Source organism: Ruditapes philippinarum, unplaced genomic scaffold (genome assembly GCF_026571515.1).
Source record: "Ruditapes philippinarum isolate M1 unplaced genomic scaffold, ASM2657151v2 ctg2595_1_1_1_1, whole genome shotgun sequence".
Taxonomy (NCBI): Eukaryota; Metazoa; Mollusca; class Bivalvia; order Venerida; family Veneridae; genus Ruditapes; species Ruditapes philippinarum.
In genome coordinates this window covers 136,298-198,016 of record NW_026863909.1, presented here as the reverse complement: position 1 = coordinate 198,016, position 61,719 = coordinate 136,298, and the positions used below count along the sequence as shown (strand labels likewise).

General features: G+C 33.0%; 1 protein-coding gene across 2 annotated transcripts; it reads left to right on the top strand.

Moving 5' to 3' along the window:
• Positions 1-1,575: 1,575 nt before the first annotated feature.
• On the top strand, positions 1,576-45,496 carry LOC132723795 (ATP-binding cassette sub-family C member 10-like). 2 transcript variants are annotated; one of them, XM_060708581.1, is made up of 20 exons: positions 1,576-1,629; positions 9,695-11,176; positions 11,750-11,875; positions 13,047-13,157; positions 15,588-15,704; positions 16,355-16,517; positions 16,899-17,194; positions 17,660-17,911; positions 18,417-18,515; positions 19,085-19,274; positions 19,719-19,952; positions 21,403-21,544; positions 23,051-23,243; positions 24,272-24,487; positions 26,089-26,216; positions 26,857-27,026; positions 28,114-28,274; positions 29,795-30,048; positions 30,552-30,795; positions 38,689-45,496. In XM_060708581.1, exons 2-20 carry the CDS (start codon positions 9,701-9,703, stop codon positions 38,929-38,931), a joined length of 4,815 nt encoding a protein of 1,604 aa, XP_060564564.1. In that variant the 5' UTR covers positions 1,576-1,629; positions 9,695-9,700; the 3' UTR covers positions 38,932-45,496. The 2 variants fall into 2 exon arrangements, with proteins under 2 accessions (XP_060564564.1, XP_060564563.1); XM_060708580.1 differs by lacking the exon at positions 1,576-1,629 and adding an exon at positions 2,229-2,702.
• The last annotated feature ends 16,223 nt before the right edge of the window (positions 45,497-61,719 follow it).

The window sequence follows — 61,719 nt, the reverse complement described above, 5'->3', positions numbered from 1 at the left end:
AACACCGTTCCGCGGCTCTACCGACTGAGCTATCCGGCCGCTTTACACATCTTCTCCCCTAAATAGTGAACAGTTCTGAACCGTGACATACTCCCCTGCTATATTGAAATTCGTCCTCGAATTTCACAGAGTTACAGAGCAATGTAAATTAAACTCTGAGCTTTATCAGTCACGGCCCCACGTTGGGCGCCAAATGTCACAGGGTGAGAAAAATGTGCAGCCTGACCGGGACTCGAACCCGAGACCTTCGGAATACCGTTCCGCGGCTCTACCGACTGAGCTATCCGGCCGCTTACACATCTTCTCCCCTAAATAGTGAACAGTTCTGAACCGTGACAGAAATATATAGCCTATTACTAAAGTCGTTTCAGTTTTTACATGGGGCCATATGTCGCTGTCCCCAGGCGAATAGGCAGTCCAGTACTGCCGATATTTAAGGTTTTTTAACGGGGCCATACGTGGCTACCTGCTAGAGAAATATATAGCCTATTACTAAAGTCGTTTCAGTTTTTACATGGGGCCATATGTCGCTGTCCCCAGGCGAATAGGCAGTCCAGTACTGCCGATATTTAAGGTTTTTTAACGGGGCCATACGTGGCTACCTGCTAGAGAAATATATAGCCTTTTACTATAGTCGTTTCAGTTTTTACATTGGGCCATATGTGGCTGTCCACAGGCGAATAGACAGTCCAGTACTGCCGATATTTAAGTTTTTTACAGGGGGCCATACGTGGCTACCTGCTAGAGAAATATATAGCCTTTTACTAAAGTCGTTTCAGTTTTTACACGGGGCCATATGTGGCTGTCCACAGACGAATAGACAGTCCAGTACTGCTGAGATTTAAGTTTTTTACACGGGGCCATACGTGGCTTCCTACAAGAGAAATATATAGCATATTACTAAAGTCGTTTCAGTTTTTACATGGGGCCATATGTCGCTGTCCCCAGGCGAATAGGCAGTCCAGTACTGCCGATATTAAAGTTTTTTACACGGGGCCATACGTGGCTACCTACAAGAGAAATATATAGCCTATTACTAAAGTCGTTTCAGTTTTTACATGGGGCCATATGTCGCTGTCCCCAGGCGAATAGGCAGTCCAGTACTGCCGATATTTAAGGTTTTTTAACGGGGCCATACGTGGCTGTCCACAGGCGAATAGGCAGTCCAGTACTGCCGATATTTAAGGTTTTTTAACGGGGCCATACGTGGCTACCTACAAGAGAAATATATAGCCTATTACTAAAGTCGTTTCAGTTTTTACATGGGGCCATATGTCGCTGTCGACAAGCAAATAGACAGTCTATAACTGCCAGCATTTAAGTTTTTTACACGGGACTATAAGAATCAATTATATACGAATTATCATAATAAGTCTGGCTGGACAACCATTCGTTACGTTCACCACTGTTCTTTATATGTAATGTTTTAAAGATTTTTTTCCATTTGATAGAGTTCTACAATACTTTTTAAACGTACCGTAATAAGCTGTATGAAAGGCGGACCGAGGAAGAAAATACACAGATTTAGTGTTCTAGTACCCAGCGGTTTATGGCCCACAATCACTGTAGCGATTGATTATATGCACAATTGTATTTTGATGTGATTGCATTTATTGTCACATAAATAAGGTAATCGCTTTTAAAACTTTTTGTTCCATGATTGCAGATACCTCTGACAACATATATTAGAAAAAGAAACTCGAAAGCAAATGCAAATAATTGTTTGTCAATGTCACTGAAGCGCTTATTAAAAAAATTTGTGGTGTAGGATTTTCGTCAACGAATTCCTTCGATCCAGATTTAATAACATTTAACTTTTTTGAGCCTCCACTTTAGTGGGGGGGGGGGGGATTTAGATTTACCCTTGTCCGTCCGTCCGTTCTCATTTTGTGTCGCACATAGCTCTAAAAGTATTTGACCAAGAGTAATGAAACTTTAAAGGAATATTGATCAGCATATGTAGTTGTGCACCTGGCTATTTTCGTATGGATTTATTTAGTATTTTTACTCTAAAAGTGATTGTGGATTTTTTGTTTTGTCAGAGTTATAGCCCTTGACTTAGTATAAATTTGCAATTTTCAACTTGTGTCGCATGTAGCTTAAAAAGTATGAAACTTTACAGGAATGTTAATCAGCATGCAGTAGGTCCAATATGGGCATACCCATATGGGCTTGCCTAGATATAGCCCATATGGGTCCCATATATGCATGTTTGCTGGGGTGTAGTTGTGCACCTGGGTATTTTCATGTGGATTTATTTAGTATTTGTAGAGTTATTGTCCTTGACTTTGTAAAAATTTGCAATTTTCAACTTGTGTAGATTAAAAAGTATTTGACATAGGGTCATGAAACTTTACAGGAATGTTGATCAGCAAGTGAAGTTGTGCACTTTGGGTTTCGCTTGTGAATTTATATGTTGTGTCAGAGTTATTGCCCTTGCCTTAATGAAAATTTGTAATTTTCTATTTGCGTCATGTGAAGCTCAAAATGTATTTAAACTAATCATGAAACTAACAGGAATGTTGGTCAGCATGTGGAGTTGTGCACCTTGGGTTTCGCTTATGGATTTATCCAGTATTTGTAGAGTTGATTTAGTAAAAACCGTTTCATTATGTTGTGCTATTTGTTCCTTGAGTGCTTGAGTAAGAATCAACCAACTTTACAGATATGATTATCAACATCACTGTGAAGCTATGCACCTGGTATTTTACATGTGGATTTTTATGCCACCGCAGCATCTGTGATGCGATGGCATATAGCAATTCACCTGTGTGTGTGTTTGCGCGTGTGTTTGTGTGTGTGTTATATAGATTATATAGTGAACTTAAAAATCTTCTTGTGTGAAACCACTTTTCCAATTTCAACCAAACTTGGCAGGATTGATCCTTGGGTGAAGGGCTTCCAAACTTGTTCAAAGAATTTCATTCCATGCAGAAATCTGGTTGCCATGGCAACCAAAAGGAATTATAAGAATAAATTTAAAAAATCTTCTTGTAAAGACCCAAAAGGCCTAGAGCTTAGATATTTTGCATAAGGCATTGTCTGGTAGAACCTCTAAAAAAGGGAATTTTTTCCAAATTATGGGCCCTGGGGTCAAAAATTGGCCCCCCCCCGGGGGGTCAAAAAATTTTCACTTATTTAAGTACTAAAAAGAAAAAACCTAAAATACCTTTTGTAAAGACCCCAAAATGGCCTAGGGGGCTTAAAATTTTTTTGGGCAAAAAAGCTTGTCTAAAAAGCCCCTTAAAGGGTTTGGGTTAAAATTTATAGCCCTGGGGTCAAAATCGGCCCCGCCCGGGGGGTCATTGATTTTCACTATATGCACATATCGTAAAATGTTTAAAAATACCTTCTTGTAAAGACCCAAAAGGCCTAGAGCTTAGATATTTTGCATAAGGCATTTTCTGGTAGACCTCTACACAGATTGTTCAAATTATAGCCCTGGGGTCAAAATCGGCCCTGCCCTGGGGGGTCATTGGTTTTCCTTATATGTATTCAGGGTTTCTATTGACGCACATTTCCTGGCGTCCTTGACGCAAAAATAGTAACCTAGGACCCTCAATTACTCGAAGTGTGCGTCCATGGGGACGCAAATTAAATTTTCCTCCGTAAATATCATTTGGAAATTCCTTCCGCTTCTTTAAAGGAAATGACGTAATTTTGGTAGACGGGTTTTCTAATATTGAATACAGCAGAGTTATGTTTCTTTCAAATTAATTTACAGTTTTAAAATACGGAATAAAAAACGGCGCACAATAGAATTTAGTCGACTTTTAAAAAAAGCGTCCCAGTCTTATGCCCGTTTTTTTGTTTATTAAAATTAAATCTTAAAACATGTCGGCATGCTCGCCCCAATTTTTTTCTTTTAAAATGAAAAAGTTGGGCCCCCCCTTAAAGGGTTTTTTTTTTTTTTTAAAAACCCCGCTTTTTTTTCTTTAACTTTTTAAAACTTACCCGTGGGCTCGTCCAAAAACGAGACCGACCACGGGGATTATGAAATGCAGGCCATTTGGCGTCTCAACCAAAAAAATGTAAGTCCTTTTGCCTCGGAAAATGGATGTTTTGAACTCCCAAAATTAGTAGATACATTTGTCCTGTCATCAAAGACGTAAAATCCCATTTAAAAACCCCAAATTGAAAAAAATTAGTGGGAAAACCAGATGTAAAAGATTTGATTTTATGAAGTTGCACAAACTTTCCCAAGCCAAAATTGAAAAAAATTTGAAAAAATAAAATTTAACAATAAAAAAATAAAGGGTTTTTAAATATTTTTTTTTTTAAAATTACCCAAATAAAAGGTAAAAAAAAAAAGGGGCAATATGTAGTTTTAAAAATGTAAAAAAATGTAAAAATTAAAAATGGGACAATAAAAAATTATAAAGTAAGGTTTGGAAAAGGGTTTCCACACCAAAAACTTCCACCCTTTTTGAAAACTTCTATGCCTGGAGCGAACTAGAAGTGCACACCCGTGTCATTTTCAAATTTGCACTGAAAGGGCCAAATTAAATTTGTTTTTCCCAGGCGGGCCCAAAGGAAGGTGACACCTAAAATGGTTTTTTGGGAATGATTGTATATCAAGGGGACGGGGGTATCTTTGTTGTTAAGCTGCTGTAAGAAAAAAAAAAACTTTGGGAATATAAATTATGGCCTATTCATGAATATAAATAAGTAAATTTTAACATTTTAGGTGCTTTAAATTAAAAAAAGAAATTTATTTATTGTAATCATATTTTTTATTAATCAGTATTTAACTGTAGGCCTAAGTGTAAAATAAATACCCCTTAAAATCAAATTTATAGAATTAATAAGGTTAAATTTTAAATATGCTCGGGTAATGGATAATTGCGTAAGTGTTTTTAAAAGCTATTTTTTTTAATGGCCATAACGATTTTGCAATTTTGGTCAATGTAACAAATATAAAAATAAATGTGATAATTCTGGCCAATTAATTTAGTTTTTGTAACAACATAAACTTTTTTTTCATAAGCTCAAAACAAATCAAGGAAAGGTTTAATATTTAAGCTAAAATATTATTTCTATAATATATAACTTAAAGACAAATTCCTCATGTTCAATATTGAAAGAGTATGTATACATTGATTTTAAAACAATCAATATACTGTGATAATTTAGTATTTCAACTGTGTAATGCTTGCATATAAAATGATTAAAATATTATCCATAAAATAAATAAATTTGATAACTTTTTATTCATGATTTCAATATTAAAAATTTAATGTATAAAGGGGATACTTTTATTGAAGAGGAAAAATCTCAAGTCATGCCGTTGTATTGGTATTTTCTGAGGGGGACTGTTTTCATTATACCAATCTCCTGGCTGATAAGAGAGCCTCAGGGTAAACAACAAAGTATAGTCAATTTTGCAGATTATAAGTATGCATTGAAATTCCCTGGTTTTTCTCAAAATGCATGTTAGACAATAAGCCTGGGATTCATCAGGCGTTGGCACTCAGGCTAGTTAGTCATATAGATAAATGACCATAATTTTTGTATAATCAAAATATACAAAAAGAATTCACAATGGCATAAATGCATATTAGATATTATTGTCTTCTAAAAGCTGAATTTCTATATTTATCCACAATTCTTGCCACTCTGCATAATAATATATAATTCCTCATGTTCAAGATTTGAAAAGAGATATTTAATTCATTGATTTTAAAACAATCCATATACTGTGATATTTTGTTTTTCAACCATGAAAATGCTTGCATACTTTTTAAAAGATATAAATAATTAAAATTTTTTCAAAGAAATCATGGAGCTAAATATAAGTTTAATATATCTGTGCATGAAATAAATAAAATTGATAGCTTTATTTAAGATTTCTATATTAAAAATCTAATGTATAAAGGGAATGCTTTTATACAAGAGGACAGTCTCAAGTCATGCTGTGTATTGGTATTTATATTAGTCCCCTGCTGATAAGAGGGCCTCAGGGTAAATAACAAAAATGCAGATGTATGCAATATTTACATGTTTTTAAAATAAAATTTCCTGTTTTTTTCCTCCAAAATACATGTAAGACATCTAAGATAAATGACTATAATTTTTGTATAATCAAATGTAAAAACATAATAATAATGGCATAAATGCATGTTAGATATTATTGTCATTATTGTCTTTGAAGTGGAATTTTCTAATCTTATAAAAAAAACTGGTTTAAAATCAATATCAGTGTTAACTATTCTGGAAAGACCTCATATCAATATTTATCCACATTTCTTGCAATTTTGCATTAAAATCATCTTTTAGTTTCTGAAACTGGGAATGTTAATTTTTTTCTATCATAGATTTGACAAATTTACCTTGTCAGTTTTAATTAACACATTTAAAAATTAATATATTTTAAAGAAAATTTTTAAATACATGATTTATAAACTTTTGCAAACTTCCTTTTCACTTTAATGCAGATCTGTTTTTTTGTTGTTTTTTTTTAAATAAAATACTAATACATTGTACCATACATGAGCAGAAAACAGTTACAGAAGATTGAAGTGTCAAAAGTCATGCTGTGTATTGGTGTTTTAATGTAGTGCCCTGCTGATAAGAGCGCCCCTCAGGGTAAATAACAAAAGGCAGATGATAAATATAAGTAGGCAATGTAAATTCTGTATTCTCTGGATGTTGGTGCAAATAAATTTCATTACAAGTAGTACAAATAAGAAAAAAGAAAACTGAAATATTTTTGTATTTTATAATAAACTCATAAAAATAATCATATTGCATAATTATGTTACAATGCATGAAAAAAAAATGAAAAAAGATTGGTGTCGTCTCAAAAAAAGGAATTGAAAGATTTTCTAATCTTTTTGTTAATATCCACATGGAGCTAAATATAAGATATATTTGTGATATCCATGTCAGTTAAAGTATACTAGTGTCCCACAGGTACATATCAACATATCAATACTTAATCCACAAAATATCAATACTTAATATACCACCATTAAATATATAAATAATTTATTTTTAAAATAACATATATCATTTCTATAAATCTTAGGTAAATCTCAGTTTGAGAAGGTAAGAGAGATTATAAATGAGATAAAATTGATAAAATTGGTATAATTTGCCCCCCCCCCCCCCCCCCAAAAAAAACAAAAAAAAAAAAAACAAAAAAACTTGATTGCATTTCAATGTTTCATATTTAATTACCAGATTATAATAAAATAGAATCCTATTAAATATCAATTAATTTTTGTTTATTTATGCACTTTTATCAACATTAAAGTTATAATTATTTATATTTACTTATTTTAACAATTAAGTTTTTAAAATCAGTAAAATTAATGACTTTGAAAAATTATTGTTCTAATATTTTACGCCATATTTTACAAAATCCAATATTCACAACTTCAAATTTATTATGAAAAACTATTATACATATATCAATATTTATCTATTCTTTTTGTAAAAGTCATTGAAATAAAAGGTAACTGCTTTATACATATAATAGGTCTGGTGCACTACAAAGTGCACTAGAAGTGCACTTTGAAGTGCACTAGTAGTGCACATCTAGTGCACTCCTAGTGCACTTTGTGTAACCTTTAGTGTGAACTCAACTGTAATACCTTACTTTAAAGTAATAAATGATTAGGACCCTCATATTTTTCTCTGGGACCCTCATATTTTATGAGCACGAGTCCCTGGGACTCTTAAATAAAAATTCCTAGTAGAAACCCTGAATGTATATAGTAAAAACTTATAGTTAAAAATTCTTCTAGCAATTGACAAATGCTAGAGGTTAGATATTTTGCATGAAACATTGTGTAGCAAACCTCTAGCAAGATTGTTCAAATTATAGCCCTGGTGTCAAAATTGCCCCCGCCCTGGGGGTCATTGATTTCAATATATACATATACAGTGTTAGCGATTTTCCCTAACTTTACTGAGTACCTGGGACTCAGTGCTAATAGATCTGTTACGTCCCAATTCAAATGGAACGAGTCCTCAATTACAAAAATGTCAATGTTTGCATAACTTCATAATACAATCAAATTTGTGACTGTTGATGTTCGCGGATACCATTGATAGGTTGGCCCAAAACGAGGCGAGCACTTGCTCCTAGTCTACGTTTGGGATATAAATCTGCATTGCTAATGAGAAAGGACAATGAAAATGAGGTGAAAGTCAAGTTCTTTATAATACAATTTATTTATAGTGAATAGAAAATCATTTTCAAGCAGAGCAAAAAAACTTAAGAGAGAATTGACCAATTATCGGGGAAAAAGTGTTTCGTCCCAGGGACTCAACAGCCCTTTTTTTCTTTCCTCCCTGGCAATTTTAGCGAGTAAATTGATATGTTTACTCAGTAAACGCGAACACTGATATAGTAAAAAATAAAAAAATCTTATTGTCTGAAGGTACCAGGCTTAGAGCTTTAATATTTGTTAAATAATATCATCTAAAGGTACTCTACCAAAGTTGTTCACATTTTGCCTCTAGTGTCAAAATTAGCCCCGCCCTGGGGGCCATAGGTTTTCCTTATATGTATATAGTAAAAACTTAAAAAATCATCTTCTCTAAATTTACAAAGGCTAGAGTTAAGAATATTTTGCATGAAAACATTGTGTAGTGAACCTGTGCAAGATTGTACAAATTATAGCCCTGGGGTCAAAATTGGCCCCGACCCCAGGGGTCATTCATTTTAACTATGTACATAAAAAATTTAAAAAATCTCTTGTCTGAAGGTACAAGGCTTAGAACTTTGATAATTGGTATATAATATCATCTATGGGTCCTCTACTAAAGTTGTTTTAATTATGCCCCTAGTGTAAAAATTGCCCTGCCCCAGAGGCAATAGTTTTCCTTTTATGTATAAAGTAAAAACTTAAAAAATCTTCTTCTCTGAATTGACAAAGGCTAGAGGTTAAATATATGGCATGAGTTTTTTGTCAAGTGACCTCTACCAAGATTGTTCAAATTTATAGCCCTGGGGTCAAAATTGGTTCCGCCACGGGGGTCATTGATTTTCATCATGTACATATAATGAAAAAATAAAAAATATTTTTTGTCTGAAGGTACACAGGCATAGAGCTTTGATGTTTGATATAAAATATCATTTATAGGTCCTCTACCAAAGTTGTTCAAATTTTTCCCCTGGTGTCAAAATTTGGCCCTGCCCGGGGCAGTGATTCTCATTATGTACACATAGTAAAGACAGAAAAATAAAACAAATGTTTTCTGAATGGGAGAAAGCTACAGCTTAGATATTGACTTGAAATGTTGTTTGGTGGACCCTGTATCAAGATTATTTTGAATTTAACCCTTGGGTCAAAATTTTGCCTTGCCCAAGGGGACAGTGACCTACTTTCTTGTCCTTTGATGTACGGCAATGAAATTTTGACCATGTGCACAGTTTTAGTTGTAAAATTGAACTTTGATGATGTGACCTACTCTCTTGTCCTTTGATGTACAGCTATGAAATTTGAACCATGCGGTGGCATAGCATTTTTCTCAAATGCAATCTTGTTTCAGTTCTGTTATTGCCCTTGACATAGTATAAATTTGCAATTTTCAACTTGTTCATGCATAGCTCAAAAAGTATTTGACCTGCAGGCCTGAAAGTTTACAAGAATGTTGGTCAGCTTTTTATGCTAACATAATGCTGCTTTTAACTGGTAGATAAGCCTTAACCAATGGTTACAATTTGTATTTTTTTCTTTTTCAGAAAGCTATGTCAGCTTCATTTTGGCACCAGTTTTGCGGCCATGGGGAGAACTTTACCACATGGAAGAATGGGGACTTTGGTCACTGCTTTGAGCAAATAGTTGTGATATGTCCTAGCTATGTTATATTGGCAATATTTAGCTCATATTACATTGCTGCAGCTAAACATAATTCTCGCGGAGCTTTCCTACCTTTACCATGGTATGTGAAATACCGTTTTTTGTGTACATTATTACTGTGTGTATTATCAACTGTGCAGGTTGTGCTAACAAGAATCTTGAACCAGATAACAGTGAGCTATGCTGACATTGTGACATCATGTATTTTATCAAGTGGCTGGTTGATTCATAGTGTTTATGTATACAGACTGAAATATTTAGTTTGGAGCTCATGGCGAGGTGCCTTTCCTATGGTTCTAATATATTTACTGTCTCTTATCTCACTTGGTGCCCAGCTCCATACAAACATAGTGCAAAGGTTGAACAATTCACCTAGTCATAATAATGTTGAAGAATTCTCTGTTTATGTATCAGGGTTTTTACAGATTTCATACTTGTGTACACTCTTTCCTAGGGGAGAACGTGTCACCCTTGTTGATGATGACATTTATTATAGAGCTATTAATGAGAGTGTTGATGAAAGTAGTTCTTTATTGGAGGGATCACGGAGATCTTACCGGAGCATATCACAAAGAAGTAGCACCGTTGTGACAGCTGAGTATGACGTCAATTGTATTTCATGGTTAACATTCCACTGGGTGCGACAGCTTCTAGTAAAAGGAGCAAAGAAATCTATAAAAAGTGCAAATGACTTATTCTTTTTGCCAGTAAGATTGAGCACATACAATATTTATACAAAATTTACCTATATATTAACTGGAAAATGGGATGATAGGTTTCAAAGGAAGGAAAGTTATTCTTCAAGATCAAGTCTTAGCTCTAGCATTAATAGCATTCCTGATGTTCAGTTTTCTCATACAGGTCCTAATACAAGACATTCATTCTCAGATGATTCAAATTTTAAACCTTTGAGCCTGTTAAAGGCATTGAATAAAACTTTTGGTTTTGAGTATTTTTTATTAGGTATTTTAAAGCTTTTAACTGACTGTCTTGGTTTTGCTGGACCAATTTTACTAAACTTATTAGTTTCATATATGGAGACTAAGTCAGAAAAGGAAGAGAATGGGTATTTATATGCTATGGGTCTGTTTTTATCAACGTTACTAGGAGCATTTTGTTCAACACAGTTTGATTATAACTGTAATGTGGTAGGGTTGAAGATACGGACGGCCATTATATCAACTATATACAGGAAATCTCTGTCAGTGAGCAGTAGTGTCAGTGTAGGAAAGTTTACAAGTGGGCAGATTATTAATTTCATGAGCACAGATACAGACAGAATTGTGAATTTTTGTCCAAGTTTTCATGCTGTGTGGAGTCTACCTTTCCAGATTGCTGTTTCATTGTATCTTCTACATCAACAGGTAAGATCGTGTTTTTCATTCTTTTGTAACTTTTCTAGAGCTTAAATGTTTGCATCTAGTATATTTAAAATTCTGCAATTATATAGTCTGTTTCAAGAGTTGCAACGATAGCTTGTATCAAGAGTTAATCATGTTACTTGTACAGACTAACTCAAAATGTGCTAAAAATATTTTTTATCTCAACTTTTCAAAGAAAAGGGAGAGCTATAATTGTTATCACCCAGGCATTAGCAGCGTCGTCACACTTTGGCCAACTTTTAATATGCAAGTTGGTGTCTCCAAAACCATTGATGCGAATGGGTTGCAACTTCACACACTTATTTGAGAGCATAATAGGTGGTTGCTGTCAAATGCCCATATCTCTTTACATGGGTTTTATCAGAATTATGGCCATTTTTTAACCTTGGGAGATTATACATTATCCAGCACACTGTCCTGACAGCTCTTGTTGACATCACCATTTAGTTTTCATAAATAAATAAATACCAGCTGGATACTGTATTACTGAAAAACAAGACACTGATTACGTCCCCTGATTGATAGTGTTGTTATGTGTTGAGAAATGTTTTTCAGGTTGGGCTTGCATTTTTAGCAGGTTTAGCATTTGCCCTGATCTTGATTCCTATTAACAGATGGCTAGCAAAGAAGATAGGTCAACTGAGTACAGCTATGATGGAACAAAAAGATAACAGAGTCAAGGTATGACATCCTGTCAGAATCTTACATTGGCTGTTAGTACAGATGGCAATTTTCCGGTAGAGGGTAACTGTAAAATGCAGCAGTGAGGATCTGTTGAGTTACAGCTAGGCAGTTTACCTGAGGGCTGGATATTCCCATCTGTAGTTCAAGCCAGTGTTTTGATTACCCTGCTTATTTCAATTCAAAATTTAATTAATTTACTACAGCAAAATTATATTATCTAAGGGTTGAAATTACCATACCTAAATCAAAACTGGTTGAAATAATTCACATTCTGATGCCATCATAACACATACCACAACCATTCATCTTTGGAAAAAATACTGGAAAATTTTGTTTTTTGATTGGCTTAGAATGTTAAGAAGCATAAGCCCCACTTTTGCAAGGCCAGATAATATTGATGTGTGTTTCTAGGATGCAATAACAAATGGATTTTTAGAATTTTTATGCTTAGTAAGAGATTGACATCTGACTTTTAAGCATTTGACTTGCTGATTATTTACATTTGACCTTTTTGAAAGAAAAACCACTTGATGCTGATAATCTAGAATTTCTCAAACATGAAAAAAATATAAGTTAAAATAATATTACCTTGTTATTAACCATCATTGTAACATTGAACATGATGTATTATTATTCATAGTCAAAATAAGGACATCATAGATTTATTACCAAAAACTTTATTTGATAATGATTATAAAGAAATAGTATTACTTAAGTTATTAACAACCTAATTGACGATTAGATCTGAATCTAATTCTTCACAACTGAATCTTAAAGTTTTCATTAAAATACACACTCCCCTCTCTTTATTTGAAAATTGAGTCTCAAAAATGCAGCTTATAATCGGAAATGGACAGCATACAAGAAGTCATAGTGTTGAAAAAATATGATAAATCACTTGATTTACCATGATTTAAAATCTAGTATTAATTTATGAGAAATAAACTAATGTTAAAACTTGAAGGATATATCAAATGTATATCCTCATAGTCATATAAGCTTATGTTTAGAAGTGTCTTGTGACTAATAATTCCCCATGTGGCTGTTAAAAACAAGTTTATTTGCATTACCAGTGTTCAAACTTTGATATACATATAATGTATGTAATATTATATATGTTTATTACATAAAAATATATGTTATTTATTGAATGTTACTGACTTGACAGGTAATGAATGAGGTATTGTTTGGGATGAGAGTTGTCAAGTTTTATGCCTGGGAAGAACATTTTGAGACCAAAATAAATACATTAAGAGATGCTGAATTGAAAAGTCTTAAGGTGAGTTAATCCAGTGAAGATATAAAAGATTATTCCCAGTTATTATAAGAATTATTTGTCTAAACCTTATAATGTTGTTACCTTTATCCTTATAATATAGAAACTTGTTACAAAGAGTATGACTTATGCCTATGAGCAGTAGGGCTACTAGTTTAAACTTGATTGGAAAAACATGGCTTGACATTATAAAATATTCATAATTCACAATGAATTTTTCTTTTCTCTTTAGAGTTTAAGTACAGGTATATTGTATGTTGCAAGCTTTACATAGACAATACAATATTCAGGGTTCGACACTAACTGTTTTAACAAGGGATCCCAAAGGAATCCCTGAGATTTAATTCAGGGATTCCTCCTAAATGTCAGGGATTCCTCAGATCAAAATAGTAAAATATAAAGGCGAAGAATAACAAGGGAGTGCAGCAATCCGATTTCAAATTCTTTTTTTAAAGACCACATACATGAATATAATATTGCCTTGTTTCAGATGCAGAAAATGTAGTTTATGAGCCATTTGGGTTTTTTTGTTTGCTTGGATTTTTACGACATGTCAACACATAACTGGCCGTATGAGCCCTTTGGAAATATTGCTGTTTAAAGTTTTAAAAGTGTTTCAAAGTGTTTACTTTACTAGTATATAATAATTGGACTGCTAAGATAAATTAAAACATAATACATTTTTTACATGCACGTAAACAGAATAACATTATGCTCACCCACTGAACAAGAGTTCGATTTGAAAATAAAACCCGTTTTCTCCCTGGGGTTGATAATTGTGAACCTGTTTCTGTAAATGAAGGTATAATGCAAGTGCCTGGGCAATGGGACTTAGGGTTTGAACTTTTGAAGTTAAGTAGGAACTGGGGAAACATTTTTTCAGATAGCCTAGGGTTCACTGAAATAGAGCCAACATATCATCTGTAGATCTTTAAAAACTTACAGGTAATGATTAGGCTCCATACTCCTGTAAGTTCTGGTATGGATAACTTTTAGAAAATATTTACTTTCATGTCATTTAAAAAGAAATGTTTAATTATGATCACTTTAAAAAAATAAGTGATTTTCAGCTTACTGTACACTTTTTGTGTTTAAAAGGAAATATCCCATAGATTGTTATAAATTAAATATTTTGTTGAATTTTACTAAAGCTAAAATATCAAGAAAAAAGTTTTGTTTGCATTACAAGTAGGGTACCTTCAAATGATTTCGTTTTTAAAAGTAAAAAGTTGCTCCAAGTCCATGACAGGATGTGTAATATCCAAATTTATTGTTCTCAATTTTTACACTGAAATGTCCGATTCTTTTCCTCCCTGTGTGTATTGATTTTTTTTAAAGTTTTGACATATGCCACATCAAAGGCACTCACCGCATACAGCAGTCATGTAGTTCAGAACACTGATTGGTCCAAAGAACTGTCAGATGAAATATACGTCATTTGGTGTATGTTTCACCTAAGGATTTTTCTTCTTTTTTTGTCGGTAAATTATGCGTGACCTTGATTGACCTTAGAACACTTCAGTCTTTAGTTAGACAATATTTTTTAGCATTTAAGGCTGCAGAGTTTCAAAAAGGATTTTAAACTGAAAAGTATGGATTCTTTTTATTCTATTTATTAATTATACTTTTGCAGTACTACAGGGAGAAAAAAAATACATCAGTAATCTTTTTGTTTTTTTCACTTTTTTTTTACGAAAATTTACAATGATCACAATTTAAATGCTGAATTATGGTACACACAAAAAAACCAAACACGTACTTGTTAACTTCGTAGCTACCGCCGGCAACGCCGATCTGCACATATTTGAAGTGAAAAAAATTATACGATAATTATATTTCTTTCTTGAATTTTCACAACTTAATATTATGAAGTCAATGCATGATATAAAATTATTCAAGAATGTTTCTTTAGCCAAAATATTTTTCATTATATATCGCAAATGAGTTGATAGCACGAAGGAAATCTGGCGTGCGTAGATTTTACCGGCGGGATTTTTCTCTTCTTTCTTGAACATTGCAGTTGTGCCAGTCTTTATTAACACTTTTCTTGAATATTTGTGATTCAATGATATTAATTCAGACAATTTCAAAAATTTACACAGCAATTTTTCAGGGATCCCAACGGAATCCCCAGCTAGGAATCACAGAGATTCCTCCCGACGTTTTGGGATCCTCGGAATCCCGGGATCCCGTTAATGTCGAACCCTGATATTAAATATAAATGTGAATAGAACAAAGAGACATACATTATGTTATTTTCTTGTCAGTGATTCACTAAAATTCTTTTAACTCTAGGTGTTTGCTAAGTAAATCAGTGCACTATAAAGATGTGTAATTAAATAAATTTGGACATAGTTTTGATATAATATATTATTGATGCAAATTTTATTTTGCGTAATTAGAAATCTTATGTTGTTGCTTGTAAAATTGTAGGGAAGGAAATATCTGGATGCTATGTGTGTTTATTTCTGGGCTACAACACCTGTCCTGATATCAATTCTCACATTTACTACATATTCTTTGATGGGCAACCAGCTTACAGCTGCTAAGGTAGGTCATAGGCTCAAAGTAATTTTTGGCCAGATTGAATGGGTGCAACCCGGGTTATTGTATGGTGAATGTCGGTGGGCAGGCAATGAAAAAAATGGTTGTAACAGTTATCTCAGCAACTACTTTTTGTAGCCTCTTGATATTTGGTATACAGCATTTACATGGGTCCTAAACTGTGGGATTCAATCTCAGGTCTGCCGCTCATCCATTTCCTGTGTACCGACTTTTTAAATTTTTGACATTAATGGTGAATGGTAAGAAGTTTTCGAAACAGTTTTATCAGCAACTACTTATCACAGCCTCTTGATATTTGGTATACAGCATTTACACATGGCCCCATACTGTGGAATTAAATTTTAGGTCTGTCCCTCAACCACTTCCTGTTAAACAACTTATTTAAATTTTTGTTATTGGTTCAAGAAACAGCAATTGCAATGAAGTTTTAGGCTCTAAGATACCAGTACATATAGCATTGAAGAAAGTATGTGCTGTCTTTACCTAAGAAATAGATCTTGCTTAATATTTCATATTTTCATCAAAACTCTACTTTATCCTTTGTCAGATGCAACAATGATAAATTTTACGTATATTTTATGAAAGGGTCATTATTGCAGGGTTATTAAACATAATAATATTATGTTGTTTTTCAGGTGTTCACAAGCCTTTCTTTGTTCCTGATGTTGATAAGTCCCCTGAATGCGTTTCCATGGGTGATAAATGGATTAGTGGAGTCATGGGTCTCTCTAAAGAGAGTTCAAGCTTTCATTGCACTGAAAGATTTTGATCCTGAGCACTATTACTCATCTAATACAGGTTAGATACTATTGATTTATTTTCTTACATTTTTTTGACTTCTGAATAAATGTTTGACTTCTGAATAAATGTTTGGCATTTTAGAATTTTAATCACGAGTTTTGACAGTGTTTAAAACATTATATTGATATTTTTCATTGTATTTAAGTTTTATCTTATAAATAAACAATTACATGGTAAGATCTTAATTATGAACTTTGACTTTTAGTTACACTTTCATATAGACGAAGATATTGTTGAAACTGAACAGACTTTCTGAATAGAAGTTTCTGGACTTAGTAGCAGATAAGTCCAAATAAAAACGTTAAATTCTGTTTTTGTTAGAAAATAATTTTGTATATTAATATCAAACAGTTATTCATGACATTTATTATATTCTAGTGTTACCTAGTGACTGTGCATTAAATATCAGAGATGCTGAGTTCTCTTGGAAGGAAACTGATGAAGAATCTTGGAAAGATAAAAAGAACATAAGAAAGGAACCAGACAGAAATAGAGCATCAAGCCAGGAGCCAGTTCTAAATGATATTCCAGAGAGGAAGAGGAAACTGACCCAGGAACCAGCTGAAAAAAATAGTAATGATAGGAAAGGATCAACAAGCCAGGATCAAGACATTCAAACTGAATCACAGGGAACTACACTTAGTCTGGTGGATATTTGTATGCATGTTACAAAAGTAAGTTTACTTAAATGCATATCAAACCTCACTAAGAATTACTTTATATATTTTTTGCATACTGGTATTACCAGTATAGGATTAGGCAAAATATTGGACATTTCATGCCCCCACTTAGGGGAATGGTGGATGGGACGCATATAGATGTTCCCTTGTCAGACTTGCATACAGTCAGTCTGTAGACTGTTAAAAAATCGATAGAATATTGGTTTATCCATGTTGTATGGACATATTTCTAGCTATAATCAGGGCAATCCAGCTACATAGGTTAATTTTTTTATACATTATTTAGTGTGATATATAGCTATTTTTTGTGGTTTTACTTTGGTGCCATTTCCTTCTGCTTGAAACTTTATGTCGTTCTTTAAAGTATCCTTACATTGATCAAATACAGTTATATATTTTTTATACTACTTGTTTAATCTATGGCATCTTGTAATCAAAATCATATTCTTGTTATTTTAGGGTCAGTTTATTGGTGTAATTGGTAAAGTTGGCTCTGGAAAAAGCTCACTACTTAGCTGCATGCTAGGTGAGATGCACAGGGTCAGAGGTCATATTAGGGTAAATGACCTTGAACTTGGTTTTGCTGTGGCAGCACAAGAGCCATGGATACAGCATGCTACTATTAAGGACAACATTCTCTTTGGAAGACAGTTTAACAGCAGAAAATATGAAAGAGTTATTGATGCCTGTGCCTTGATAGAAGATTTTAAGGTACGTAAACTTAATTTATGGGTTTTACTTATGCCCATTAAAGATATACAGAAAAAAAAGTAGAATTATTGAACAAAAAATATACATTGTAGTTGTTTGGGGATCAGTCTCGTTTTCTTCCTGAATGATCTAAATATTAAAGTTTGCTTTTTAATACCCTTTTCATGATGAAATTTTCGAAGTTAATTTATGTCAATTTACAAGAGAACAGATGATATTTCAACTTTCAGAGAAGGTTTTTCTTGATTATTAAGATTAATATTGATACATTAGTATAGAAATTGGAATCATTTGCATTGCTGTACTTATAAACTGATTGTTTTTTGCTACTATGACTTCTGTTACTCTTTTGTAAATAAACAGTGTCAAGATTTAGGAAGTATTGTAACAACATGTGACCCTGTCCTCTGTTCTATGTAATTTATATTCTAGTATAAATTTTGTTGTACATTGAATATGCTTAGTTGTAAATTATTAAATAATTATACACAACAAATATATACAGACATTACCAGCTGGTGACCTGACAGAGGTAGGAGAAAATGGTGTAACTTTGAGTGGTGGTCAAAAAGCTAGAGTGGCATTAGCTAGAGCTGTTTATCAGGTATAATTATATGTATATGACTTTTGTTTTTAATGTTTTAGTACTTCCATAGTCATAACTGTCCCTTTTGTACATCTAGACTTTAAGAAATACTATGCTCAAATTTTATATTAGAAAATACATGTATTGATAATTGCTATACAGTATCTTTGTAAATATGAAATAAACACATTTTGACTTCATACAAAGTATATATGTTATGTTTAAAATTCTACACACTATATTTAGCATTACAGTATGGACACGTGGATGAAAAATTATTCTTTGCACTTTAAACAGTCTCTATTTTGGGTATGCAATAAATAGAATATTAAATACATGAAGGTTTATTACTGAATTCATTGAACTTGTTGAATAAAATAATATTTTGTTCGCCAGAGACTCGCATAATATAATTTTATTCAACTCATTCAATAAGTTCAGCATTCAACGTACACTTGTTCGTTCAATATCTTCTATTGATTAGGATTCTGAATAGATGATGATTTTTTTATCTGCTTATATCTTTAACATAACACTTTATGTTAAATTTTGACCTTGTAGTAATCTTTATTTTTCTTTGTTTGAAGAACAAAGATGTGTTTCTGTTGGATGACCCATTATCAGCAGTTGATGCTCACGTTGCCCAACACTTGTATCAGAAATGCATCATGGGATTGCTATGGGGGAAGACCCGTATATTGTGTACACATCATACAAAATATCTAGTCAATGCTGACCAGATTATACTGATGAATGATGGGAAAATTGTCAAAACAGGTTGATTATTTGTGATTATTTCTTATGTTTAAAGCCCAAATGGTTAATTGTTTTAAGTAAATGACTGTCCATTTTAAATACATGTCCCTCAAGACATGATGATGGTAAATAAATATTTACTATCTTCAGAAGGGGATATAATTCTGTGATGCCATAATGTGAGCTGTTATAATCAGAGTAATCATTTATGAGACCAAAAGGGGACCACTTATAGATTAACAGTTTGTGAATATGCCAATGGCATTATATTTAGTATATAAATTGTTTAACTTTTTCCATTCTGAAGTTTTCCTTAGATAAGTTAACAATGTTCTTTTAAGTCTGTCATATAACTGCTCTTCTTAATTGTTTTGAAACATGAAAAGATACAGCTTTAATATCTATAGAATTTTATCATAAATATAATTCATTATGATTTTATATAAATGAAATTTTGCCTTTTAGGATTACCATCAGAAATTTTGAATTCTGAGGAACTTGCATCTTTGAGAACTGCAGAGGAACAAGTCACTGAGTCACATGATCTTGAATCACCAATGGCAACTGAGGATGGTTCCCTGGTTGAGGAGGAGGAGAAGGAGACTGGTGTAGTGAAGCTAGGAATCTATCAGTCATACTGGAGGGCTGTTGGTACCTGTCTTGCTCCCAGTGTTCTTTTAGCTCTATTTTTCATGCAAGGTAATTTTGTGCACAGGTATATTAGTAAATACAGAATTTATTTTTGTTTGATTGTGTTGGAAGCTATAAGCTTATTGCAATACTTTCAAACCTGTCCCTTAAACCAATCAGTACTAAGCAATGAGTGTAAAGTTTCTTGCTCAAGGAAATGTTAGGGTTTGAACCAACATGGCCAGCAGTTCTTAGGTTACTAGTACAACGTGTTAACCACTCCGCCATGCAGCCACTCAATACAGGTATATTAAATGTGACCTACCAGATAAGCTCAGTGATAACATCAATGGATAAATATTTCCTGGTGGTGGCAATTGCATTTCCAGATGACATTGGTGACAACAGTCTTGTCTACAGTCATATTTACTTTATCCTTGTTTTACATATTTGATGTAAAGAAGTTTTTTAAGCTGAATTAAAATTGCAGAAAAGTATGGTAGTTCCAATGTATGATTAAAAAAATACAGTAAAACTGATGCAAACACAACACATCATTCATTAAGTGTAAATCTTAAGTGAAGGTGGATATAAACTAAGCAGAATTTTCTAAACTTACCTTCATATTGTAATGACAAATCATTGATTTATAATCATCTTTTCTTGGATTCTTTTTATGAATTGTACTTTACGCCCTTGCAGGGGAATTTAATCACTACATTCAAATTATTTTCCTTAAATATCGAGTATAATGAAAAGCATGATCATATAAAGCTGAGGCTCTTGTTTTTGTAATAGATTATTGGGTTATTAGACTATTCTGAGAAGAATATATGATGCTTTTCGTTTTTCATTTAAAAACTATTAAAGAAACAAGGAAAATCTTGACAGCCTTTTTCGCTTTTCCCTGTATGCTAGTAAATTATTTGATGAAGTTGTTTGAAAAATTGAATTGATATGTTATATTTATCACATTCTAAAATTGTTAGGATAAGGAACCATCCCAAACTTTCCATTATGAACTTTTATATGAAGTTTTTTTTTCCAAGTTGTTATATGGTTCAATTGAAAATATTTAATAGACTTAAAGTTTTAGTAGTTTCTTAATTTTGTCATAAGGAGAAGAATTTCATAAGACACATTGTCTTCATTCAAATCCTGCTTTTTAAGAAAATTTGAAGTGCTTTGTGTATATTGTAAATTGTAACATGTATAATATGTTCTGAGAAATAAGAAATTTTTAAACTAACTTTTGTCATATATGAGCCGTGTCATGACAAAACCAACATAATGGGTTTGCGACCAGCATGGATCCAGACCAGCCTGCGCATCCGCGCAGTCTGATCAGGATCCATGCTGTTCGCTATCAGTTTCTCTACTTGTTATAGGGTTTGTAAGCGAACAGCATGGATCCTGATCAGACTGCGCGGATGCGCAGGCTGGTCTGGATCCATGCTGGTCGCAAACCCATTATGTTGGTTTTGTCGTGACGCGGCTCATATATGTTTTATTATTGTAGCATCAAGAAATATAAATGATTGGTGGTTGTCATATTGGGTCTCACATTCACAGAAACCAGGTGAAATTGTATCTAACCATTCCAAGTCAACATTCCTACTTTATCATGATACATATACTGACCTTCAATCTGACATATCAAGGTAAAATCATTTACTATAACCTTAAGTTTATTTATTTACTTCCTTTTTTCGTCCATCTGCAGTATTTCTGTCAGTTGCCTGTTTGTTATTTATTGTCTTTCTGAACTTAAAAGGACATAAGTATATTGACAATTTTATTGTGATTATCGCCTTTCCAAAATATTACATATATTTTGTCAGTTGATTAAATAATGTAAATGTTCAACTTGTTCATAACAACAATCTGTAAAGGAACTGTCTCTCTTACTATTTTGTAAAAATATCTTTAAAAATTTATCTGAAACCTTTTTTAATTAGAAAAAAATCTTGTCAAGATATAGCAAGGTTCTGGGTGTAGGAATTGATATATAAGTATCTAATTAACAAATTATTACAGTGACAAACAACACAATTATAAAACAATATACTGATGGGAAATATAACATACTTGCATATTATAACTGTAACTGAAGTTGTAGTTTTAAAACCTTGATTTTTGATACATATTGTAGTTTCTTCATTCTTTATTAAAGGCCCATTATGCCTCAGAAATGCTATCATTTTTATTTCTCAAAAACTGTTTATTTTTGGTATCTTGTTACAGTTTCCAAAACATACTCATTTGCTATATACATGAACTATCTTTTGCATCTTTAGTTCTGTTTGCAATTTGTACAATTATAGTGAATTAGCATTTTGTATGGAAGTCAAAATACAACTTTGTTTACATTTTGCTACCTTTAACCCATTACTTCATATACACGCCTTTTAACGCCTTTTTCACCCCCCCCCCTTTTTGTTGTCTCAAATGATGAAAAAATGCCTTATTTAGGCCCCAAACACTTGTTTTTGTTTGAGAAATGTTGTTAAAAAAAGTGACCCTTTTTTCGGCGCGGCCCCCCAACCAAAAGATACATCAGGGGGTTGCCAGAAGGGGGATGTGCCCCCTTCTGTTTGGGGGGGGCGGAGTACCCCTCATCGCCAAGAAAATTTTGGACTTGTGAGAGGCTGTAAATGACCCCAGATTGATCATAAGGTAACGTGTAACCAACGCTGAAAGCATTTGACTCTATCTCAATCCATTGAGAAGTTGCAGCACTTTGAAATCAATTTTGATGGAAAAAATCAACGCAAAATAGTGATTTTTGGCAATTTTGAGATGTCCCCTCGTTGCCATGGTAACAGAAAATTTAAGCCTGAGCATGTTGTTGCAAGGAAAATGGTCCAGTCAACATTTGTGCCAAGTTTGATTAGTGTTGAAGCAGTTTTTATAGTACTATAGCAATTTGAACTTGTAACGGGAGACTTTTCAATGAAAACAGCCATTTTTCACAAAATGCTCATGAAGTAATGGGTTAAGACACATAATGGCATGTTCAGCACAATTTTTTTCAGTTGTAAAACATCTTACATGCTGTTATTATTTAATCATGTTTATATTTCTAATGCAAAAAGTTACATATACTTGAATGTATTTTTTTCTCATAACAGTTAGATATTTGCATTTTCTTCCTCTTATTTTTGCAGGATGGTAACAATCAACAACAGTATATATAATATGACTACTGCAGGAGATAACATAGTGTTTTATCTGACAGTATATGGATGTCTAGCTGCAGCAAACTCTATATTTACTTTGTTTAGAGCATTCCTGTTTGCCTATGGTGGAATATGTGCAGCACAGACTATACACAGAAAATTACTGAGTAACATTTTAAAGGTCAGTTTTTGTTAAAAACAGATCTATGTCCTTGAATATCATATTCTCAGTTAAAAATGTTAGTCTTTATTGATTGTAAAAAATTTTCAATTAAATCTTAATGATGTCAAAAATAGAATTTGGGGTACAGAAAGTTGATAAACGTTGTATGCTCATGACAAGTATGGACTGCATATCTCTGATACATAGAAAAAAAGATCTGCTTAGTTTGTTTTGTTTTTATTTTGAAATAATAGAAAGCTAATTTTCAGAGCAACACCTCTCTTGATTTGTGGTTAATCAAAAGGAAAATGATTTGTGCTTAATCTTAAAGTTAATTTAGAAAGAGGTCTAAGCAGTGTTGCATCTAGGCGGCATGATTTGCGCATATTTCATGCAGATTGCGCATTTAAATGAAGTCAATGCGCACCAAGTTGCACATTTGACAATCTTTTCAATTTAATTCTGTTTTATCTTCATTGTATCTTGAACGCTTCAGCCATGTTTGTTTTCACTCGCGGTAATGACTTAAATGCATGCTAAATCACGTGTAGCAGCTGACTAGGTCATCTGGCGTGTATATTGTTGTATTTGTCAATATTTTATGTTTTCTATTCCTTTTCGGTATGTCATATCCACCTGTAAATGTATGTCCCCCACATTTTTATCAAAGCCCTCACATTTTTCAGTTGAGTGGGGGACTATCCCCCATAATTTTGAAATTCTAGGTGCAACCCTGTCTAAGAAGTAAAAACATTATCAAATGTACAAGGGCAATGACTTGAGCTAGCCTGAAGCACTTCCTTTTCATAGAAATTACCTTCTTGGAACCAGTTATGTTAATCCTACCTTCACTTGTAAAAAAAATGCTAAAAGTAGTGAAGTCAGTTACATTTTACATAAACCATTCAAAGTGTCACTTATTGCGACTATACATTTCTTGAATTCTGAATACTACTTGAGTCACACTTGCGTTTTCTCATATCTTTTTTAAGCTAAACAAATATTTTTTAAGAAAGGAATTTCAGATTTTATTGTTATTTTTTCAGGCTCCAGTATCCTTCTTTGATGTAACTCCAATTGGCCGCATCGTGAACAGATTTTCAACTGATGTGTTTTCTATAGATGATTCTCTACCATTTATCATGAATATATTTCTTGCTCAAATCTACGGTATACTTGGGACCATTGTTGTTACTTGCTATGGATTACCTTGGTTTGCAGTGCTTCTTCTTCCATTAGGGTTGTTGTATTATAAGATACAGGTATGTGTTAAGATTATTCTATGATTCTGTAACAGATTTGAAATATTTCAAACTCATATTCTTAAAATACTAAGCTCTTCTAGCCTGTGCATCTGTGAAATCTAGCCAGACTATCTGTCCACTGTTTTATTTCATTATTTTGATATAAAAAAGATATGCATGGAAGCAAATGTCAATGCATGGAAAGCATATTACATAAGAAAATAGTTATGATATGTGAGGAATAACAAACATAATAGAAATAATATAGATGCAAATTTTCTCTATTTTAGCTGGTATGATGCTGTTGATTTTTAGCTCACTTAATAGAAGAACAGGGAGACTGAGAGCTATTGTGCTCACACCAGAAGGGGTGTTGATGTCATAATTGTCACACTATGGTTAAGTTTTTGTGTGCAAGATGTATCTCCAAAACTACTGCAGCAAATAGGCTGAAACTTCATACTCATGTTTTCTGTGATTATCTTACATGATTGGCACAGGTACAATTTCTCTTAAGTAACCTTAGTTGTGCCCCTTTTCTCAGAGAAAAAGCCTAGTGCGCTGTCTTACAAAAAACTCTTGTTATTTGATGAGTACAGTCTTGATATTGAAATGGTAAACAGTTGTTTATGGTTTAACAGTTATACAATTTTAGATATTTGATATACAGTGGAGCCTTGCTTATCTGAACCATTCTAATCCGGAATCCTTTCTTATCCGAACGAAGTGTCCGGTCCCGATTTTATTCGTTCTATTTTCGGAGCCTGTCTACTCCGAATTCCGGACTATTTTTTCAATTTTTGTTATTATTTTACTCTAAAATTTACCTCTCGGATCCGAACAGATTTTGCCAAATGTCACACCTTCATTCAAAATAACAAATAATCGCACATCTTGCAGGTGTAAACATACACAAAACTGATGTGTTATTTCACTTGATTAATGGGTGAAACGTATGATCGGCAAAGCTGTGAAAATTACACTTTGCTTGCCTTGATATCTTCTATAATTTCTTAATTGATTGTTTTTTTCGTCACCTTCAATAAATATTTTGATATAATACAATAAAAATATCTTTTAATCCTTTGTAATGGATTCAATGATACGTTTTTAAGCAATGAAAATAAATAAAAACTGTTAGTGAATTCGGATAGTCGCTGAATCGGATAAGAGTAAACAACAATTGACAAATGCTGGTACGAATATTTAATTATGTCTCCGCCTCCTGTTTTACATCATAGGTTAACTTACACTTGAGGACATAATATTTTTTTGCTTATTTATTTATTTTCATTTCTTTATTTTTGTATTCACATGTATCAGAATGAACGATAAGAGACTGCAAAAATAAAATATCTAAATTGCAATTTCAAATGCATTCCCGTTTTCTTTCCCTAAACTATTTTGCAAATACATGTAACATGAAAAAACATGTAAAAGAACCTTCTAATTCGGAAACCTTTCTAATCCGGAAACCTTTCTAATTCGAACTTTTCTTCTGGTCCGGACGAGTTCGAATTAGACAGGTTCCACTGTATATTAGATATAAGATAAGTTATAGTTTTTGCCTTTAATTACTAAATAATGAGTTGCTTCAATGCTATGTAATATCATTTCAGAATTACTACAGGCATACGTCCCGTGAAATTAAAAGGATCTCAAGTGTAACATTGTCACCTATATACGCTCATTTCTCCGAGACTATTTCTGGTATGACTACAATCAGAGCTATGAGGGAACAAGAAAGGTAGACATATGTAATATTTTCTGCTTCATCTGTTTAGTTTTTGTCCTAAAAAATATGTATTTGAAATGATGTACAATATGTTAATAAGAGCAACTTAGAATCATTTGCCTCTTATGACTTGCTAAAAATCTTTGGCTGCAGAAATGTAAGATTTAGTGCTTTTGTGAGCTGCCAAGAAAGTTGTTTAAAGGTTTGTCATTTACTCTTGTGGTAATTCCAATCAGCATCAATTAAAGCTTGAAAGCTGTTTGAAAAATTTAGTTGGATGTGACATATTGAGGACAGTTATATATGTCATTATGTGTTTTAAAATTAGAATTATAAACATAAATTGGTAGTTCTTTAAACTGTTAACTGCAATAACATTTTGTTACTTTCAAATGAAAGTTACTATTAATCTATTACTTTATGAATCAGTTACATTGAACATCCTATGATTATTTAAAAGGAATTGTTAATTTTCAATTTTGTTCTCTCAATAAATTAATTTTTAGCATTCTTTACACCATAATATATTTCAATCCATTATTACTCCTTAAGATGAAGAACAAATCATATGTGTGTTATATCAAATAGTATACACTATTATAAACTGAAGTTAGTTCATTAAATTATCTGATAAAATTTTTTCCATTTTTAGATTTCAGAAAGAGAATCTTGATAAACTGGACACAAACCAGAGAGCTGTATACTCTGCCCAGGCTGTTGCTAGCTGGTTGTCATTCTATCTTCAGATGTTAGGCGTTGCCATGGTAACAGGAATATCATTTATAGCTGTACTAGAACATCATTTTCAGACTGTCAACCCAGGTAGAGATGAAACTGTATAGATTTATATTATCAATTGTTATATGTTATGAAAGTGTATGCTTCATCATACTTTGAATGCATGAGTTCATGTGTTCAAGTTAATATTTTCTCACTGTATATGTACCACTTAAGGTATTTAAGGTATTAAGACCCTAATGGGCACTATAAGGAACTAAAAAATTGACATCATAGGTCAGATATATACCTTAAAGTACACCTGTATGCACAATTTAAACAAAATTTACCGTACGGAAATCAAGATATGGCCACTTTTCTGAACTCAAGCTAGGATGTTATTAGGGCCTTATTTAGAAATGAGGAACCTTTAAATAATCTGCAATAATATTCTAATGAAAAATATTTTCCCATTAATTTTTGGTAAGAATCAAATAATACCATTCAGCTAAAAATCCACATAAGCAAAATTATGGTTTCTACATAAAATTTATGAAATCTGTATAAAAATATTACCCTACCCCACCTATTTTTTAGCTCACCTGTCACAAAGTGACAGGGTGAGCTTTTGTGATCGCTTTTCGTCCGCCGTCCGGCGTCCGTCCGTCTGTCCGTAAACTTTTGCTTTAAATGACATCTCCTCATAAACCACTGAGCCAATTTCATCCAAACTTCACAGGAATGTTCCTTTGGTGGTCACCTTTAAAAATTGTTCAAAGAATTTAATTCCATGCAGAACTCTGGTTGCCATGGCAACCAAAAGAAAAAACTTTAAATATCTTCTTTTAAAAAACCATAAGAGCTAAGGCTTAGATATTTTGCATGAAACATCTTCTAGTGAGTGTCTACCAAGTTTGTTCAAATAAAAGCCCTGGGGTCAAAATTGTTATCTTATATAATATATTGTTTTGCCCTTGAATGTCAGTCATTTAACTGGAATGTCAGCCAGAAGTCTATTTAGTTGTTGCCTATTGCTTGATTTTTGTATGGTTGACAAAACTTCTGTGTGGTTGCTTGTGTCCTTTATTTAAAGTCACAAATGATCTCAAAATTACAAATAGTGTTCATTCAAAATTCTGGAAATAGCAAGAACAACCCCTTTCTTATAAGTGTCTGTTATTGTTTTATTTAGGGCTGGTTGGACTGGCCATATCTTATGCTTTATCAGTAACCAATCTGTTAAGTGGTGTGGTGAACTCGTTTGCTGAGACTGAAAAACAGATGGTCAGTGTAGAAAGAGCACAGCAGTATATTGATGATGTTCCAAATGAAAGATTAGATGGTTCCCTACTGGTGAGATAGTTAATTTGTTTTAGTTTTAAGTTATTTAAGCTTGATTGTGAAGAAAACTTGCAGCTTATATGCACCACTCTAAATGCTACTTCCTGGAACTTATCTGTACTTGTGTCATTCCATAAGGAAGCATGGAAGGTCTCACTGTATTTATGTTATCTTCTTTTTAGCTCACCTGACAATGAAGTGGTCAAGGTGAGGTATAGTGATGGGGCTATGTCTAGCGTCTATCACTGTGTGTTGTGCATCATTCGTCATCAACATTTGGTTGTTAACTTTCTAGCAGTCACAGTTTGATTAAATCATACCAAACTTTGCCAGAATGTTTGTCTCAATGATATACAGGTCAAGTTCAGATATGGATCATCTCCAGTCAAAAACTAGAACACAGGAGCTAAAAATATCCTGTAAGTTGATCAAGAAGGTTGTTTTGAAGATTGGTTATGGTTAAAAACTGTTTTAACACTCTAGTGGCTACTTTTGTTATCCAAATATCCTGGAAATTGATCAGAAAATTTGTTTTGATGATTTCTATGTTAAGTTTGAATATGGGTCACCTGGGGTCAAAAACTAGGTCACACTGCCCATATATAGATCAACCTTGTTAATACACCAGAGGTCACATTTTTTTACTCAATTGTCATCAAACTTGGTCAGGATGCTGCTTGTCTTAGACATTGCTTGGATGAGGTCAATGGGTCAGGGGAGGGATCTAGGGCCATCTTGGCCCTCTTGTTTTACAAATGCATTCATTTTTGATACACATTTGAAAAAATCTGTAATTCTGACTTATTAATGAAATGTCTAGAAAGAATGAAAATTCAACCAAAACATATACATCCAGGTGTCCATAACTATACTATTGTTAAGATAATGGGCATGTTTCCTAACAGTGATGAGAAATAAAAATCATGTGGTTAGCAGTTATAAACAAGGCACATAATTTTATGAACAGAATAATTCTGTTTTTTTTTTTTTTTTTATTAAATAATTAAAACAGGTATAAAAAGTGATTAATAGCCCTCATGCTTGATTTTCTCACCTTTATTATTAGTTTGACTATGAAAAAAAGGAAAAAGGGAGAGTGATTGGGCATCAGTGTTGGTTTCACCATTTCCAAAAATACTGAAGGAAATAGATTGAAACTTCACACACTTATTCTCAGTGATTATCTTACATGATGGGCACAAGTTCCATGAGTCTGAGTTTAACTTACCTTTTTACAAAGTTAATGCCCCTTTTCTTACTGTAGGGCCCTGATAATAGTCAAGCATGTTGTCTTACAGCTGTTATGCTCAAGTGGACCTTTTTATGTTTCATACACATTTAATTACACAGGTTCAATATTAAAATAAAATTTAAAGTATTATGATTTCTTTGATATTAATTTGCATAAGAATTATTTTAAGTGATAGAATTATTTCAAACTTGTAAATTTACTTGAAATGAATTCCAGTATATTTTACCTGAAACAAGCATAGATTTTTTTTTCATTGACAGGTTTTTCTCTCTTTTTTCAGCCACCACCCTACTGGCCACTGCAGGGTTCAATAGTTTTCCGTCATGTAAAATTAAAGTACAGAAGTAACCTCACAGCTGCACTTGACAAGGTCTCATTTGAAGTGGAACCAGCCGAGAAAGTTGGCATTGTAGGACGGACTGGTTCCGGAAAATCTAGCTTATTTCTAGCCTTGTTTAGAATGGTGGAAATATATAAAGGAAATATATTTGTTGATGGTATAGATCTGATTCACTTGGATTTAAAAGACATAAGGTACCTGCTATATCTATTTTCTGATGATATCATACAAATTTATATGACCTCTGGTGCTATTTATTTAGTATGGTTTTTAAGTGGCTGAAATCTTGCGTGGCTAAATTATAATGGTTGAACAATTGGGTATCCACATAACTATCAGTCTGTGAAAAAATCTGTCTGTCAGAGTGAATAATCAAATTAAACTGCCGTCTTAGTCTTAATGGATCATAAGGAAACAATACACTTTATTTTAAGGGGTCATGGCCTTTGTTTAATATAAGAAAATAACAAAAGAATTGGCCCCTTTCCTAATTTAGACAGCACCTCTGTAATTCTTGTTGACTATCAGGCATCCAAAGGATAACTTGCAGGATTTCAGTGACTGCTCATGTTTGTGAAGTATGTTATACCAAAAAACATGTTATGAAATAAGACAAAGTGATGAAATTTTCATTTGCTGTAAAGTCTTTGGTACAGGTATCTGTTGAAATATCATGATGGTTTATTAACCTTTTTAGGTCAAGGTTAGCTATCATACCTCAGGATCCATTCCTGTTTAGTGGCACAGTACGAGAAAATCTTGACCCTACAGGGATGTATAAGGACAGCGAGTTATGGTCAGTGTTAGAAAAATGTCACCTTAAAGAAGTTGTACAGCGGTTAGGGGGTCTCTGTGGTGATGTTGCAGAAAGGGGCCGTCATTTCTCAGTTGGGCAGCGTCAGCTGGTGTGCCTGGCTCGCGCTTTGTTAACAAAAGCTAAGGTTGGTGCTGTTATATAGTTTGTAGAATCCGTTGTTGTTGTTCTCAGGATTTATTCGCCTTAAAACTACTATATACACAAGATGGATTGACCTTTTTTTAAAAAAATAAAGGTCAAGTTAAAATCATTCTATATGTTTATGTATTTACATTAAAATAGATGATTATTCATTTCATACTACCAAAAATTTCAGATTGTGTAAGATTTGCCTCTTATTTTGCTATAATTTTAAACCATTGCAACATTCAGGGTTTTACATCTTGTCCAAAATTTAGGGGTCCCTGAGTGTCTCACACTTGGTGAAAATGGGGGCCCATTAATGAAAATCAGGTGTCAAAAAATCTTTAAGCTAAATGCCTTTATCAATACTATCTGTTATATGTTATCTGAACTGTAAACACATGTCAGATATTTTTTCTTATTAGTCCCCTACCGGTTTAACCGGAGGGGACTTTAGGTTTACCCTCCGTCCGTCTGTCCGTCTGTCTGTCTGTCCGTCTGTCTGTCCGTCTGTCTGTCTGTCTGTCAGTCTGTCAGTCCGTCAGTCCGTCCGTCCACAAAACTGGATCCCGCGATAACGCAAAAAGTACTGAAAATATTTCTATGAAACTTGATATATGGATAGATGGCAGTATGGAGATTATGCACGTCTTTTTTTTTTCTTCCTATGTTGAAAATTCTGGTTGCTATGGCAACAAATAGTCTGAAAATATGGCAAATTTAACACATAAACTGGATCCAGTGATAACTCAAAAAGTACTGAAAATATTTTTATGAAACTTGAAATATGGGTAGATGGCAGTCTGGAGATTATGCACATTTTTTTCTTTTCTTCCTATGTTGAAAATTCTGGTTGCTATGGCAACAAATAGCCTGAATTTCAAGATTTCTGATTTAAATTTTCAGCTTTTTCACTATAAGTTCTTTATTTCTTACGGTGTTCACTTCAAACTTTAAATATAAGTTTCTGGTCATCAACCACATCATATGTGACAAGGTTCATAACTCTAGCACAAAAAAATATCAGTATTACCTCCCTTGAACTTAGATTTTTTAGGGGAAAAAATGTTGTCTTTTTTAAATAACTTCTTTATTTCCTAATGTATCTACTTCAAACTTCATATATATGTTTCTTATTATCACTCGACATTTTTGAGAAGGTTAAATACTCTAGCAAGACTATTTCCAGAATTATGTCCCCTTGAACTTAGATTTTTTTCGAGAAACTGGTATTTTCACTCCAACTTCTTCATTCCTTATAGGATTTACTTTAAAATCCCACATCGTAATAATATGACAAGGTTGTATAAACATAATTTCCTTACTAAGCATGGAAACTTAACACATTACTGTGATATAGACAAACTTATTTTATTATGATTTGTGGTTGATATTTTCAAATACAGACTTCATCCTCAAATTCATTATAAATGGCAATACACAGGAGTGTATGACAATTAAAGAACTTTTTGAGGGACCGGTAGGGGACTACTGTATTGCCCGCAATACTATCAAATGCTTGTTTTAAATATTTTACCCCAATAAAATAATTTTGCAGGGAAAAAAAATTAATGGCATGCAGTTTTATTCTTAAATATGCCATAATGACTTCATTTTAAGTTGGTTTATTCATAAAATGGGCTAAAAAAACATTGTATAGCATGCAACACATCTGCCCCCCCCCCCCCCCCCCCCCCCCCCCCCCATGCCAGATGAAATTTCAAACTGTTTGAATATTTTTTACTTTTACTAACCGATGCCATCATGCTAAACATTCATGCTGCAGTATGACGTTTTGCTACCAAAACAATAAATGATAACAGAACATGTGACCCCATACTTGCAGTAGATTCTCCAATTATACTAAATCCTAGAAAGTAATTCTATTAAATTGGTACTTATTTTCCTCCCTTTATCACTTCAAATGTAAGGCAGTACATCATTTCTGACCTTAACAGCTTTCAGAAAGCTTTCTGCTTACCCAAGGTTGCAGTTTTATAAATTGTTTTTATATTTGACACAGAAAATTGTGCCATGGAAAACGCTGGAAAACCCCTGTGCTGGCTACTAGTTTTATACCTGCTTATGTTGTAAAATGTTGAATTTTTAATTGAAGTGCATTGTAAATTGACATGAAAATCCTCACATTGAGTGGCCAGCAGATAAAGTTTGATCATACTGCATTTAGTAAACTTAAATGTTTTATTTTATTTTTAGACAATGATGGCCAATGGGAGCTTATATGTATCTAGTTTAGATAAATTTGATCCACCAATTTAAGATGCAGCTTTATAAGAAAAATAGAAATAATTTTACACAACTTCTCATGAATCTAAAGCTGCTAGAATTGAAATTGCAATACCTTTAGAAAGACTTTTTATCAAGAAAAAGAGGTGAATCATTCATCACCAAATATTGTCTTCAGCATCCCATATACTAGTATGTGGTTTTTGTCAGTTGCCTGTCTGTGCAAGAAAAGAGGGGCACTTAAAAATCTCCACTGACCTCCATTGGCCTGAAATCATAAAATTTAAAAATCTTTCATAAATCAACTGGTGCACTTAAATGGTACCAGTATGCAACAGATAATGTATGTATATAGCCAGTATCAAATTAATAATCAATTTTTTATGTGACTTTTTAGCGGATTTTAGTGAAAAGTATTGTAGCCCTTATTTTGGGGTTAGTTTTCACAAAACAATTTGTTATTCCAGGGAAATGGAGTTAGAGAATGATATGAAATTTTGTACACATAATATTGGACCAGACCTACATCCACTTATACAAAATCTTGAAGAACTATTTTCAGTCCCTTTATGTCAAAAAGCGCAGTGGAGTCCCTTTAGGTCTTTGAATTTTAAAGTGTAAATTTAACCCTAAGCAGTATACAGTATAATTAACATGTTCACTGTCAAGTAGAAATTTTATTTTGATATTTTCGATTTTCTCAGAATTCCATGTATTGAGGGTTGACTGCAAAACTGTTGTTAGTCCTTCTTTATTTCATTTTAGTTACTGCAGTTTTGCAGCAACCCTTGTATACATATTAACAAATTTTCCATAGGCTTTAACCTCTATAAGACACCCCTGTTAGTTCTTTAATCAATGTGGATTATATACCATAATCATTCTTTTATCATTTGTCTCCATGTTGATATTGGACACAAAAGCTCTGCTTGCCCTTTTACGTCATATAATAAATGGACTTTAACAGCATTCATTGTGTGCCATTAAGTACTAGTACATGTTTTGGTTATTAACTGTAAAGAATTCTAGGCTGTGATTAGCCTACATATTTACTGCAGATGTGAACTATGTGAACTTTGTGCATATATTGTCCTATCTGCAGAGTTGATTATGGTTTTTAGATTAATCTTTATCTCTTTGTCAGTAGATAGGCAAATTGCTTGTGGGCAATAGGTATGTTATTATCCAACTTCTGTGTTGATGCTTCTATGTAAAATAAGGACTCTGTTTTTAGAGAACTACAAAACATGAAAATGAAACTTTAAAAATGACAGTCACACAGTTATGGTATATTTATTTAGATATAAATTTTGTTACAGATTATAAATATTTGACTGTTTCTACTTATTATAATTATAGAGATGATTTCAAACAATGATAATTTTATGTGATACCACCACTCATTGCTTTTGTCCTTTTAACTCATTTGCTCTGAAGGAATATGTTCCTTTAATATAAAGTGCACTTTAAGATAAGAGATGCCCCACTTTTTGTTTTATAATGTACGGTTTACTCTCCTCAACAACTTGCCTTCAAATATAATACTTTTATGAGTATTGTTTGTTTTAAACAATACATCCTTGCTGATAAAGCTGAAATTGTGAATGATGCAACCTTGAACAAATATATGATATGAAATCTGCAATAATTTTACAAAGTGTCCTTGTTGTCATACTGTTTTCTATCAAATGCTTGTACATGTATTAGGAAAAAAAAGGTTAATGGATTTATTACAGAGTAAACAAACAATGCCATGTGATAAAAAACATTACATGATATCTATACTTTTATTATTGTAACTACCAGTATTTGTTGTTCACTCAAGACTGATAATTGAAATCAAGGTTTGTCTAAATCATTTATCGTTTCCATTGTGTTACATTCATTGCAACAAAATTGACCTGTAAGTATTTTTTGTACATCTCAAGGGCCTGGACATGATTCAGTAGAGCATTGTCATTATTATATGAGCTGCGTCACGTCAAAACCAACATAATGGGTTTGCGACCAGCATGGATCAAGACCAGCCTGCGCGTCCCCGCAGTCTGATCAGGATCCATGCTGTTCGCTAACAAAAACTATTACAAGTAGAGAAACTGATAGCAAACAGCATGGATCCTGATCAGACTGCGCAAATGCGCAGGCTGGTCTGGATCCATGCTGGTGGCAAAGCCATTTTGTTGGTTTTGTTGTGACACAGCTCATATATTATAATGTCCTCTAATCTCTGATATAATATTGATTCTCACAGGGATAATTCTGGGCTAAATCTTTCATGTATCAAAAAATAAAGGGATAACAGTTGGGTATCCACTTACTGTATAAGTTTCAAAGTTAAATACACAGAAATGTTTGCAATTTGGGTATGTTTTAAAGTTCTAACATGCAGATGTTTGCAATTGGTATATGTTTTAGAGTTCATGACATTGAAATATTTGCAAGTTTGTATATGTTTTAAAGTTCATGACATGGAAATGTTTGCAATTTTCTCTAGTTTATAAAAATCACAAGAAAATAAAAGCCAGCAAATATTTCATCATTTCAGGTCTTAATTTGACCATTTAAACTTTACATGAAAAAATACTCTAGTCCAGATACTTTGTCTTCCAACAAATGGATATTTGAGACAGACATATACTTATCATTTAATCTTGACAAAATTAATCATTTATATAACTGACAGACATCACCAGTGTTAGTCAAATACCGGGTTTCCAGCCACTTGAATAGTACTTGTAGTGCAACATGTAATTTACTAAGAGGATAAAAAGAGAAAAACAAGTATTTCAAACAAATAATTGCTGTTAACTGCCAGTTTTAAGATGATTGTGGACCTATTGTGAAAGTTTGTTCAGCCAAATTATAAAGAACTGTTATATTACATACATGTCAGATCTATCGTGTGCAAGCAGTTATTACAATATAAATATGAATACATTCTTGGAACAAGTGATTTTCAGTCAGTAGATTTTATGTAGAGCAGGATTCTTAGTTCATACACCTTTCCACAAGTAAAATGTCTGAAAACTTTTGTGTCATTATATTTTAATGATATTATATTGCAAATTGTGTCTTTCCAAAATTGTTTTACTCATGTCCTATGGTCACTTTGGGGCTTTCAATTAGATGATCTGTTTCACATGGCAGATGCAATTAATTCAAGATTCTTGCTCATTAACAGTGAATTTTACCATTTTTTGATTGGTAAAACACAGGATACAGTTAGATTTTTCGTGTCAGACAATATTATCTACTTTTAATATCAGTGCTTGAAAGATCTGTCTTACACCCCTTGTTTAAGACAAGTTATGTGCATCCTTTGCCCCTTTTATTGTTTTCTTAGAATGAAGTCATTATGCTGTTATGAATGAATTTGTAATTTCCTTTGCTCTGTAAAAATAAGGTGCTGAAAGAAGATATAAGTTTTTCGTAATATATCTTTCCACATTATGACTATGAGTAATCTGGGAAAAAAAAGAATAAAATGCTGGCTGTTGTCAAGGATATGAATGTCTAGCTCTAGGGTAACTTGTTACTGCCATAAGCAATTACCCTCAAGCTAGATATTTTGTTCTGCACCGGCAGTCAGTGTAAGATCCTTATAATGTTGTAATGTCACTTTGAATTTACATAATTCTTGAAAATAACGTGAACACTTTTTAGCTCACCTGTCACAAAGTGACAGGGTGAGCTTTTGTGATCGCTTTTCGTCCGTCGTCCGTCGTCCGTCCGTCGTCCGTAAACTTTTACTTTAAATGACATCTCCTCATAAACCACTAGGCCAATTTCATCCAAACTTCACAGGAATGTTCCTTTGGTGGTCACCTTTAAAAATTGTTCAAAGAATTTAATTCCATGCAGAACTCTGGTTGCCATGGCAACCGAAAGAAAAAACTTTAAATATCTTCTTTTAAAAAACCCTAAGAGCTAGAGCTTAGATATTTGGCATGAAACATCTTCTAGTAAGAGTCTACCAAGTTTGTTCAAATAAAAGCCCTGGGGTCAAAATTGGCCCCGCCCCAGGGGGTCATTGATTTTCCCTATATGCATATAGTAAAAACTTACAAAATCTTCTTTTAAAGAACCCAAAGAGCTAGAGCTAAGATATTTAGCTTGAAACATGTTCTAATGAATGTCTACCAAGTTTGTTCAAATAAAAGCCCTGGGGTCAAAATTGGCCTCGCCCCAGGGGGTCATTGATTTTCCCTATATGCATAAAGTAAAAACTTACAAAATCTTCTTTTAAAGAACCCTAAGAGCTAGAGCTAAGATATTAAGCATGAAACATCTTCTAGTTAGTGTCTACCAAGTTTGTTCAAATTAAAGGCCTGGGGTCAAAATTGGCCCTGCCCCGGGGGTCATTGATTTTCCCTATATGCATATAATAAAAACTTAAAAAATCTTCTTTTAAAGAACCATAAGAGCTAGAGCTTAGATATTTGGCATGAAACATCTTCTAGTGAATGTCTACCAAGTTTGTTCAAATAAAAGCCCTGGGGTCAAAATTGACCCCGCCCCAGGGGGTCATAGATTTTCCCTATATGCATATAATAAAAACTTAAAAAATTTTCTTTTAAAAAACCCAAAGAGCTAGAGCTAAGATATTAAGCATGAAACATCTTCTAGTGAGTGTCTACCAAGTTTGTTCAAATTAAAGCCCTGGGGTCAAAATTGGCCTCGCCCCGGGGGTCATTGATTTTCCCTATATGCATATGGTAAAAACTTAAAAAATCTTCTTTTAAAGAACTATAAGAGCTAGAGCTTAGTTATTTGGCATGAAACATCTTCTAGTGAATGTCTACCAAGTTTGTTCAAATAAAAGCCCTGGGGTCAAAATTGACCCTGCCCCAGGGGGGTCATAGATTTTCCCTATATGCATATAGTAAAAACTTAAAAAATCTTCTTTTAAAGAACCCAAAGAGCTAGAGCTAAGATATTTAGCATGAAACATCTTCTGATGAGTGTCTACCAAGTTTGTTCAGATAAAAGCTCTGGGGTCAAAATTCGCCCCGCCCCAGGGGGTCATTGATTTTCCCTATATGCATATAGTAAAAACTTAAAAAATCTTCTTTTAAAGAACTCAAAGAGCTAGAGCTGAGATATTTAGCATGAAACATGTTCTAATGGGTGTTTACCAAGTATGTTCAAATAAAAGCCCTAGGGTCAAAACTGGCCCCGCCTGGGGGGTTGGGGGGGGTCATTGATTTTCCTTATATGTGTATAGCAAAAACTTAAAAATCTTTTTTGGAAAAACCCAAATAGCTAGAGTTTAGATATTAAGCATGAAACATCTTTAAGTAAATATCTACAAAGTTTGTTAAAATAAACGCCCTGGGGTCAAAACTGGCCCTGCCCCAGGGGTGACATTGTTTTTAACTATATGTGTATAGTAAAAACTTTAAAAATCTTCTTTTAAAAAAGCCAATGAGCTAGAACTTAGATGTTTAGCATGAAACATCTTCTTATGGGTGTCTACCAAGTCTGTTCAAATAAACAAATAAAAGCCCTTGGGTAAAAATTGGCCCCGGGGGTGGGGGGGTCTATATACAGGTGAGCGACCTCAGGGCCATCATGGCCCTCTTGTTTATGATTTTAAATTCTTAAATTTTATCAGTTAAAATCAGCAGCTAAAATATTATTATTTCAGATATTATGTATAGATGAGGCAACAGCAAGTGTGGATTTGGAGACCGACATGCTAATACAGCAAACCATTCGCTCGGAGTTTGTTGATAGTACAGTTCTTACAATAGCGCATAGAATAAACACTATAATGAACAGTGACAGAGTTCTGGTAATGAATGATGGGAAAGTGGCAGAATTTGCTCCTCCAGGGCGCTTGCTACAGACTCAAGATACATTATTCTATAAACTAGTCCATGGTCATTAGATTTGATTATTGTTTTACATATTGTTGTTTTGATACACCATGCTTGTAGCAGAATGTGTCAACCTTTTTATTGTGCGTAAAACCGTCAATCTTCAGTACTGTTTTAAAACCATGTTAAGAAAAACCATTATTGTAATGATGATTTTTAGTTCAACAGAACCTAAGGTTAAGGATGAGCTATTAAAATAGTCAAGGCGATGCTACATGTTTTTTGCCTGTTTGTTGTCCATAGTGCTTTTAGGTCTCATCTAAAATAATTTTGGCGAGTCATTTTAAGGGCATATTGAACCTCAATTAGAAGTAAGCTTCCAACATTTATGTAAAAAATTTATTATTGGTGGAAAACCTAAGTCTGTGACACTTCCTGATAGTGCTACTAAGTATTTTGAATAATATTAGATAAATATTTTGGGGAGTGATTCAAGGCAACCATTGCTCTCTTATTGGTCAAGTAATTTTGTTAGATAGTAAATTAACCATGAAATACTGTTGTCTTGGTTATTGTCTCATGATAAGATTTACAAAATTTTACCTGCCTGTAAAACATAGCAGCTATAAGATGTGATCTTAAATCTATACTTTTTTAGCATTACATAATTATTTGACTTACTGTCACTTACATATTTATGAACAAGCTTTTTATGTGTTTTTTTTTTGTTGTTGTTTAAATTTGCAAACAGTGTGTATTATACATTTTATTGTGATAATAGTTGTAACCGCTTAAAACCATTTTTATATTTATTCTATTTGTTTATCTATTTCACACAGTAAGTGCACAAACATAATATTAATGGATTTGTTAAAAAGAAATACAGAACTCAAATAATGGTTAACTAAAGTGCACATGTTATGTGATTATGTAAAACTGAAATAATGGTTTGGAAAAAAAATGTGGTTTCAACTTTACCTATGCAAAAAGTGTGTTTTTTTCTATCCAAGTTAAAGGTTCATTTTATGAACAATTCATTAAATTAATTTAATTGAAAATAAGAATTGTTTATATTTCAGAGATGTACATGCCATAATTTGGAGAAATATTTTATTGTTCTAATGGCATATCTGCATAGATTTTTCAGTATCAAATGTTGTGTATCCATGAAGTCAAAGCTGAGTCAGCCACTGTGCCAAAAGTCCAAATTGAGAATTATTAAAGTCTCTTAATCATTTTATATATAAACAGCACACATTTATAATCAAGACAGTATACATGACATGGTTGTCTCTAAAATTGTGCTTAATTCAATAACTGTTTGTTTGTTTGTTTGTTTCATTTTACGCCTTTTTCCAACAGTATTTCAGTCATATAGGCGGGTTGTTTCCTATCCATCATTCCTGGAGAGTTACACCAGTAATTTAATAATTAGTTTGCCTGTTCGAAGAAAAGGGAAAGCTATTGTACGCACCAAGGTATTGGCATTGCACTTTGGGTAAGTTTTTGCAAGCAAATTGGTATCTCAAAAGTATTGAAGGGAATGGGTTGAAACTTCATACACTTTTTGAGAGCATAATCAAATGTCACTGTCCAAGGTCCAGAACCCTAACATGGATTTTGACATAATTATGGCTCTTTTTGAACTTATAAAAATCTACATTATCTAGGTTCTTGCTTTACTATCAAGCACTGAGAATAGTCGAGCACTCAGTCCTACCAACAACTCTTGCTCTATTTACAAGTATATATACCACTAGTATGTTAACCATGTGAACAACACCCAGTGTTGATTAATTTTATGGTTTAAATTAACTGTATTATATCACTTTATTTCACACACACTTGTTTAGAATAAGTGTTTCACAATAAATTGATTGTTCAGCTATTATATGGAAGGTTGGTTGTTCCAATCTGGTGACTTCAATGAGAATTCCTACACAAATTAAGCTAAAAACTACCCATATGACTTTGACAGTTTCTGTGTTACTGCTGTGTATTACCTCTGCCCCTCATGTTCTATTTTACCTTAATCAAAAATTAACATTATAAGTGTAAGGTTTTTAGCTCGACTTTTCGAAGAATATGAGAGCTATTGTAGTCGGCGTCAGCGTCTGCGTCGGCGTCTGTGTTGGTTAAAGTTTTTTGTAAAGTCAAATATCTCAATTATTACTTGAGATATTCAATTGAAACTTACAATACTTATTTATAGTTACAAGGTACATCAGATTGACAAGTTGGATAACTCTGCCTACAATATTGACAGAATTATGCCCCTTTTTAACTTAGAAATTTTAGTTAAAGTTTTTTGTAAAGTCAAATATCTCAATTATTGCTTGAGATATTCAATTGAAACTTACAATACTTATTTATAGTAACAAGGTACATCAAATTGACAAGTTGGATAACTCTGCCTACAATATTGACAGAATATTATGCCCCTTTGGAACTTAGAAATTTTGGTTAAAGTTTTTTTGTAAAGTCAGATATCTCAATTATTGCTTGAGATATTCAATTGAAATTTAAAATACTTTTTTATAGTAACCATGTACATCAGTTTGCAAAATTGTTTAACTCTGCCTGCAATATTTGCAGTATTTATTTACCCCTTTGAAACTTAGAAATTTTGGTTAAAGGTCTTCAAAGATATTTACTTGAAACTTTGCACATGCACTTAGGGTCATAATAGGAGGGTCATAATTGTATGTCACTGACCAAGTTCCATAACTCTATCTTGTATTAAGCCTAATTCATATCCCCTTTTCTACTTAATCTCTTAGTTAATGTTTACATGCAAGTTTTACATATCTCAATAACTATTAAAGATATTTATTTAAAACTTCACATATGCATTTAGGGTCATAATTGTAGGTCACTGACAAAGATCTATAATTCTATCTTGCATTTAGGCTGATTTTTCTCCCCTTTTTCAACTTAGAAATTCATGGTAAAGTTTTGCTTGTAAGCTGTTATCTCAATAACTACTGAAGGGTTTGTGCCTTTTTTGGGACAATTTTATGCATTCATAATAATAAAGCAGTGATTTACTTGATAAAACATCTTAATAACAAGCCTTTGTACCTTTTCTATCAAATTTATGTATTCATAGGTAATTAGTATTATTATACTCAATAAAACACCCTTGTGACATTACCTTCCGAATAGTCAAGTCAATACTGTATAATTAGACTCTCTCTAAGGCCTATAACATGAATTTATAAAAAAAAATTAGCCCTTTTGTGAACTTAAAAATTTAACATTATCAAGGCTCTTTTACTATCAAGCACTTAGAATAGTCGAGCGTGCTGTCCTACAGACAGCTCTTGTTTTTTAACTATTGCATAACCAGCCTATTGTCAGTTTATTGATATACTATCACCAGTTATTTCAGTATAATACCAAATATAGTAATTATTATATAACATGAAAGTGGCATCTTACAAATATTATACTAAAATCAAAGATATATTGAATAATGTTGAATAAATTATTTTGAAAAAGAATACTCTAGTAAGTGAACTTTATCAGGTTCAGTTAATTGCTGGACCACTGACAAAATAATGACAGTATCTAACAACACAAACAGCTGGAAATAATCTTTCCATAAGCTTACAGTAAAAGATTTTTTAACAAAACTCTGTGAAATTAGTGTACGTTCAGTGGTGTCAGATCCCCTAATAATCTAAACACCAAAAGGTAAAATATTGTCAATTTGTTAACATGATTTATGTCAATTAGATTTCAGATGTTTTGTCTATACTTTATAGCTATTAATCTGAAATCAATCTCGAAATACACCAACTGTGGGCTGGTTTGTCCAAAGTCCATAAAAGTTGTAGTGGATGTGTAATTAAATATCATCTGTTTCATGTTAACCCCTTTAAAATCATCACAGGAAGTCCAAATCTCAGATTTATTATTGCTGAAAGTTTCCTAATGTCAAAATTTTATTCGCATGAAAATTGTGTACATTGTCCTTGTAAACAAGTGTAATTCCATCAGTGTTGCATTTGATTACCAATATAATGTTTTCAGTTTCTTTACATATGATGCCAATTTGTTATTCTGTTATCCCCAGTTCACATCTATTTTATGGTCAATACTAGATCTGATTATTTCTCTTTAGTCATTAGAGATAGCCACAAACTTAAATGTAATAAGACACAACCTTGATGTAAAATTTCTAATTTCTTCAGTACTTGTAATAAGAGTAATCTGACAAAATGACAAGCCTGTTTAATCTGTTTGTTTATATTTCCCAATGTTCAGTTAATTTCTATGATATTTTTACATTTTCTGTTTATTTTCATCTGTTGATAGTCAACCTATAAATGAACCTTTTTAGATTCTATAGTTTTATGTTATCACTATTAATATCTCCTGTTGTGAAAATCTTGGGGTCATGACATGAATTACTTCCTCTGGAAATCCAACAAGGAGTTGTTGTTTTTTGGGGTTTTTTTGCAATGTTTTTTTTGTGATTTTGTTTTAAGTGCATGCCTTTTGTTGTCATGAACTTTTTTTGATGGTTATTTAGCCATTGTTATGTCAGAAACTCAGAATAATCTTTTACTTCATAACAGAGAGGATACATTAGCAATGATTTTTGTTCATTTTTAACATCACTTACACTGTTTGACATTAAGTTTCATTCATTGATTAATATTTTAGATATTTGGTAAACATGTAGCAGGAATGAATCTGCACTTTGCTGGGTTCAGGGTCTTTCAAATATAAATGACTCAGAAGTTTTTAAGGTCACTTCCGTCAATATCAAGGTCAATGAAGACAGTTTAATGTATGTTATCAGTACAATGTATCTTAGATATTTGTTAGTAAGTAAGTACATCACACTGACCTCTACATTGCTGAGGGGTTTGTGTTTGATTGGATTAATGAGAATGTTGAAATGGTAAAAAATGTTAAATTCTTTTAAATTGTTTGTCAATGTCAAAACATAATGAAACATTCAGTGGTGTTACCAATATTCTTGATTTATGTAAAAGGGACTGTGAGATATTTCTCAAAGATTTTTTTGTCAGACTTTATTTATTTAGAATTTGGACTTTTTAATTTAGTGTACATACTAAAAGCATAATGCAAGTACTTTGTACTAAATTGAATGTTTGCAGTTTTACTAATAAGCTTTCTTGAATTGATTTTGTAAAATAACATTATACTGTTTTTATGCAAAACTGGTTGTTGTGAAGCCCAGTTTGTCCAAATGTTTTTTATCAATGTATTTTTTTTTTGCTTTTTTATTTTTCCACTTTATTTCAATTGTTAATCAGGAATATCATTCAATCCTATAATAATTATGCTTTTTACATGTATATGCATGTTTGAAAAAAAGTTGGTTGTTTTATGTATCCTGGTGGGCCATGTCCAGATTTGTCTTATACATGCATGGATGGATTTAGTATTTTATAATACAAATGTTGACCACCATGAGATGTAGTGTCATGCTCATCATACATGTCAAGGTCACACTTCCAGGTCAAAGGTAATTGCTTGTCTAGAACAGAAATCTACATGCATTGAAGAATTTGATATAACTTTGCATGTAAGCCGGAGTGTCGCACCAATATTCAGGTGTCAGTCTTCAAGGTCAAACTTAGATTTCAAATATATGAAAATATAAAAATGTTTGTACTGTCAATGTAATTGTCTTGATTTGATGGATTGTATTAAAATGACTGTGATGTACCTGCATAATCCAGGACAATATATGCAAGGTCAAGGTCACCAGAGATGATGAAATGTTAATATTTAACCCTGAACATATCTTCCACACGAATGGATTTTAAGTATGACTTGATACAAATGCTCACCACTATAGCACCTATTGTCTGAGCATACCTCATGTCTCTAGGTCAAAGGTCAAGGTCATAGGAAAATGCTTGTCTGGAAAATAAACTTCTACATGCATTGAGGGATTTTGATGTAACATGGCACAAATGTTCAGAATTTGAGCTGGAATGTCGCACACAAAATCCATGCCCCTATGTATCCGACACAAATATGAAAATGAATGTATGGACAATACAAAAGTCATGAATTGAGGAATTATATCAAAAATGTATTCAGTCATGGGACAAAATCTTACTTAATGTGTGTGAGATCAAGCTCACCAGAGACACAATGAAATGTCAAGATTTTATTGTGAGCATATTTATTGTAGGCATGATTGGATTACTTGAATTATCACCAACATTAGAAATAGTGGTGAACCCATGAAGTAGGTCGATTGGTCAAGGACATAGTAAGTGGTGAGGAAAATATATGCATTGGGAGATTGTTATATAACTTGGCATAAATGTTCAATATTGTAAGTTGAAGTGTTGTGTGCAAAAAATTATTAAATGAGGGATTTTAATAAAAATGTTTATTATGAGACTGAGCCTTTTTTTGATGGGCACATTTTGTGACTATTGCACTTTTGTTCTTTTTTGTTGTCATTATATTTTAAAACCTTGTTACAATCATTAACTTGTTTTTATTAAGTCATGCTATATTTCAATACTTTTTGTAGCATACAATTAGATATATTTTATTGCATGCTTTTTATTTGTTTATTTTTTGACCTCCTTTCTCTGTGATAATAGCTTGGGTTGTGCAATAAAATGACTCCAGCAAGATGTGTTTATTTTGTTTACCTTCTACTTAGCCAACCCAAAGTTTGGTTGATGCTCTATAAGTTTCTGTAAGTGCTTACAAATGTGATTAATTGCTAAACATCTGATCAGGGTCGTTCATAGATATACGATGTTTAAATGACCATGGTCTGGATAATTGTCATAAAATACAATCAAGAACAAATACAAACTATAATTGATATGTTGCCTTGATAACGTGAATATAAGAGGAAATATGTTGAATTCTTATTATAGAGTTCGGTGAAAAAGTTAGTTATTTGGTTGATGGACGTCATTTTGTATATTGAAGCTATATATAATTTTTTTGTTCCTATATTGAACTCTTAGTGCACTGCTAAACGTGATCTTTGTTTAACTGGGGAGATCAAACGTGTTTAAAGTACAAACATAAATGAAGGTGATTAAACAAATAACAAAACGATGTGATCTGACCTTTCAGACAGCTGATGTTGTATGGCCACATTTATTTATAATTACCATAAGAAAACAAGCTTTTGATGTTTATAATTATCTTGACATATAAATACATGTATCTATGAAGATATTTCAAAGTAAACAGCTGTCATATGATCAATAACTCGGAAAACATAAGAGGTATCAACAAGAAACTTTGTAAGTTGATAAATCGCATTGATCAGAAGTGTAGTGCCAAGAACAGTTACTCTGCCTTGCATAATTTTGAAATTATTGCACTTTGAACTTTTTCCAGGGACTACAAGGTATATATTTCTGTGTCCAAAACGTATTCGGGGAGCATCACCCGGCTTAAACCGGGCTCTTGTTTTAAAAAGTTTTTTAAAGAATTCCATTCTATGCTGAAAGAAAAAAAGCTTTAAAAAATCTGCCTCTTCAAAACTAAAAGAGCTAGAGGTTTTGATGTTGGTATGTGATATTGTCGAGTGGGTCTCTACCAAGTCTGTTCAAATTATACACCTGGGGTCAAAATTGGCCCTGCCCGGAAATCATGGGTTTTCCCTTAATGTATATAGTAAGAAAGATCTTGGAACCCACTAACGTTACAGCTTAGACATGAAACGTCTAGTTCACATCTTTAAATAAACCCACCCTCCTCTTGCAACCTGGGGTCATGACCGTGTGACCTTTTTGTATTTAAAGCTACAACTATAAAATTTAAACTACATACAGATTTAAACTTTAATATCAGTTGACCTAGATTTTGATCCAGTGATATACATTTTATTTATTTTGTGCTACAGCTTAAGCTAAATTTTGACTGTATTCGCAGTTTGCGATGTAGAAATAAACTTTAATGGCTTTGGTTGACAAAGATGTTGACCCAGTAACCTGTTTTGGTAATTAGAGTTGCAGCTATCAGATTTGGACTATACATTTATTCACAGTTTCAGTCGCAGAATTGATCTTTGACCTGTATTTTGATCAAGTGACATACTTTTTTGTAGCATTGAAATTACAACCACAGTTTCAGATGCAAATTGGAACTTTGACAATAATTGACCTAGATTGTTACCCAGTGACCCACATATTTGTAATAAGACCTTACGCGATGTAACTTTGACTATACACATTGTAAAGATTTGAACTTTACAACTTTGATATAAGTTGACTTACTTTTTACCTAGTGAGATTCTTTTAGCTCACCTGAGAATTAAATGTCTTGTACCGCCAGTGTTTGTCAGGTGAGCCATATATGATCGTTTTTTGGCAATTTTTGTATCTAAAAATGCTTTCCTTATAACGTAAAATGTGCAAAAAATAATGTCATGAATACATCGCAATCATGCAAATGGTACATTTTTGTGTCGCCTCTACGGAGTAGTGGCGACATATAGGGATCACTTCTCCGTCATCTGTCTGTCTGTCCGTCCGTCACAAAGCTTGTCCGGACTACTCCTCAAAAACTAATGGTGCCTTTTCATCTAGACTTTACAGAAATGATCAGTACCAATTCTAGTTGTGCATATTATCAGCATTTTCCGGGTCAATGATTTTTGTCAGAGTTATGACCCTTTAATAATTTTTATTTTTAAAGTTTGTCCGGACTACTTCTCTTATACCACTAATTCAATTTCAATGGAACTTTACAAGATTGATCTGTAGCTCAAGTCCTTGCGCATATTGCACGGGTTTTCCGGTTGAATGATGTTTTGCCGAGTTATGGCCCTTTAATAAAACGTGTTTTTTCTGTGTGTTGCCAGATACACAAAAGCTTGTCCGGACTACTCCTCATAAACTACTGGTGCAATTTTATCCAAACTTTACAGGAATGATCAGTACCAAGCCTAGTTGTGCACTGTCCGTCTGTCTGTCCGTCTGTCACAAAACTTGTCCCAACATGAAATTGGCCATCATGAGGCGACACATGTGATCACTGATCGCTCTTGTTTTTGTCTTTACGAACAAACTTCGTGGCCATTGACTTCAAACCATCTGCCCCTTTCCGCTATGGGTTCATGCGAGGGACTATGGATTTTTTAATGCGAGGAAGCTGTCTAATTAGCTACTGTAGAGACCATCCTCGCCTGAAATAATGTGCGAAGATGCATTTTGGGTCTTCCCCTACCAATTGAGCTGGAGCTCGTCAAATGATCTTTTCAGAACGTAAACCCCACCAAAAAAGTATCTACGAAAATATCATAGTGTACACCAATATTCTTCTCGTACTTATACATGTATTTGTTTTGACCAGGAAACTGCGTATCTAGGAGAGGTTTATTGAATGACTACTAATTTTATTCTTCTATAATGATTAATTATGAAGCTACTTTCCCGACAATCCTGCTGTATAGAGAACGTGATTAGAAAGAAGCATGAGAAAATGAAAGGGCAGAATTGACTTAATTATAAGGAATAAATAATCTTAATGTAACTGTAAAACACGGGATACTGTTGTTTATTTAGCGTGTAATTTCAGGATTTCTAGGAGCGGCGAGTTTCGTAAATAAAAACAAACCCTTTGAGTTGAGAGTCAAAATATAATTACTTTTTGAAGAGATTTCTTCGTATTTTGTCAGCCAAAAGTCAGCCAAATTAGATAATATTCATGCGGTCATTGATAAAAATGTATGTTTTGTAAGAAAGAAATCCAAACATTGTCAAACAAAAGCTGTATTTTGCAAGTAATGTACTTATCCCACTTCGGATATAACGATTGTAAATAATCATCTTTACTGAACAAAAGACTGGTAAATTGACTTATACTTATTTCATACAGCTGCATGCCTTCAGATTAGCCAAATATTTCAAGAAAATCAAATTTGAAAAAAAATTAATCAGATTTTAAGCAAGTAAAAGGGTTCAAGATTCAAGCAATAATTTACATGTTATGTGCGATTAATAACCGATTTTTCAGTATTTATCGCCATATTTCTATGGTAATATTTATGCAGTAAGTTATTTTTTGCATATTTTGATTACATGGGTTGTAAGTGCCGTTTGCAATGTGTAAAATACAAATGTACTTATTTTGTTTACTTCACTATATTAAACTTTTAAACACATTTCAATATTTTGATGAAAATTATCATGCATTTTAAGTCATGCTGTTTAAACAAGTTTTAGTTATGCTCCATCATCTATGCTTACACCTGTATGAAAATATTGAAGTGGCATAATGATTTTAGAAAATGAAAAGATTTAATCTCAATCAGTATATAATTTTATATTTACAATGAGCTCGCAGCCATATGTTACCGGTAATATTTTAATATCTTCTATAAGATCGTTCCGTAAGATAAATTTGTTAATAGTTTTATTATGTTAAAGTTGCCAGCGAATTCATATGCTAAAAGCACATAATTATTTCAGTACGGGTAATTCAATCAGTCACATTTCAAAACTTATTTGTCTTTTGTGGAGTGAAGCAGCGTTTGATTTCTAATTTTGTAGGATTTTCCTCTCTGTAGAACAATTAAGTTTATCTTTTTAGTAGATGAACTGAAAACTACTGAGATTACTAAAAGATGTTTCATCAGTTAATATTCCATCTGTTAATCATTAATGTATTTTGATAGTTATTTCTGTTATTTACGCTGAGTAATTCCTTTGATCACTGGGAACAAAAAAAATATTCATTAATCGAGAGGCTGTGACAACCGCAGATGTAACACGAGAAAGTCTATTATGGCTTCCAGAATAAAGAGTTATAATTTAAATGTAGACTTCCTGTGCTAAATTCATTTGTGTTGGTGAAATATCTGACATTACTTTGTCAATTGATATTTCTTGAAATATTTTCAGATGATTGATTCAACCTATAAATGTGGTTCGTTCAGGTTGTGCATTGATTTGAGTTGGTTACACCTGATACTGAAAGAATACCGGTGTTAAAAGTTTAGTTTATTTACCCCAAATTCGCTGACACATACTTGTAAGATTCTTCCTACATGACTAAATCTATATTTGGTTGATTATAAAACTGTTCCAGACGGTTCAAAAGGTGACCTCAGAAATATTTTCAAGGACTAAACGGAATTCAAGTTTATCTTAAACTTAGTTTTCATGCACGGCCTATATAGAGAGAAAATGTATGAAAAACATGTTTGTCTTGTGAAAACATCAAATCCTTACTTTGTAAAAGTCACGTCTTTATAATTTGAACTGATGTATAAGAATAAATTTGAGCGAATTTTATTCCGAAAATTTCTTGCAAGAAGACATTTATTGCTCGTGATAATTACACTCAAGCTGCTTACACCTGCGTCTCCAAAATGACATTAACAAATGACGTCATTCATATAAAAAAGTTGTCGCAGTCAAAGCTTCAGAATACCGGGCTTAGAGAATTTTTATTTATAAAACTTGATTTTAATTTAATTTTATTATTTAATGCAGAGTACAGAGTGCAATAAGAAATAGATAAAGAGCATCCGTTTAAAAAGAGGTTTCATGTACAACGAAAAATCCGAATGGACAAAAGAACAACAAATATTCACCCAAACCTTTAATTAAAACACCTTTACGCAATAAAAATAACAAAACAACAACACTCCTCTCTCCCAATATGGCAGTGAGAACATCTTACTTATATACTTATATTTTATTATCGTTAATGTAGAAGACAGTGAACAGATATTATAACGAAAAGCCCTATTATTGTATTGCCATAGATAGCAGGCAATAATAGATATCTAGAACAAGACATAAACACATTCGTTCTTCTATACATTAAATATTTGAAACTGTTTCATTCATTGGAACCCCTCGTGTTTTGTGCTGGAGTAGTTGTTATGATAGATATAACTATGTTTTATTGAAATGTATTAAAAATATACGCCTTAAAATGTTACCTGTTTCTATAGGTGGTCTGAACTTTTTCTATTGGCTTCACTATTTTTGCTGTGTATTCACCTTCAAGTTGTGTGTGTTTTTTTTTTGTTGTTATTGCTTTTTATTTTTGTTTTGTTTTTAATTTTTAATTTCTTTTCATCTGTTGTTGTGTTTTTGCATACAACGTGTCTGTTCGCAGCAGACATTTACAAACATCTAAATTGGCGCCAATATTTATCTTTATATCATTGAAGTTCCCGAAATGAAGTCACAACGCAGTCCATCAACTATGAATGTGACATTCATTAGATTTACTTGTTGAATATTGGCATGTGTCAATGATATTACAATTTATATGCATTATGTCGCTTTTATTGTTTTGAACCTACCCTTTTTATATGGTTAATGTATTGTTTAATTTAAATACGTAAACTCTTATATCATGTGGATATGTTTAGTATTTTAGAGTTATTGCCCTTGACTTCGTAAAACTTTACGATTTTCAACTTTTGTCGCACGTAACTCAAAAAGTATTTGATCTAGTGTCATGAAACTTTACAGGAATGTTGCTCAGCATGTGCACCTGGGGTTTCACTTGTTGATTTTGTCAGATTTATTGCCCTTGACTTAGTGAAAACTGTTACATTATGTTGTATTATTTGTTTCTCGAGTGCTTGAGTTAGAATCAACCAACTTTACAGGAATAATGATCAACATCACTGTGAAGCTATGCACCTGGGGTTTTGCATGTGGATTTTTTCAGTTTGTCAGTGATTTAGTATAAATTTGCAATATTCAACATCTTCATGCATTACTCAAAAAATATTTGACCTGCAGGTCTGAAAGTTTTCAAGAATTTTGGTCAGCCGTGTACTAATGCACCTTGGGGTTTGCTTGTGGATTTATTCAGTATTTGTAAAGTTGCTTGTAAGCTGGTATCTCCATAACTACTGAAGGGTGTGTGCCTTTCTTGGACAATTTTATACATTCATAATAATAAAACGTCTTAATAACAAGCATTTGTACCTTTTCGAACAATTTTATGTATTCATATAGGTAATCATTATTATACTCAGTGAAACACACTTGTGACAACTTTTTCGAATAGTCAAGCGTTACTGTACTCCGACAGTTCTTGTTCAATATCCAATGTAGTGAATGGAGTCAAAACGGAGTCAGCCACTGTGCCAAAAATCCAAATTGAGAATTACTAAAATCATTTAATATATGAATAGCATGCATATAATTCAGACAATATAGATAGCAAGGTTGTCTCTGAAACTGTGCTTTATTAATTATTTGCTTGACTATTCGGAGAATAGGGAGAGCTATTTAACGCACTGAGGCATCTGCATCCCACTTTGGGTAAGCTTTTGCATGGAGGTTGGTATCTCCAAAAATATTGAAGGGAATGGGTCGAAACTTCATACACTTTTTGAGAGCATAGTCAAACATGACTGTGCAAGGCCCATAATCCAAATATGGATTTTGACAGAATAATGGCTCTTCTTATACTTAGTAAATTTTACATTATCCAGGTTCTTGCTTAACTATCGATCTCTGAGAGTAGACAAGCACTCAGTCCTACCAACAGCTCTTGTTTAATTTACAAGTTTTGTTTGTTTGTTTGTTTTGAGTTTTACGTCACATCGACACAGTATAGGTCATATCGTGACGTTCCAGCTTTACTGGTGGAGGAGGCCTCAGGTGCCCTTCCGTGCATTATTTCAGGCACGAACGGGTACCTGAGTAGAACCAACGACGTTCCATAAGCTAGCTAGATAGCTTCCTCACATGAAAGAATCCAAAGTCCCTGTCGGGATTCGAACCCACAGAGGTGAGGGGCAAGTGGTTTGAAGTCAACGACCTTAATTTACAAGACGTATGTATACCATTAATATGTTAATCATGTGAACAACATGTAGTGTTGATAAATGTTATCGTTTAAATTTAATGTATTATATCATTCTATTTCACACTAACTTGTGTAAAATATGTGTCTCACAATAAATTGATTGTTCAGCTAATATGTGGAAGGGCGGTTGTTCCAATCAGGGAACTTCAATGAAAATTCCTATACACATTAAGCTGAAAATCACCCATAATTTATGACTGGAAAAGTTACTGTGCTCTACCACCTCTACCCCTGTTCTTTTATTTTACCTTTATCAAAAATGGATATTGAAAGTGTAAAACCAATTTTCTATGTTTTTACTACTAGTATTGTATAACCTGTTTATTGCCAGTTAATTGTCAGTTTGTTGATATACAATAAAATGTACTATCACCAGTTATCACAGAAAAATACCAAAATCTGACTGAAAATGGCATCTTACAAATATTATACAAAAATCACTGTTATATTGAATGCATATTAATGAACTATTTTGAACAAGAATATACATGTGCTAGTAAATACACTTTATTAACAAGTTCAAGTAATTGTTAGACCACTGACAAAAGACAAAAGTTAATCTGATACTGGTATCTAACTACACAAACAGCTGGAAATAATCAGCCAATAAACTTACAGTTAAAGTTTTTTTAACAAAACTCTGTGAAATTAGTGTACGTTCAGTGGTGTCAGATCCTCTAATAATCTGAACATCAAAAGGTAAAATATTGTTACATTGTTAACATGATTTATGTCAATTTGATTTCAGATGTTTTGTTTATACTTTATAGCTATTAATCTGAAATCAATCTCGAAATACACCAACTGTGTGCTGGTTTGTTCAAAGTCCATACAAGTTGTAATGGATGTGTAATAAAATATCATCTGTTACATATAAACCCTATAAAATCATCACAGGAAGTCCAAATCTCAAATTTATTATTGCTGAAAGTTTCCTAATGTCAAAATTTTATTCTTATGAAAATTGTGTACATTGTCCTTGTAAACAAGTGTTATTTCATCACTGTTGCATTTCATTACCAAAATAACATTTTCAGTTTCTGTCCATATGATTGCCAGTTTGTTTTTTATTCTGTTATCCCCCAGTTCACTTCTATTTTAAGGTCAATACTAGATCTGATTATTTCTCTTTTGTCATAAGAGATAGCCACAAACTTAAATGTAATAAGACACAACCTTGAAGTAAAATTTCTAATTTCTTCATTACTTTGATAAGAGTAATCTGACAAAATTACAAGTCTGCTTTATCTGTTTTTTTTTTTTTTTTTACATTTCCCAATTTTCAGTTAATTTCTATGATATTTTTACATTTTCTGTTTATTTTAATCTGTTGATAACCAACCTATAAATGAATCTTTTTAGAGTCTATAGTTTTATGTTATCACTATTAATATCTCCTGTTGTGAAAATCTAAAGATCATGACATGAATTACTTCCTCTGGAAATTCAACAAGGAGTTGTTGTTTTTTGGGGGGTTTTTTTTGCAATGTTTTTTTTTGTGATTTGGTTTTAAGTGCATGCCTTTTTGTTGTCATGAACTTTTTTTTGATGGTTATTTAGCCATTGTTATGTCAGAATAATTTTTTACTTCATAAGAGAGAGGATACATTAGCAATGATTTTTGTTCATTTTTAACATCACACACACTGTTTGACATTTAGTTTCATTCATTGATTAATATTTTAGATATTTAGAAATATGTAGCAGGAATGAACCTACCTTTTGCTGGGTTCAGTGTCTTTCAAATATAAATGACTCAGAAGTTTTTTAGGTCACTTCTGTCAATATCAAGGTCAATGAAGACAATCCAATGTATGTTACCAGTACAATGTATCTTAGATATTTGTTAGTAAGTAAGTACTGCACACTGACCTCTACATTGCTGTGGGGTTTGTTGTTTGATTGGATTAATGTGAATGTTGAAATGGTAAAAAATGTTAAATTCTTTTTAATTGTTTGTCAATGTCAAAACATAATGAAACATTCAGTAGTGTTACCAATATTCTTGATTTATGTAAAAGAGACTGTGAGATATTTCTCAAAGATTTGTTTGCCAGACTTTATTTATTTAGAATTTGGTCTTTTTAATTTAGTGTACATACTAAAAGCATGATACAAGTACTTAGTACTAAATTGAATGTTTGCAGTTTTACTAAAAAGCTGCCTTGAATTGATATTGTAAAATAACATTATGCTGTTCTGTGTAAAACTGGTTGTTGTGTTTCAATTGTTTATCAGGAAATTCATTACATTCAATAAAAATTATGCTTTTTACATGTATATGCATGTTTGAAAAAAATTGGTTGTTGAATGGATCCTGGTGGGCCATGTCCAGATTTGTTTTTATACATTCATGGATGGATTTAGTATTTTATGATACAAATGTTGACCACCATGAGATGTAGTGTCATGCTCATCATACATGTCAAGGTCACACTTCCAGGTCAAAGGTAATTGCTTGTCTAGAACAAAATGTCTGCATGCATTGAGGAGTTTTGATATAACTTTGCATATAAGCCAGATTGTCGCACCCAAATACAGGTGTCAGTCTTCAAGGTCAAACGTATATTTCAAATATATGAAAATATAAAAATGTTTGTACTGTCAATGTAATTGTCTTGATTTGATGGATTGTATTAAAATGACTGAGACTTCCAGCATAATCCAGGACAATATATGCAAGGTCAAGGTCACCAGAGATGATAAAATGTTAATATTTAACCCTGAACATATCGTCCACATGAATGGATTTTAGTATGACTTGTTACATATGCTCACCACTATAACTTCTATTGTCTGGACATACCTCATGTCTCTAGGTCAAAGGTCAAGGTCATAGGAAAATGCTTGTCTGGAAAATAAACTTCTACATACATTGAGGGATTTTGATGTTACATGGCACAAATATTCAGAATTTGAGCTGGAATGTCACACACAAAATTCATGCCCCTGTGTATCCGATACAAATATGAAAATGAATGTATGGACAATATAATAGTCATGAATTGAGGAATTATATAAAAAATGTGTTCAGTCATGAGACAAAATCTTACTTAATGTGTGTGAGATCAAGCACACCAGAGACCACGAAATGTCCAGATTTTAATGTGAGCATATTTATTGTATGCATGATTGGATTACTTGAATTATCACCAACATTAGAAGTAGTTGTGAACCCATGAAGTAGGTCGATAGGTCAAGGACACAATAAGTGGTGAGGAAAACATATGCATTGGGAGATTGTTATATAACTTGGCACAAATGTTCAATATTGTAAGTTGAGAAGTGTTGTGTGCAAAAAAAACCAACATGAAATGAGGGGTTTTAATGAAAATGTTTATTATGAGAGTGAGCGTTTTTGATGGACATATTTTGTGACTATTGTACTTTTGTTCTTTTTTGTTATTATATTTTAAAACCTTAGTACAATCATTAACTTGTCTTTATTAAGTCATGTTATATTTCAATACTTTTTGTAGCATACAATTAGGTATATTTTATTGCATGCTTTTAATTTTTTTTTTTTGACCTCCTTTCTCTGTGATAATAGCTTCGGTTGTGCAATAAAATGACTCCAGCAAGATTTGTTTACTTTCTACTTAGACAGCCCAAAGTTTGATCGATGCTCTTTAAGTTTCTGTTAGTGCTTGCAAATGTGATTAATTGCTAAACATCTGATCAAGGTCTTTCATAGATATATATTTAAATGACCATGGTCTGGATAACTGTCATTAAATACAATCAAGACTAAATATGAACTATGATTAATCTGTTACCTTAATAACGTGAATATAAGAGGAAATATGTTTAATTTTTATTATAGAGTTCGGTGGAAAAGTAAGTTATTTGGTTGATTGACGTCATTTTGTATATTGACGCCATATATAATTTGTTTTTGTTCCTATATTCAACTCTTAGTGCACTGCTAAACGTGATCTTTATTAAACTGGGAAATAAAAGTAAAATGATGAAACGTGTTTAAAGTACAAACATAAATGAAGGTGATAAAACAAATAACAAAACGATGTGATCTGACCTTTCATTCACCTGTTGTTATATGGCAACATTTATTTATGAGAACCGTAAGAAAACAAGCTTTTGATGTTTATAATTATCTTGACATATAATCTATATATCTATGACAGTATTTCAAAATAAACAGCTGTCATATCATCAATAAGGCTTTTGTTATTAGTTCACATCAGCATAAGGTACTCGTGGTGAGCTGTTGTGACTGGGGCTTTGTTCGTGGTCCAGTGTGCATTGTCGGCTTTTGTTTCAAACAACATCTTTTCCTGAACCATTTGGTCAATGTTGTTTAAAGTAAACAGTATTGTTGCTTGCATGAAACCTTTTAAAATGTATTCCTGATAACGCAAAGAAGAAGTACAATAAAAAAATGTCACGAATATATGGCAACCGTGAATGTGGCACATTTTTTAGCTCACCTGTCACAAAGTGACAGGGTGAGCTTTTGTGATCGCTTTTCGTCCGGCGTCCGTCCGTCCGTCGTCCGGCGTCCGTCCGTAAACTTTTACTTTAAATGACAACTCCTCATAAACCACTAAGCCAATTTCATCCAAACTTCACAGGAATGTTCCTTTGGTGGTCACCTTTAAAAATTGTTCAAAGAATTTAATTCCATGCAGAACTCTGGTTGCCATGGCAACCGAAAGAAAAAACTTTAAATATCTTCTTTTAAAAAACCATAAGAGCTAGAGCTTAGATATTTGGCACGAAACATCTTCTAGTGAGTGTCTACCAAGTTTGTTCAAATAAAAGCCCTGGGGTCAAAATTGGGCCCGCCCCGGGGGGGTCATTGATTTTCCCTATATGCATATAGTAAAAACTTAAAATATCTTCTTTTATAGAACCCAAAGAGCTAGAGCTAAGATATTAAGCATGAAACATGTTCTAATGGGTGTCTACCAAGTTTGTTCAAATAAAAGCCCTGGGGTCAAAATTGGCCCCGCCCCGGGGGGTCATTGATGTTCTCTTTATGCATATAGTAAAAAACTTAAAAAATCTTCTTTTAAAGAACTCAAAGAGCTATGGCTAAGATATTTAGCATCAAACATGTTCTAATAGGTGTCTACCAAGTTTGTTCAAATAAAAGCCCTGGGGTCAAAATTGGCCCCGCCCCAGGGGGTCATTGATTTTCCCTGTATGCATATAGTAAAAACTTTAAAAAAAATTTTAAAGAACCAAAAGAGTGAGAGCTAAGATATTTAGCATGAAACATGTTCTAATAAGTGTCTACCATGTTTATTCAAATAAAAGCCCTGGGGTCAAAATTGGCCCCGCCCTGGGGGGTCATTGATTTTCCCTATATGCATATAGCAGAAACTTAAAAAATCTTCTTTTAAAAAACCATAAGAGCTATGGCTAAGATATTTTGCATCAAACATGTTCTAATAGGTGTCTACCAAGTTTGTTCAAATAAAAGCCCTGGGGTCAAAATTGGGACCACCCCCGGGGGTCATTGATTTTCCTTATATGTGTATAGCAAAAACTTAAAATCTTCTTTGGAAAAACCCAAATAGCTAGAGTTTAGATATTAAGCATGAAACATCTTCTAGTAAGTGTCTACAAAGTTTGTTCAAATAAAAGCCCTGGGGTCAAAACTGGCTCGGCCCCAGGGGTGTCATTGTTTTAAACTATATGTGTATAGTAAAAACTTTAAAAAAATCTTCTTTTAAAAAGCCCAATGAGCTAGAGCTTAGATGTTTAGCATGAAACATCTTCTTATGGGTGTCTACCAAGTTTGTGCAAATAAAATCCCTTGGGTTAAATTGGCCCTGCAACGTTGGGGGGGGGGGGGGGGGTTGGGGGCCTTGTAACACCGCAAAACGTCCGTACCGCAAAACGTACGCGTGTGGACGTTTTGCGTCGCATATCGTACACATGTGGACGTTTTGCGGTGCATATCGTACTTGGTACGTTTTGCGGCGAGAATGTGTATTTGCGCCGCATATCGTCCATATTTTCTGTATTAAAATATATTTATTATAAACGTTACTTTTATTGCATATTGTTTCAGGTAAAGATATGACGAAATAAACATTTAAGTGCAATAATTTTGTGATCCTATATAATTCTGACTTTTTTTATTAAAAAAAAAAGAAATGTGCTTAAGCCGAGGATGTTTTTCGAATAGATTTTTTATGGAATGGAACCAAGCAGCAGCAGCAGCAGAGATATAAAAACGATGATATTGAAATAAATGTAATCTTATAGACATACAGTTAAAGAACGGATATACGGACGGACGAACCGGGGATTGGACTGAGTGAATGACAAAAAAATATCAAAATTTAGCTTTGCTTTTGACAATAGCTTTTAATATACATGTAATTGCATCAAGAAGTGTGTTCTTGTTGACTATGGAGGTTTGGTTCTACTGTTCATTTTTACGGGGGATGGATGGGGGCTTTTGACAGCGAAGTCATATTTGAGCGAGAGAGCTATATTGTCATGGAGATGGGGCCTTTAAGTCGCTTAGTCATTATTGAGCAAGAGAGCTTTTGTCGCGGGGGGCGGGGTAGGGATGGGTGTGCTTTTAGCCGCTTAGTCATATTTGAGAGATAGAGAGCTTTTGTCGAGGAAGGGAGATTTTAGCCGCCTTGTCATATCAGAGTGAGAGAGCTATTGTTGTGATGGTGTGGGGAGGGGGCTTTAGCCGCCTAGTCATCTTTGAGCAAGAGTGCATTTATCGGGTCGCGGACTTTTAGCCGCCTAGTCATATTTGAGCAGATTGTAATTTTTGAACATCATCAATATGTGGAAAAAAATGACGATAGTGCGCATTTCTGCTTGACACGGCTCAAAATATTTTGAAACTACAAATCTAGTAAATGCAAGTTTGAAATTGTCATAAAATATAACTTTGAAAATAGGTTAAACGAAAAGTCTGTCCCTTTACTAAAACCGTAATATTTTTTTATCGCATGAAGAACAAAAACATTTCGCCTTTAAGTTACATAGAAAATGTGTAATAGAGTATATTATAACAAACATTCTTTCCGCATAGGAAATGATGAAAAAGAAGTTCAATGTGTTCTATTGATAAAAACTAAAGCATATTTTAAAATATCGTAATGTAAGCGTTTTGTTTGAATGCCATAATGTAATTTTAATAATTGAACAGTGTAATTTTATAATTGAACAAAGCAAAAAATGTCATGGTGCCCTCATATCGCCCACCTGCCTATAAAGGCTCCACATGACAAGGGTAGATAGCTTTTGAATATAACAAATAAAAAGCAAGTACATTTCATGTACTTGTTCAGAATATGGGTAAACTGATATCAGTACTCAATTCTACGTCTGAAATGGTCATCAACTATCCAAATATCTGTAAATGACAAAAGATATGATAATTTAAGCAAAATTCAATAGTGACCTTGAGGTCAAAGGTCATTTCAAGGTCAATATTAATAGTTGAACTATTCAAGATGTCCTGTTATAAATGTATGAATATCATCTGATCATTGATAACAAAGAAATGGCAGTTTTATCCCAATTCAATAAACTTAACTTAAAAGATGTCTTTATTTTTATTATTCAAAGGCAAATTACTCTTGACATACTCAGTCGTTTTAGCTCATAAATGACCTTGATCGAGACCTTACTGTTATACATATTCTGTATAAAAAAATTTAAGAATGGAGAAGAAACGAAAGCACTAACAAGGTGAAATATAGTGCGTTTTTTTGTTGTTGTTTTTTGTTATATTTAGCCTATAATCTAACTTTGCTGAGATTTTATGGTCATAGATATTCTGAGATTGAAGAAGAAATGGAAACCTTGGAGTGGTAACAATGTGAAATACTTATAAATACAGATAATGTAATTCAAGGGCAGTTAACTCTGGACATATTGCTTGCTTGCTAGAGTGGTAACAAGCTAAATTTGGACGGACAGACAGACAGGCGCATACTCAGTTGAGCTAGAATTAACAGAAAATAACACCTGATAATAACTGGTCAAAATTAACGAAAATTATATAAACTTTAAAATATGGACATTATGCGGCAGGACCATGTCTTTTTGCCGCAAAATGTACGTCAGAAAAATGAGGACGATATGCGCCGCAAAACGTCCATATACGTACGTTTTGCGGTACGGACGTTTTGCGGTGTTACAGGGCCTATATACAGGTGAGCGACCTCAAGGCCATCATGGCCCTCTTGTTTGTCTTTACGAACGAACTTCGTGGTTGACTTCAAACCACTTGACCCTTTCCCCTATAGGTTCAGTTATGGATTCTTTATTGTGAGGAAGCTATCCAGTTTGCTAACGGAACGTCGGTGGATCTACTCTAGAGACCATCCTTGCCTAAAATAATGCACGAAGATGCATTTAGGGTCTTCCCCTACCAGTTGAGCTGGAGCTCGTCATTTGATCTTTCCAGTGTTGATGGAACGTAAAACCACAAAAAAAGTCTCTACGAAAATCTATAAGAAACTATTATGGTGTACACTAATATTCTTCTCGTACTTATACATGTATTTGTTTTGACCAGGAAACTGCGTATCTAGGAGAGGTTTATTGAATGACTACTAATTTTATTCTTCTATAATGATTAATTATTAAGCTACTTTCCCGACAATCCTGCTGTATAGAGAACGTAATTAGAAAGAAGCATGACAAAATGAAAGGGCAGAATTGACTTAGTTATAAGGAATAAATAATCTTAATGTAACTGTAAAACACGGGATACTGTTGTTTATTTAGCGTGTAATTTCAGGATTTCTAGGAGCGGCGAGTTTTGTAAATAAAAACAAATCCTTTGAATGGATTAGTCAAAATATTACCACTTTTTGAAGAGATTTCTTCGTATTTTGTCAGCCAAATGTCAGCCAAATTAGATATATATTCATGCGGTCAGTAATAAAAATATATGTTTTGTAAGAAAGAAATCCAAACATTGTCAAACAAAAGCTGTATTTTGCAAGTAATGTACTTGTCCCACTTCGGATATTGCGATTGTAAATAATCATCTTTACTGAACAAAAGACTGGTAAATTGACTTATACTTA

What these genes read in the sequence shown, in the direction of transcription:
- LOC132723795 (XM_060708580.1), top strand. An exon ending in TTTGTATGCATGTTACAAAA is followed by an intron (nt 17,195 to 17,659) that starts GTAAGTTTACTT and finishes TTGTTATTTTAG; the next exon opens with GGTCAGTTTATTGGTGTAAT. An exon ending in GATTAGATGGTTCCCTACTG is followed by an intron (nt 28,275 to 29,794) that starts GTGAGATAGTTA and finishes CTCTTTTTTCAG; the next exon opens with CCACCACCCTACTGGCCACT.